This window comes from Carassius auratus, chromosome 30 (assembly GCF_003368295.1).
Source record: "Carassius auratus strain Wakin chromosome 30, ASM336829v1, whole genome shotgun sequence".
In the NCBI taxonomy this organism is placed as follows: Eukaryota; Metazoa; Chordata; class Actinopteri; order Cypriniformes; family Cyprinidae; genus Carassius; species Carassius auratus.
The window spans coordinates 21,863,870-21,924,817 of NC_039272.1; the positions used below are offsets into that span (position 1 = coordinate 21,863,870).

Below are 60,948 nucleotides of genomic sequence, written 5' to 3' on the forward strand. Positions count from 1 at the left end.
ATGTTAAGAAAGCTTTTCAACACAATTCAAAACCAACGTAAATACAAAGAGTACATTTCTAAGAACTTAGCAAAATGTAGAATCTTTCACATCACTGACCCACATCAAAAATGAGCAGTGGACACGCATTAGTGCAGATATCACGCACAATAAAGATTATAATGCCATCTTTGTCTTTATAGCCAAATTAAATCAAATTGATCTATTGTAGATTGTGTCAAGAGGCTGTAATGTGATGAAAAAATTCATGTTGAGCTTTCAGATAATATTGTATACAAAGGTCTAACTATCAACCACCTGAAATGTATTTTGTCATGTTTCTTTATTCTATAGGCCTTTTCATACAGGAAAACCTTTTAGGCAGCACTCCTGTTGTGAAGCACTTCGGTCAATGTGTTTTGCCATTTATTTCCTACTATTCGTTTTGGCAAGCTTACAGAAGGGGCAGCATGAAGAATGCCAAGGGACGTTGTGCCTCACATGGTCTCTATTACAGTGGACTTATGACCAATTTGTAGCGTGGGCAGCCAAAGACTTGATTTAGTGGGCACACATGGTGCTCTGCTTTGGCTGGGATATGTTTAAGTGTGAAATTATTCCAGATGACATACCTCACCTCCACCGTATCTAACTGTCTTATAAGTGCTCACAGCCTTAAGCATGGGAGAGTGAGCCAGCAGTGGCTGAAGGTAGGCCAGATATGCTTGTTCATGGTCCGCTAGGCCCGCTAGAGAATTTGGAAGAGGATGTAGAAAAGCAAATGTTATCATGTTCTTTTCCTTCGCCTGAACTGGACCTTTTCAGTAGGCTAAACATGAGAGCTTAGTATAACTCAATTTCCTGCCTGGTCTCATTCACCAAACAGAAACGTTAATTACACACATAACATTTGCAAAGCTTTTCCACTGCACGAACATGAAACCCAACACAATATTATAGCATTGTTGACAGACACCCTCCCATCTGACTACACATGAACATTGCTGGCAAAATGAGAGAAATCCACAAAAAACATACATGACCACAGCCAGTACTGTCTTGATGGGATTTGAGATTAAATTAAAAGTAAAAAAAAAATAAACTATTAACTGCATTGGTAATGTGTTATGTTACTTTTGTTTTACTTTTTCTCCACTGGGCTAGGCTAGCTTGCGTGTTTTCAATATAAAAAAGTTATATTTTTGGCATATTTAAAAGCCCCCTCACACCAAAAGTTACATTAATAAGCCTCAGGCTGAAGGAAATGTAAATTCTGTTATTAACATATTTAATTTATTATTAAATTGTTGCAGGCTTGTCATATTCTGAGTTTGCATTTCAGTTTGTATTCATTTTGAGGAATACTAAATCTGTTTCTGTGCAAGTGAGATGTGTGAATGCAGGTTCATATTTAGTCTAGTACTACAGTAACCATCGTATACAGTTAGACATTGCACACAACGCAGGTTTTTCTTGACATGGGAACAAAAGAGCTGATAGTTAAGAAGTGTGAAAACAAAGTAACTGGAATTACTTATTTGAAATAATAAGTAAATTATAAAATAAAGTAATTGTAAATTATACAGTAATGCATTTCTTTACTAGTTAATTGAAAAAAGTAATCAGATTACGAAACTTAAGTTACTTGTAATGATAGGTAAAAATTGTTAGCCTGAATGCACTGTAATTCGCTTTGGATAAATTAATTAAAAAAAATATTTTGTAATGCATTACCCCAACACTACGCCACCTGACACAAAAATGATATCAGCAAAAACACTGACCGTGTTTACCCCTCCATGTTTACAAACACAACACCAAGATTCACAGCCGTTTAGAGGTCATCTTCGATTAATGACGCCCCAGAATTTACCTGTATTTTGAAACTGATGTGTGAACGGTGCTATTCTGGTAAAAATACATATTTCTGTCTGAACAGTGCATTTTTGTATTAACTGGTAAAGTAGTTCCAGTAATTTTACAGGTGTTACTGTGTGAAAGGGGCTAATGAAACATTTATAAAGATTTCTATTTCTAATTCAAATAGTGTTCAGAATACTGTTCTACTCATTAAAGAATACTGGGGAAAAACAAATCACAGTTTCCAAAAAGTACGAAGCAGCACAAACACGTCATCCAAATCAGCATATTAAAATGATTTCTGGAGGATCATGTGACATATGGAGTAATGATTGCTGAAAATTCAGCTTTGGCATCACAGGAATAAATTACATTTTAAAAATAAAAGTTTTAATTTACTTATTTACTTAATTATACACATTATATATGTTTAAATGTCCAGTTCAATAAAGCAATTATTCAAATCAGGTAACAGCACAAATGTAATTTTGAATGAAGCCGCTGCAGTCTTGAGGGTTGGTTGTGAGTGTTAGGTTGTGGAGGACACTCTACCACTGCAATCTCAAATATGCTCTTTAAAATGCATGAAGTGCACTGTGCTTCTGGATATATGCCCGGTTATAGCTTTCTTTTCCATCATCTTCTGTCATGACCAAATTAAAATGTACACAAACATCTCTTTCAAACGAAATTTTCTATTTAACTTGACCTTCGAAAGGCACTGAAATAAGAGCAATGATTTAAAAATCACATAAAACGCTGAATTTGGGCTGCAACAGTGGATAGTTGTAAAATGAAGCTCTGGGGTGGGGGCTTAAAGCCTGAATACATTCACCTCCAAAGCTTAGTCTGTTCTGCCCATAGCAAATACACAATCATCCCACTCTGGCCATGTAGGTGAAGGTTGAAACTGGAGAGAAACAAAGAAGGAGAGAGGGTTTTTACCTCTGTCTGTTTGCAAGGATGGAAAGACCATCTCAGAAATCGAGCCTGTCCACCCACATGTGCTTCCCATCTGTCCTGTCACGCACTAAAATCACTGTCTGCTTTCAACTCCCTGCTTTTCAAGGTGCAATGGGGATTCTCCTGGAAATCAACTAGCCTCCTTGACTATTCAGAATGGGAGGTTGAAACAGACAAAACAGAGTATACCAACAGCGACACATTTAGACGAAACTGTACTACCCGTTTTACTTGGTAATCTCTAGAGTACATTAAAACAAAGACCATTCCCACAAATTACTGCTGCAATGCAAAGCATAGTAGTCTTTGCCTAAATATCATCAATTTGCATCTTATTGCTTAAGAATTTTAAATAGGTTTAATAAAGTACTACTTTATATACACACACACACACACACACACACACAATATTTTCTGAGGAGTACTTATGTTAGTGGTTACTTATGTTTATACATCAAAAACTGTCATCATTTATAAATAAACTGCAATTTTATACCATCATTTTAGTTCTGATTTGAACAGTTTAAAAGGGTGGGTCTCCTTTAAGACCTCAATGTAAACGCCCTCTGCTACGATTGGGTAACATCTGTGCATAATAAAAAAAACACTGAATTAATTTGAAACCCTTTTACTACTGAGAAGTGTTGATTACACCATTATATTTGTATCTTTTTTTAGGTGATAATATTCACGATGTGAACAGAAATAAGTGTAAATATTCCTCTGAAGGAAATCTGGCCAATGCTCATTTAAAATAAATGTTTTGGATTGTATCGCTTACTGAGGTTAAAGACTTTTCTCTATTTCATCAAGAACGCGATGAATTCAACTGTAAGGTGCTCAGTCTCTCTCTATTCAATACCAGCCCTGAATCTCCAGGGAATGGCGACTGAAGGAAAATCCACTTTAAATTTAAATGGGATTCGTTGCACAGCGGGGAAAAATGGCTTTAAAATGGGAAATGAACTGCAGACTTAAGATGAAATATTTTGTCAAGCTCCAGCAAGGCATAAGAAAAAAGGGACAAACCACTTGACAAACAATTATCTAGCGGCCAACAGAAGTACTCCAACCAACAGGCACATCAACAGAAAATCTCACACATCAATTCCATGTCAAAGCTGTGAATGACACATAGACTCAAAAACTGAATACTGATGTACATGGATGATGCTCCATTCTGTGACACAATACACACTAATATATACCATAATAACAAAACAAAGGCTTCTATTATGTTAAGTGTCTTTAGATAAATGTAGCCTATATGACATACTAGGAGGGAGATTAAATACTCAAAGTGGCGAAAACTGTGTATTTTTATGTCATTTATTGGTAATGTCATTTATTTAATTGATAAATTGATTGGCACTAATTTACAAGAAAATAAAGCACTGCACAGGTGCTCATTAAAAAATGAAACAAGTGTCAAAGCTTCTAACATGGATTCTGCTGCTCCTGATATTGCATGTAACAAACGCAAATCTCGAGTGGTCTTAAAGGGATAGATCAGCCCAAAAAAATTATTCTGTAATTAATTATTCGTCCTTTTTGTTGTTCTAAACCCTCAAGACCTTTGTTCTTCTTCTGAACATGATATTTTTTATGAAATCAAAGAGTTTTTTTTACCTTGCATAGACAACAACACAACTAAAATCTTCAAGGCACAGAAAAGTAGTACAGACATCATTAAATTAGTCCATGTGACATCATTGGTTCAACCTTAATTTTATGAAGCTAAGGCAATACTTTTTCTATTGTTATTTTTTTATTCTTTGTGCACGGAAAGTATTCTCATTGCTTCATAAAATTACAGTTTAGTCATTGATGTCACATGGACTATATTAATGATGTCCTTACTTCCTTTCTGGGCCTTTAAAACAGGTTAATTTCTGTCATGGATCAGGAAAATATCTGCCATGGGTCCACTGAGAGAGTCATTCTTTAAAAGCTGGATTTTAAAAAGCACCAACTAACCTAATAAAGGAAGCAACTTTCTAAAGAAATTTAGGTAACACTTCAGTATAGGGTCTAATTCACACTAATAACTAGTTGCTTATTAGCATGTCTATTATTAACATATTGGCTGTTTATTAGTGCTTATAAAGTACATATAATGCATGACATCCATAATCCTACCCAATACCCTAAACTTAACAATACCTTATAAACTATTAATAAGCAGCAAATAAGGCGTTAATTGAGGCAAAAGTCATAGTAAATGGTTAGTTAATAGTGAGAATTGGACCCTAAAATAAAGTGTGACCGAAATTTAGAATATATTGCATGGTATGCAGTTGTGGGCACCCATGCATTTAAGCTATGTACAATATCTATAAGATATTATATCAGGATATTTTACTTCAATTTGGAGTAATATTTAGTCAAATGAGTTGATATTGAACAAAATAAGGACAATTTGCTTTCATTTCAAAATGCAGCACTCATACATAATGTGTCCAATTTGAACATCAACCTTTAAAATTGAGACCACATCAAGAGTGATATTCAATCACTCCAAAGCCATATTGCCTCAATTAGACAGACGGACAGATAGATGGAGGGAGAGAGAGAGAGATAGAGAGAGAGAAATATGACTATTCATATTACAGTATATTTCTAGACACATTTCCTTTGCACTTTAAACTGTAAAGCGAAAGATTAGACAATCCTCAGCCACATTAAATATACTGTACCAAGTTAACTCTACCCCAGAAGGCACCATATTCCCCTGAAAATCTGGCAGGCCTACAGATTGTCTCAAGATGATTCGAGTTACTGATTGCCTGAAGCCTTTAAACCATCAGTGAAAAGCTTTGAGGTAGGCCCCAAGAGAGCCAAAGAGAGAACACGCTTCTTGAATATGCCATTACATTTCAGGAGGAACATCGCATCCTGCGAGGAGCACAGCAGGGAGTGATTTTTACTGAAACACATCTTATGTAAAAGTCTCTAATTGTTGCAGGGGCAATGGCAGTTAACTACATAAAGATCTGAGAATGTTTCAGAATCATTCAAAACCATTTAGAGAACAGTTAGTTCCAGAAGTGCTCACATGAAAATACAAAAACACTTGGGAAACAGAAACTTTTGAGGAGGTTCAAAACAACACCAAGGACACCACAATTCTTTTGAATGGTAAGCTAAATATTTAAGGTCCTAACTAGCATGACCAGAATTACATCATTTCACAGCATCAGACTTTGTCTTATTGTCATAGCCCTGATTCTTGTAAAACAGATGATATAGTCATGGTTTCAAATATGTGGCTTTGAGATCATGTACTGTTTGAAATTTGATTGTTTATACTTCCTGTATTTTGACTCTTCAATATGATCACATGTATGTGTGCAAAACTGCATGTCAACTGTAAAGTCAATTCTAATGACAACATTTTTTACTTTTGATACTGTGGCTGCTCACGGCACTAATCAACACAACTGAATCTGACAAGCACATTGTCAAAACTATTTGTTCCACAATGAATGAACACAATTGCAATCTTACATTCTGTGTAATTAAAAAAGAATGGAACACAATCTTCACACAGTAGCCTCCAATAAATTGACTGTCAACAATCACAGACAAAGACGGATGAGGGCAAAATCATTGATAACTCCTTGACAAAAGAGAAATATTACTCCAGAGGCTTTGATCTAATGGACTTACCACTTGCAGGAGGTTCAAGTTATTTGTCTTGTCAGATACAGAGATTCTTGACTACATTTGACCTAGTCAGCAGCTGGGGTCCTCACAGCCCCTTTGTAGTCACCTGCAGATGGGATTTTTGTGTCCTCTTTTCTATGTTTATCCCTCTCCTACTTTAATGTCTTTAGATCTTAGAACCTCACTTTCCTTCAGCCCAATTACTAGGACAATGTCTAGAGATGAAAGCTGTTTTATCTTCAGAAATGAAGTGGATTTCAAAGGATGAAGAGGACTTTTGATTACCAGATACATTTACAGCTTATAACATGATGTATCAATGTTGACTAAAGCATCTGAACAACACAAGTAGTCCACCAATCATAAGTTAATTTGCAATAAATGCACACTAAAATTGCTTATTTAATGCATATTTAATTGTTATCAAGAACAAGGACCATATGGAATTGATTCATCTTCCATTTGAAAAGAAAGACAAAAAGGTAAAGGAAAAAATCTTCTCGCATAACAAAAAAATATTTCATGACAAAATGCAGTTATACTTGAAATGCTTACGCACTTTTTTCATATGAAGATAAAAAAGCCTAAATGGCTCAAAACCACATTTTATGCACAAAAATTCAAACCTCAGAGTTCCTTCCATTACATAAGCAGGAATTCAACCTCATCAAGGGTAAAAAAAGGAAAAGATGCCAATCTCCCTAGCATGGGGATATAGGGAAAAACTCATCCTAGACTGTATACCCTGGCAAAAAGTAGTATACTGTATTTAAATTCCTTTATTTCATAATAAGTATAGTTCAAGTCTATAAACATATCATTTGAGACTTACTGATATTAAAATTATGATTACATTTTATTTGGAGCACTACTTGTGAATAATCTTTGAATAATATGTGTCTTTAAATGCCAGATATTGAAAGTGTACCTGAAGTATACCTGCAATAGTTCCACTTTAGCACAATCAAATATACTTCAGTGTATCTTTAGATGGACTTCAGCACTACCTCCACACAACTAAAGTGTATTAAGTAAACTTTGAAAAAAAAAAAGTACAATTAGGCCATGGTATTTTTATTAAGCACATAAATATGTAAATGTACTTAGCATGAAATAAATGTATTTCAATATATTTTAGTACATTTATTTTCCATTAGTATTTATGGTACCTATTTAATGTGACTGAAGAAGAAGAGGAAGAAGAAAAATAAGTTTATGGAAGATAATGATCATTTTTACATTTCTTAGCTTTCAAATATTAAACTATATAGCTTTTATTTTGGAAGAAAACTACAGGGAGAGCTTATCATTGAACGCTTCTAGCTTGCTGACAAGAGAATTGTTGGCACATGTTGCGTTTTCAAATGGATGTTATAAAAGACCTAAACTCACAGCATTTACAGAGATGGAGTTTGTGTGGAGCAACGTTCAACTCAACCCACTTACACCCAATTTCAAAAACTCATCCGATATAGACAACACACAAATTGGTGGATGAGAAAAAAAAATTATGAACAGACTATTGCAGCCCAGTTTCCACTTGTCCTTGATACACTAACTCTTGACTAACTCCTCACGCTGTACAATGAAATCCATCTGTTAGCACTGACATGCTACTCTAGTAAATCTTGGTGTCAGAAAGGAATTCAGTTCAAAAGAAGACAAAAGCACAAATGGCACGCCAGAAGCAATATCAGACAGTGGTCAAAGATGGGGCTTTTTTGTTGTTGTTGTTTTTGTTTTTTGTAAATGTGGCTCTGAATCCATATTCTCTAAATGCAGTTTTCTAGTTATACTTGCAAAGCAGAAGCTGTTGCCAGCAGGGATGTAAGAAAAACAACCTGTAAAAACAGACGTAAATCTCATAGTGCTTATTCCCTTGTGGAGGCAGTTGCTGTCTATAAGCTCACCACTTGTGAAAGGTCAGGATTCATAGTAAACAAGTTCTCTTTGGTAGTAGGACTCACAGCCAACGATCTGCATACCAAGAATATTTACACACAAACCACACAAACGGCCTGTTCTTACCAGTAAATATGCAGCTTGAACACTTGGACTCAAATGTGGAGCTCAAGGCCTGAAGGCACCTGCCTTCAATAAGAGATCTTGTCAGTCAAGCAAATTAAACTTAAAAAAAAAATAACTGACAGGTATTGATATTTACGACTGAACGAGTATAAATAAAATGATGAATGGGTTCTGTAACACGAGGTTGACATTTCACAGTTTAAAGACTCACTTAACAAGTTGTTTTCTTTCCTGTGTATTTCCAATAAAAAAAAAAGATAGAAGCCAATAGGCTGAAAATACATCACAGTCATGAATCATTTCTATTTGCTTCTTGCTGCCAAGTGCAGGTAGTATTAGGACAGACCATTTTAATTCTAGAGAGTATTTGATTAGACTAATATCTAACTATTTTTGTTTAGTTTTTCAGGAGAGCAAGACTGTACCTTTAAAATTAATATATCTGCTAGAAGTAGATTTATTTTAGAGGTGTAAAGCTTTAAGGGCAACTATTATGCAAAATTCACTTTTACCTATTGTTTGAAAATGATTTTGTGTTGGCAGTGTGTGTACACAGCCACCCTACAATTTATTTGACAGTTTACGCACAACAAGACATGAAAGAAAACTTAGTTTAGTACCTACATGCCATGTGAAAACACATCATTTCAGTGCTATAGACATGATAATCAAAAACAAACAGATGTTTTTTTTTTGGCAGAATATCTGAGGTACAAACTGTAAAGGCACAGTCCTGCCCTATACTGGAAAAGGGGGCGGAATGCAGTTGCTTATTTGCATTTAAAGAGACAGGAATAAAAACAACCTGTCCTACAACCAATATCCCTGAAAAACCACCCATCAGAGTGTATACTACAGTTTCCCCACTATTGGCAACAGAAATTTTCATATTAATTTTGTACACTTTTATTTGCACTATAATTCAGGTTTCATGTATCATGGATTTGATCCCAGAGAACGCATGTGCTCGTAAAATGTGTATGCTCTATAAATCACAATTTTGCATGATTTCTGTGAAGGGTAGGTTTAGACGTGGTCATTCAAACGATTAAGCCACCTAGTAAAATACATACGAATTACTGTGAGATCGGTATAAAAAGTCCACATATTTCTTATAATACATCCTGTAAAAAGGGGTATAATAGTTGACCTTTACAGACTAAAATCCACAAAATCGGAATCTTGATTTAAAGAGGTCTTTAATGGTCTTTTTTCAATGATTCTTAACCTTTTTGACTCAAATGCCCAATTTGTCCAACACAATAATTAATATTCTATATCCGATATATCTAACATTTACATGTATCGGATATCTAATGTCTAATATACTACAAAGCCACTTGTTATTGTATTATTGTATTGCATTGTAAGTATATTTTTAATAGAAACTGTGAGTTGATATAGTAAATCTTGATTTTATGTGTGTATTTTTTTTAGATGATGTAAATATCATATATATGTGAAGGGGAAGCTGTGTATTGTGAAGTATAACTCCTAACCCTTAGGTTGTGTGTGAGTCTCGGGCCACGACTGAGGTGCCCTTGAGCAAGGCACTGAACCCCCAACTGCTCCCCGGGCGCCGCAGCATAAATGGCTGCCCACTGGCTGATGGCTGATGGGTTAAATGCAGAGCATGAATTCTGAATATGGGTTACCATACTTGGCTGTATGTCACTTTCACTTCACATATGTTGTGTGATAGTGCATTTCTAAAAATATATTATAGATAATGTATAGATATATGTAAAATATATTTACTGTATAGATATATGTATACATACTGTACGAATAAGATCCCTTTAGATTGTTAATAGTTCAAAATGATCCTCCAAAGTTTACTTACACATACTTCTGTCAGGACAGGTGTAAAGAAAGGAGTCACTGACTGCCAGTGAGCTTCAGTGAGCTTCAGAGAAGTTTGATTGGCAGCAGACCATTTTCAATCTAAGGCTCTGCGTTCCCCTGCACCCCTGTGGCAGTGCCAAATCCACCATCTGGTGCAGTCCTCAGATCCACACTGGAGCACTCACGGCTGGGGAGAGAGCCCGTTTCCTGGTCCCCCGTCTCCCCTCTTCAGGCTTCAGGGCAACCATCAAGCTTTCAGTCAGTCATCACAGAGATGGCAGCCCCACCGGCTGCCTTTGAGACCACCTGGCAGCATACATGACTAGATTTGCATAAAGGTGGAAAAACAGTCAAAACCCGTGAGCTTAAAAAAATAAAGGTGTGATAACAAAAGAAAGAATTGTGTAGCAGATGTGAATTGTTTTTTGTTTTTATTTCACTTCAAAAAAAAAAAAGAAATATCACTGACTGAATGAATTTACGTTGGTGGCTTTTAGATCATTTAAGGCAATCTACAGTACATGCAAGAGCACTCGTAAAAAAAATCGAATTAACTTTTTATTCAGATTAACAATTTCTCTTCTGGGAAAAAGGACCAAAATTATTGCTGACTCATCCTGCACTCATGGCTCTCCACTCTTACCTACAAGAGAGAAAATTGAGGTCCAAGCAGTGACAAACTAGTACCTATCACCCAGAAGTCTTGTTTCAAAATAAAATATAGAAACATAGGACATACTGACCAACTGGAAGTACAGATTTAAATTTGCTCTTCTGATAACAATGACATGAGTAAAATCTTATAAATCAAATTGAGATATGAAAGTTTTTTTTTCTCCAAATCAATCAAATGAGCTTGCAAAATGCCACAAGCCATTATGTCTAAACCACAGTGACAACATGGTTGCCTGAGAGAGAAATACAAAGAACAACAGATCTGCAGCTCCAACAGAGCCTTAGAGGCAATGAAGGAGAGGAAGACGAGTGTCCTCTCAAGCCACAGAGAAAATTGGGTTTGATATACGCCCATGACATTCCTTAAACTAATAACCGGCCATGCCCAGCCCAGTAATTACAGTGATCCATGAGCAGCGGATGAGCTTTGGCCCAGCAACTGTAGCAAACAGGAATCTTCTTGAGTCAATGGCAAGCCTCACTTGCTCTGATCACTTCCTGACACAAGGGCCTCTGCAGGGCCATGCTTACTGCCAGCAATTCATCCACATGGCCAGCGCCCAACACACTCTGCATCACAGGACATTACATCTCACCACAGTGCTTAAAAATAGCTGTCCAGCTCTCAAGTTGTTAAAGGACATGGATATGTCTATCTTCTAAACATCTCCCAAGTTTGGTCATGAACTGGTATGCTTTTGTAAAGTGAAATAGATGGATCAATGACTTAAATCTCTTTTTTTTTTTTTTTTTTTTTACAAAAAATGTATTAAAATACAATGACTTTAAAAAAGTTGAGTTGTCATATCAAGTATTGTTTAATGGTGAAGTTTTGTTTAAGGACTTTTTCCGTTTTGGACTCATTTAGTGAACCAACTAAATCATTGTTACCTGGATGGGAATTTAGTGGCAGGTTGAGGGACACCATGGAATATGCTCTTTTGTTGTGTGTCTCTCCATTCACTGTGGGTGAGGCAGAGGACAGTGTTGAAACCCCCCCAAAAATTTCCAACATTGTCAAGCATAGATGGCAGCGGAGCTTGAACCACCAGAACCACTGCACAAGATAGCTGCCAGCCCAAAACCCGCTCCTCGCATGCGCCCTCTAGAGGGAGGTCGGGTCGCGGCACTTCCTCCAGAAATGGCAGCCACAGCTGACATTCCAGTGTCAAGTCAAGTCTCTGTTGATTTTCATGAGTCACGTCAAGTCACAGTTGATCATGAATCAAGTCACTTCACAGCTGTTCGTCCAGAGTCAGGTCACTTCCTGTCAGCTGCACCTAGATCATTGAGGTCAGTTCTTCGGTTTCCCAGACTGGTATCCAGTGTGAATGATCCACCGCTGGTGGCGGCACATGCAGCTGGTTTCCCGAAACTCATTCACTCTATCTTTTTCCTGTCTGTAATGCTTGCCACAATGGGGATTGCTTTATGGAGTATTTGGGCCGCATACACCACCACTGAGACTCGTGAGACAGTGGCACCTACTATGACGTTTCCAGAGGTGGCGGCAACTGCTGCAGAGGTGTCAGTTGTACCCTTCTGTGAACTCACTGCTTGTCCTGTCACGGCTACGGAGGCCATCCATGAACTCACGACCTGTCCTGTGATGGCCATGGAGGACATCCAAAAACTCACTGCCTGTCCTGTCACAGCCATGGAGGCCATCCACCAAATCACTGCCTGTCCTGTCATGGCTACAGAGACCGTCCATAAAGTATCGTTCTGTCCTGTCATGCCTATGGAGGCTGTCTATGAACTCTCGTCCTGCCCTGCCATCAGCTCGGCTGTGGTGGTCCTCTGCTCCACCCTGGTGGGCTTCTGTCCCGTCCCCTCGGCTGTGGTGGTCCTCTGCTCCACCCTGGTGGGCTTCTGTCCCGTCCCCTCGGCTGTGGTGGTCCTCTGCTCCACCCTGGTGGGCTTCTGTCCCGTCCGCTCGGCTGTGGTGGTCCTCTGCTCCACCCTGGTGGGCTTCTGTCCCGTCCGCTCGGCTGTGGTGGTCCTCTGCTCCACCCTGGTGGGCTTCTGTCCCGTCCGCTCGGCTGTGGTGGTCCTCTGCTCCACCCTGGTGGGCTTCTGTCCCGTCCGCTCGGCTGTGGTGGTCCTCTGCTCCACCCTGGTGGGCTTCTGTCCCGTCCGCTCGGCTGTGGTGGTCCTCTGCTCCACCCTGGTGGGCTTCTGTCCCGTCCGCTCAGCTGTGGTGGTCCTCTGCTCCACCCTGGTGGGCTTCTGTCCCGTCCGCTCAGCTGTGGTGGTCCTCTGCTCCACCCTGGTGGGCTTCTGTCCCGTCTGCTCAGCTGTGGTGGTCCTCTGCTCCACCCTGGTGGGTTTCTGTCCCATCTGCTCAGCTGTAGTGGCCTCCAGTTCTATTTGCCCCACCCTGTTGGGCTTCTGCTCGTCTGTCCTGCCCTGGAGGGGTTCTGCTCCTCCTACCCCATCCTGGTGGGCTCCCACCTCGCCAGTCTCAAGCTGGCTCTCTGATTTGCCTGCTCCTCACTTGGCACCCTGTTCCATCCACTTCCATATGGACCTGGCCCTCCATCCCTTCCCCTGTTCTGCCTCCGCTCCACCTCCCACCTGAACTTTGACTGTTCTAAGTTAGGAGCATCTGGAAGCCACTCCTTGGGGGGGAGGGGGGTGCACTATGTCACAGTCATCAGCTGGAGTACCCATGAACTCCAATAAAGGGTACTCCACTGAGGAATATTGCATTTGGGGTCTTTAACTCCATTTCCCATAATCCCGTGCCTAGGGCTAATCACTGCCAGGTGTTTCCCATTATCACTCCCCTATATATACTGTGTTTGGACTCTCAGTTATTGCGAGGTTTTGTTTAGCCCAGTCTGACATTTCCAAGCATTTTCCTTGTGTTTGTTCCTTCCGTGTCTGATCTTGGATTGTTTATACCGCCTGTGATTCTCTGCTGCCTGCCCCAACCTCTGCCTGGTATTGTTTCTGATTCTGGATATCCTTTGACATTCTTGATGCTGTCATCTGATTACTGCCTGTCTGACCATTCTCCAATAAATATACTGCAATTGGATCCAAACGTCTCTGACTCCATGTTAAAAAATGAATGAATAAATACATCATAATAATAACAGGCAAAATAAGTACTGTATTCAAGGTATATACTCTGTTAAAGCTTGTTACATGATGGTTATGCCACATGACATATACTGGGTCACTGGAAACCAACATATATACAAAGAGAACATTTCTAAGGACTTGCCACATGTTTAAAACTATTTTCCTTCTTCATCACAGAAACTCTTACATACATGTCATTGACCCACATAATTAAACCAAGGGCCATAAACGAGGGCTGATGAGGTTCTTAGTGTATCAAGGGAATTTATTTCACTTTCTAGATTAATTTTTAATGCAGCTGGACTTTTTAAAAAACATGTTCCAAGTAAAACAGTGATGAATTTGCTATGATCAAACAGAGGATCATACAGATGATAGTCTGCACTTATCTGTTTTGTTTCCTCAACCATCAATGGAGTCCTTTGTGTGTTTAAATTTACCAAAGGCACAAATAATGTGTCTCTGCGTCAGATAATGTTCACGGTCTATAAAGCCAACAGTATGAGGATCACGCTACATAGACGACTGAACCTTAGATTTAAAGATACAAATACATGATTATAACATCAGGGTTGCAGAAGTATAAGAAACTTCTTTGTCCCAGTTTCTCCTCCTAATACGAATCAGCAATCTTGTGGAGGAAATGTGTGACTTTAACAAGCCATAAAATTAATCTGATGGAATCCAGATGTAAAGGAGATGTGAGACCCAGCTACAGCCATCCGAGAAAGCCACACACCAAATATGGCCTTGTAGATAGCAATATTAAAGATATTTTCATTTAAATTCCCATGGTGCGCCCAAAAAACTGCTCTCATCAAGCAACAAAACTTGTTATGATGCCTTTTCTTCCAAGATAAGAGCAAAGGCAATGGGAAATAACATTTAGTTATGACTTACAGTTATTATAGTAAATAAATAATAATTAAAATAATAATAACAATAAATAGCCTACTATTATTATTATTATTATTTTGATATACAGTATGAAGTTTTATGCTGCATGCGATCAAGAACCTGTAAATAAGAACAGTTTTATCTGATGGGAGAAAAAAAAACATATATACAGAATTACCATTCTAAAACATACATGCACAGTGTTATGTATTTGAATTATGTATTTCTGTAGCATACTCTTGTACAAAAGTCAGATTTTCTTCAGCATTATGACAGATAAGCAAATCGAATTAGGCAAATAGCAAACCATTTGAGTCTATTCAAAAGATGAAAGGAGCATTTTTCATACACATATTTCCCACTCTCAGTCCAAAACTAAAGAGCGTATATAGATAAATGGGCAAGCTTTTATCACAGCACGAGCATCAAAATTGCCTATCCAGTCGACACCAACAATAGAAGCATTGCAGGCAAATGGGGACGCCATAAATCAGAATTGCAAATCATATTGAAATGACCATTTTTGGATGCTTCAGACAGATTTAAAAAGAAGTAGTCGCATCCGTGGGCACTTGATCTCATGCTTGTCTCTCATAATTTCACTTGTGACAATGTTTACAGAGCATTGTTCAACATGGAGCAGATGGAACCTATAATTACTTCAATTAAAGAGCTTGTGAAAGCCTCTCTCAACAGCAATTCAACCTGTCCAGCATTAATCCGTCAGCAAATGATTCTGAAATCAAGCCTGGAAGTGGGGACTGGAGGAACATTGCTGAACTCGTCAAAAAAGCAAAGCACAATAACAAGTAATGGAATTAAAAAAGATGCTTTACAACAGCTGCCATTATTAGCAACTCAATGAATTTCAGACTCTAAATGAGTCTAAATGAGTATTAACAACCAACACTGTATTTTTTTCCACAACAATGCTCAATTACAATGAATATTTTAACTCAGTACTTCCTTTATTATTTAATTTTCTTAGCTGTTTTAAAAGAAAACTTGAAACTCAGTTATGAATTAGGGTTATTGTTGTTACATAAAACCAACTGTTACTTTAGATAAATGTTAACTGAAACAAACAATAATAAAAAATGTATTTGATTTAGTTTAACGTGATGTATAAAAACTGATAAAACAATATAGACAGCTTCTAAAAAAGACTAAAATACTCAACAAAATTACTTAAGATTTAAAATAAAAATGAAAACTGAAAATATGACAATGAAAACTTTTTCAAAAATCTAAAAACTATAAATCACACCTTAACAATACTAAAGTTGATGCTATTTGGTATATACCAGATCAGAAATGCAATGTGGCACATATCGCTAGACGGAAACACAGAGAGCCATATGTGCTTGTCAAAGCGATGTGCAGTCAAGATTTCTCCTCTGTTCAAAAGGAGGAGGACAAAGGCAGATGTTCTTTAGATGAAGCTAACAGCCGCTACACAGACTTGAAATAGTCCGAGAATGAGGCAGTCACGTAGAAGCGCCAGAATGATTGCTCAAAAGCTTTCCCTTTGATTTCAGAGTGTCTGCTTCTCCCGAGTGGAAAATGGAAGAAAGAAAATGAATGACCAGGCAAGCAGCTCAAATGAGCCTCACCTCATGTACAAGACAAGTCCTCTACACTGGCACAGGAAGACACCTGTGCGGGAAAACATTGTCTTTCAAAACAATCCCATTATTTCATTCTGACAGGTATACAAAATCCCCTCTGAGCAGGCAGATGATGGAGCGTGTAATAACACCTTTGCCTATTATTTAACGGGATGGTCTATCATCGTGACGCGTTATTATCTGAGGGCAGAGGTGGGCTTTACATCATTCCTGCTGCAGCAAAGCCATGATGGTAATGCTGAAATACAGAGCGAGATGATAGATAAAGAATGAAAAACAGATTCTAGATCAGCCAGGGGAAGACAAATCATCTACTCTGGGAAACATACTGTTAGGACATGTAAGAGATCCATCTATTGGATTAAAGGAGGTGGCGATCTTTTGTTCTCCGTCCACAGATCTGTACTGCACAGCACACACTGATTAACTGTGGAGACAATTAGTGTGACGATACAAAATGTACAAAAAGCACCTACAATCACAATAACAGGGCATGAGTACAGAGACACTGACTGGGCTTAACCTGTAATTTATTATAATTGTTTGACTGATAACAAAGAGTTGCTAGTAGTCATGATTGTTGCACCATCAGCTGCACACTTCAGAACATCGTTAGCTATCATAATGGACATACAGTATTCCTGTGAATTTACTGCATCAAAACATCACCTATGTAGCAGCAGTGCTAGCAATGGATGCTAAATTAGAGGAGTAACAGGAAAGGACACAATTGTTTCTCTTTTGTTCCCAATACTGCATTTATTTGGTTCAAAATACACCAAAATTGTGGAAAATTGTTACAATTTAAAAATAGTTTTCTATTTGCTTTCATTTTGTTTCACTTTATAAAAAGGGACTGGCTTATTTCCTCTTATTGTTTACTAAAACTTTTACTGAGAAGAAGAAAAAGTAAAATACATTTGTATTCATGATACTGCACTGTGCAAAGAGTACTAGTGTAGCACACCTCAATCTCTCCATGAGAAGATCAAGAGCCTTTTCAAATCTTGACTGCAGAAAAGCTACCGACACACGCTCTCAAACAGGAAACAATACCTATATTTAATGAATACAACATCTTTGAGTTACAATAATGAATGTGTTACGATATGTTCTATGTTAAAAAAAAATTCTCCCATGGGTTACTCCCAAACATTGCAGCAGTAGAATGAAAACATTCATATGTCTGGCTTTGTTCTATAGTGTTGGATTATTATAAATTTGCAACTCAAATGTTTGATTTTAATGAATGCTGAGACATTATGAACACTTACTAAGCAATGGATTGACTTGATCAGTGCTGTTTTCTAAGAACTGTTTATGTATTTTCAGACAGCCACATTTGACAGCTTGTGAAAGTCACAGTTGTGATCAAATCTAATGTACTCAACTATTGCATACAATATAAAACTATAACATTTCTGACCATTTTTGTATACTGTTATTACTTACCTTGTTTATTTTAGCTTGATGGAATGCAAAATACGGCCAATAGTAAAGGGGGCATTACTGAACAAATTTTAGTAACGCTTTAGATTAGGGGACACATATTCAATATTAGCTCAAAGTTTTCTCTCAGTAAACTCTGAATTGCTACTTATTGATAGTAAATAAGGCACTTGTTGTAATAGCCTAGTAGAATTTGGTGGGGTTAATTGATCTAGAATGTAGAATAAGGAATTAAAATGTGATTTTATAAGTACTAATAAATAGCAAATGTGCCAGGGCTGTAACCACAATAGACATTAAGGGGGGAAATATTTGACATTTTTGCACTGATCTGCTGCACTCCATTATGCAGCGTTCTTGTAAGGATGACAAAACCCTTTAAAAATTATATTTTCAGGCTGGCCTGCCTCTGCAGCCTAACAGCGCTAGTCAATGTCAGAATAACTGAGATGACAAATCAAATCAAAGCAGGCACGGATTACTGTTCACAGAAGCACAGCGCAATTTCAGCGTGAAGCATCAGTTTAATGTTGAAACTAGACAGTAAGGTAAGATATGGAAGTTGAAAATCATTAAATATTAGTCAACCGTTTTTTGTTTACAATAGAAATATGGCCATTTTGAAAGAGAAAGATGGAAGTTAGGTTTGTGAATGACCTGCATCTGTGCATCTCTTTCTGCTGTGATTTTAGTTACTTAAAAACAGCAATTTTACCTCCTTGTTGTTGAGTAATGCAATGTAAAGATCCAGTATAAAAGTTATTTTATTGAAGGGGTCATATGAAGTTGCTAAAAAGTGCATTATTTTGTGTATTTGGTGTAATGCAATGTGTTTCTGCAGTTTAAGGTAATGTTTTCCATATAATGTACATTATTGTTGCTCCTCTGTGCCCTGCCTTCTGAAACGCATTTATTTTTTACAAAACTAATTGTTCTGAAAAATCAAGGTGTGCTCTGATTGGCCCGCTATCCAGTGTGTTGTGATTGGCCGAATACCACAGGCGTGTGACGGAAATGTTACGCCCCTTAACATACTATGGTGCCAGCTCCAAGCACTACGAGACAAAACCAATAAAACCCATTACAAACGAGGCATTTGTTTCATCCAGTGGGGACATAATTAATGACCTATACTGTCGTTCTACGCATTGCATTGCGTATTACGTGAGGTAAACATAAAACCATGTCTCAGAGTGCGAATTACCCTACCATAATTGGGAGGTACTTCTCCTTCACTTCTTCTATGACCATAGAGTCATCAACACTACAGGGGCTGTGTGTGTGTGTGTGTGTGTGTGTGTGTGTGTGTGTGTGTGTGTGTGTGTGTGTGTGTGTGTGTGTGTGTGTGTGTGTGTGTGTGTGTGTGTGTGTGTGTGTGCGTGTGTGTGTGTGTGTGTGCGCATGTGAAAGACACATGAGTGACAGAGAGACGGAGGGAGAGCAGGGAAAGGAAATGCAGCTGAACGAATACGCTGCGTGTTTTAAATGGCGTTAAAAAATGAAAGACCTTGACAAAGACGTAAACTAAGGATATTTATTCTAAAATTGTATTTTATTTTAGTTAGTTTTGCCAAACACACATTACAGTTTTAGTTAGTTATTGTTTATTTATTTTTTGTAATATATGCCTCGTTTTTATTCTTTATTTCAGTTTTTTCCCACCTAGTTTTCATTTAATTTGTTTCTTTCTTTTGTTTCTTTCGTAACTAATTATAACCTTGGACTCCCCCCAAAACTGATATTTCTGTCCCTGTAATTCGAATGTCATGTCTGCATTGGCACTCTAAAAAAATCCAGGAAAATAAAGAATGCAAACCAGTGGTTGTGTGGATTATTTTAGAAAGGTTTAGAGGATTTAAGTTAATCTATAAAAATTTATATATGGAGTGAAAAATACAGTAAAATGAATAAAAATGTATAAATGAGTAAAAATGAATAAAATATAGCTGGGTTAAATCAACCCCTTATGCTGGGTTAAATAAACAACCCAATTTGCTGGGTAAAATTAACCCAAGATGGGTTCTGTCCTATATTTACCCAGCCCTTGAGTTAATAACAACCCAAATTGAGTTGTTTTAACCCAGTGTTTTTTAGAGTGTGATCGGAGAAACAACAAACAACAAGTGCTACTCTACTCTGCTCAAAACTCGCGTTTAAATCATCATTGGAAATGTATTTAAATGTAAAAAACATAACAGGCTGTGAGTGTGAGTCAGAAGCACCAGACTGTCCTTGCAAAGTTTGAACTGCCTCTCTTTATAGAAACAGCCTTTGTGCCACAGATACATTATAGGCTACTTGTTCAGTAAACTTCATCCTCCATAAAATGTGCAGCACACTTCTGAATTTTAGGAGTGGACTGTTCTGGAAAAGTGTTGTGAATACAACTTAACCACTGATTTCTAGTTGTGTCCTCTTTTGAAAGACCGAACAAAGTAGTTTTGCTTTTACAACGAAACACACAGCGACTCCACGACATGGCAGCGGCAGCAACAACAGCGATAATAAAGTTACGCCTTCTTTCTGTGCGTGAACATTTGGGCAGCGTTACGCTAATCTTCTCACATTGTAAGGTAGACATTTTGGGGAGTGTTAGAAAGAGGTGTTTTAGGAGGGTGTGGTTGATGCTTAACCTTTATAAAGAATATCTCTTTGGATTTGAGACTTTAGTCTTTGCAACTTTACAGCTCTTATTTATGCAGCAAGAGCTTGTAACAATATATGTCTTTGCTATCACTTTTTATCCATTTAACACATCCTTGCTGAATAAAATGAATTAATTTCTTTAAAAAAAAAAAATCACATTTGTTTTACTGGAATAAAATATATTTTACATTTTCTTAAAATATAAAACTGTTATTTTAAATTGCAATAATATTTTCTGTATTTTTAATCAAATAAATGCAGGCTTGATGAAAGAAACTTCTTTATAAAACATAAAAAAACTTACTGATCCCAAACTTTTGAATGGCAGCGCATGTACTGTAAGTTGGAGTTCGAAACATGGTTACGGCCTTGCAATACGCTAGTGATATGCATGCTAATAAACAACTATAAGAATAATGTAATAGTTTGTCTAGTCTGTGAGTCTGCACTTATATTGGGTCTGTATTTCCGGAAAAGAGAGACATTAAAATGCTTAATGCTTTTTATTAGCAAATAAAAATGATTTTTTTCAATGTTTGGATTACACAAAATGATCTAAACAAATATACACAATATTTGTAATAGAAAACCATAGATTTAGATTTATGAGTTATCTCATGCTCTTCCTCAAACAACAAAAAACTTTATTTTCTAGAACTTTTTTTTTTTTGCTTGTATTTTGAATTCATTTGAACTTAAATTTTAAAAAAGGGGGAAGCTCCTCAGCTCCAGCATAACAGACAATCTCATATTTGTTTTAATATTAGCAACCTGTCGCAGTTCATTATTTAATTTGGGGCTCGAAATGCATCTGATAAATGTAGAATAAAAAGCCCAGAGCACCAGCACTCTATTAAATTTGTTTCATAAACCATGCTGCATTCCCACTCTTCATATGGAAACAGACAAACACCAAGAGAAGAGAGGAAAAAGAGAGACATTAGGGGTGGAGTCGGCTAGAGATAGAGATTAATGATAATTTATGTGCCGAACATCCTGTGATGACCTCAGCTTTCTGTCTTCCTCACTCTTCCTTTCAGTCATCCATCCCCCAGCCCCAATTCCAAACCTCAGTCCTATTTTCCAGTGGATTGACAGTCAATCAGACCTTATCATTTCAACTTTTTTTCAACATGGCTGCCAAGAGACAAAAACAAATAAATAAAGGAGAATGAAGCGGAAAGTGACCAGCCCTTTTGCTCTTCTCGCTGAACGCCCTGCAAACAAAAAGATGTAATGGCTGAAAATGAGAGCACACAGTGTGATGAATGATTTTCACAGGCACATCTGGCCAGGGCTGTGCGCGGCGTGTGAGCTGTGGGAAAGACCGTTCCAGCTAATCCATGCTAAGTCACGGTGGGAGTCTGGTATGGGCCACAACTGCAAACGCAGCTGCCTTAGTCAACAACTGGTTTCCTGGTTTTTCTTGAACCACACCTGACTCCATGCTAAGAGTGGTGAAGGACCCATAAAGACTGGCATGAAGATCTCTGCCAACTTCTGTTAACTGTGTGTGCTGTATGAGGGGGGCTGAAATAAAATACTGAAGGAGTATTGAGAAAGAGATATTCAGGGCCAGATTCAGTGCTAATATGTGAAAGCAAACAAAACTTTAGAACCACAGTTAGATCTAGAACCTTTTCCAATAGTGGAAAAAAATCATCACATTTTATTAGTGTAGATACATAGGGAAGTTGGTGCAACATGATCACTGCTTACATAATGAGAGGAATGGGAATATAAAACCATGAGAACACAAGGGCAAGAGTAAGACAGCCTCTAGCCTTAACCTTGCTAGAAATAGATATCACTGGAAAACATCTCTAGGGATGGTCTACCATTTTTTTTTTTTTATAAAATTGAAAATAAATTACATCAAGGGATTCCTGACAAAAGCTGGCTGAGATTCATTTTTGTGGAACAAAATTAGACCAGAGATTCACGATAGACAAGGCCTACCTGTCTAGGATTTCTACAAACAATGCCGCTTTGACCTTTGTACAGTTTTGACATGACCCAATTCAGAAGATGGCCTGGAAACAAAAGGCCAATTACAAAACATCTATCTAGGGGAAGAGTGCCATCTAGACACGACGGGACACACTACAGTATGAACCAGTCTAAACACTGCCTTCAATGTGTTTTCACTTAGGCTCCTTAATCTTTTATTTTAGTACCAATTTGGAGCATATCAACCAATTATATGCTGTCATAGTCAAAACATTACAGGTAAACCATGAAGCCTGTGGTTCTAGCTTTCAGTCTCCTCACATTTCTTTGTTTGTGGGCTTTAGCAGTATCAGTTTTTTCTTCATATTGCACATTTCTTTGTAGTTGATACTTGACAGAAAATTTTAAATCTGCATATTAGACATATATTCACAACAGCTATCTCTTTGTATCTCTTGTTGAAGTGGGGTTCAGAAACCCAGAGTCTGTGCTCACTGGAGGTCACATCATTGAGGAAGAATGCACAGCTCAACAGACCACTGTCAACAGATGAGACTGAGGGTGGGCTTTTTGGTCTGGTGGCTTTAGTGCTTCAACACTCAGAATGCTTAGACTGTGGAAAACACTGTACTCTATTATATAAGCTCTGCATTCAGTTCTGTTTAGTATGTTCAGCATACAGCAGAGGAGGTATTATCATTGACTGAAACTATTTTTTTTTAAATGATCAAAAGCTAAAATAACTCAACTAAACTGAACTAAAATTAGAAATGCAGCCTTGGCAACTGAACTAAGACTAAAATTAAAACTCAAATAAAAAATGTTAACCCTAAAAAAAGATACAAAATAAATAAATAAATAAATAATAATACAAATTACAAAACACATCAGCAAAATGTTGGAAAAATAAACTGATATTAAATAAAACCTTAAAAAAAATACAAAAACAAAAGTTAATTCAAAATATCAATAAAAACTACAATAGTATATGAATAATAGTAAATTAACACTGTCATAATAAATTAGCACTTAAAGAGACAGTTCTGTTATCAAAAATAACAATTATGCCATCAAGTAGTCATTTAAATGTTGTTTTGCACCCTATTAACATCAAACAAATTTGGAACAACATGATGGTGAGTAAATGATAAATGAAGGCCTTTATTCATCAAAACATTGTTTCTAATATAGCAAGCTAGTCTACATATGAATTTTACATATTGTGGCAAGCTATACCCCTATAACTGTCTGTACAGCAGTCTAGAATTTGTATTATTTAGTCACAAAACCTCTGTAGCCTGCACTGTACTAACTAGGCCAAGCTTGTGGGGCTACATAATTGGCACGTCTCTCTTGTGTGCAGAGGCAGAGAGAGAGAGAGGAGATGGAATCAATAACAGGATACATTTCCAGATGCTAGGGATTCAAGCAGCACATCACACCAGACGTTGTGTGCCTCAAACAAGAGAAACATCTCTTCCCTCGTGTTTCTCCCTGTGTGGTGGAGCATCGTCCACAGATCAGCACTTACAACACTGACTGTGTCTTTTCAGCATGACAGCGTTTAAAGCAACCCGAATCGCCCAATCCCATTTCTACTTGGCTTTTGCATCGTAGAAAATATAACATGGTCTTAAGATTTCATTCATTTTAAGAGAAGGAGGCCCTGGTGTAAATCTGCTCAGCTGCCCATTTATTAAAAGTGAACATGAGCAGCCTTAATCCCAATAAAGTGTCCTACAGACATGACACGTCCAGTGCCAAAACAGCGTGCTTAATTAGTGGGCAAGTTCCGGTCTGACGGGCAGGGCCGTGACCTTCCTCAGGGAATAATGAGCCAGGCAATGTTTGGGGCCTCGAGCTGTGGCATCCACACAGGAGCGAGGTGCTGATTGCTGCTTTAGACGTGCTAAACTGACAGATTCATGTGACCGGACAGTGAACCGTACACTTGGCACCAGGAAGCTGGAATATTTGCCGCCGTGTTGGGGTTGGTCAAATCTCTTGTTTTGTGTCCTTTTGTTTCCGCTTTGTGAAGCTAGATGAGATTGGTCAGCTTTCTCTTTGTTCTCCAGCAAGAGGGGAGCTTTTGAAAAGCACAGAGCAGGGGCCAAACAATCACAGACATTTTTTCAGCTTGGGCTAAGAGAAGCTGTGCTGCGTTTTAATTATGTTTTTTTATAAGAAAATGATTGTCTTGACTATGTGGAATATGTATTCGATATAGGATTATGTGTTTTGGAGGGAAATGGTCTGAAAAGAGATGGAAAGACAATTTTATAAACCATTTACAGAAAAGAGTCTAACATATTTTGGCAAGTTATGCTTTATTCACATCTGAGCAAACAAGCAAAGTGAGGCTGGCTGCATTATTTAATTGGAACTAATTAATTATTTGGAACCTTTTTTAATTTACACAAGAAAAAAATTGGAAGATACATGGGAGGACATACTTAAAATCCATGCTGCATCATACACAATGGAGAGATTGGGATTGTGCATTAAAAATAAGAACTTTTTGGTTTTTCTCTTGAATCTTCATCTACCATGTGTATTCCCACCTTCTCCTCTGTATGGACTATCTGTCATTAAAACCTTCAAACCTAAACATAAATTTAAATAGCATAAACTCAGCCAGAACATTTTTTAAACAAGACTCTGTATGACAACAAAAATGGAAAAACACAGCTGTTTTAGCTGTAAACTGCAGTAAAATTAATAAAAATGGATGGAGGATTGGCAATAACATGATAACATAATTTGGTGCGTTGATATGTAGCAGAAGTGCCATCTGCTGGTAGCTCTGTTTGATTGCACAATTGATCCTTGCCAGTTGAACGTCTCGGAAAATGTGCACTGATCCTTATCAGCTGAAAGTGTCAGTATCACTTTTAACAAGGGGGATTTCTAATCACTTAAAGACTTCTAATGAGGATATATGGTGTATAAACTGCTTGGAGAATGAAGAATGCATCGATTCAGCTCCCTCTCGCATTTATTAAAGCCAATTCTTTCCATTTCCATTTGAGCCAATTCACCTTGGCCAAAGAAGTCGATCATTTCTGGTTGAGCTCCCAAAAAAGAAGAAAAAAAAATTACATAAAAAAAAAACTATGCAGTGTTTTGACATACAATAAATAGTACATGCTTTAGGAAATAAATAGTTGGTATAAGTTTGAAAAAGTTAATATTAGAGATCTAAAATGAGAATTAGCATATTTTAAGTATTCACAATTCTGCTCTCTACCAAGAAATATGTAACTGTAAAAGAATAATAAAACAAAGATATTTAGTTGTAGAATACAATAAATAAATAAATAAAAGCACACATATATACATATTAGAGTAAAAGAGTTATGATTAAGTGTCTTAGGGTTAGCCCAACACTTCTGAAGCTCATTGATGTTATCTTTGGAAGGAGGAATACTAAGAACAGAAGGTCTTCCTGCACCTCTGAAAAAAGCTCTTGAAGGAGCTGCTTCTGTCGGGGCAGTGTCCTGGTTTAACTGTGCCAGCGCCACCTGCAGTGCTTCTATAACAACATCCTGGTCCTGGTCCATATCTACTCCTTCCCCTGATTCTTGTGCTGGGACCTGAAATCAATGCTGAACTGAGTCTGAACATATAATTTTCCTCTATCCAGAACAGGGCAGCTATAATAGCCATCAACTCTACTGTATATATTGACAGGCGATCTGTAGATCTTTTTTACACTTTCCTAATTCTGTTACAAAAACACCGAAGCCAGCCTTTCCTGTATCTACATTCTTAGAAATTATCAGTGTAAATCACAGTATATGCATTATATATTGTAATAATTCTATCTTCTATTATCCCTGTCATATTAAAGTTAACAGTCTCATGAGAACAGCTCATCACCCCACGGAAGAGAGGGGTGGGGTGAGCAGAGCTGTTTATGGCAGGGTAAAAAGGGTGTTGTTATACACATTGAGATATTTTATCCAATGTATGTTACAGACTTTTTATTAAGACCCGAAAAAATCTTATCAACTTGTGGAAAATGGGCATCCAATGACCCCTTTAAGGGAAGCTCTCAAAGCACTGTAAAGTGATTTTGATGGAACATTCAACAAAGCAATACATGTTTTAAAAAGTTAAGTTTTGGTAATGGTTTGAAGAACCTTGAAAAAACTATACTAAGGTAAAAGTACCATTACCTTCCAAAACAATGTAGTGTAGAACTGTTTTTGCAGTGGAGTAAAAGTACTGATACATCACTTAAAATGTACTCAAATAAGTACAAATTTTTTCAACTACTTACAATTACTGACAAAAACTACTTAAATACTGTAATGTGAGTATTTTTAATTTGTTACTTTATACCCCGTCTTTAGTGTATGCAAAGTGAAATTAACCCAATGACAGAATCAAAATAGAAATCTACATTACATTTTTAAATGTACTACAAAAATAATACAAAAACAAGCACAGCTTTCCAGGTCTTATAATTTTTTTTTTTTTTTATGTTCACAAGTTAACATGTGTTTGTATATTAACATATGTCTAAAGATACAATATACAGTACAAAATGTTTTATTATATGAGTTGAGGGTGGTAAAATGTCAATAATAAAAGTTAATTATGGAGCAAGAACTCTGACACATTACAAATAAGAATTCAGTGAATAAGTGAATGTTACAAAACTGTGGGAAATATTCCCTTTCAACTATTTGAATCCTTCATACATCCTTTATTGTACATTCAAGTTAGGTGGTTGCTTATTTCTATAATTATTTTATATACGCTATGGAGAACAAATGACAAAACAAGTAAACTATACTGTACATAAACAAAAACATGTTATAAATGAATAACATACAAAATAATTACATCATATTGCTTTCACTGGGTTTTATACTAACATTTTACTCTACATTTTTTTTAAGGATCAATAATGATAACAGTTCCCACCTCACAAAAAGCAAAACCACTCCTATAATTTTATCCCAGTAGAGACATGTTTTTGCTCTGCACATTCCAACATTTGGGCCTTTTTTGACAATTCAAGAGGTCTTCATCGAGATAGGTGGGTAGCCTATTTTCTGAGGAGCCTATTTCTTGAGACTTATGCAATATCAACCTCCGCATAAACCTTGCTGTTGTACAAACAATTAATGGTATGGCCAGAACAGTATTGAACAGTCGGTTTTAGGGTTTTGTTTGGGCTCATTTATCTACTTAAAACTATCCTGACCACACAAAGTAAGCAACTTCATCCAAGTCCACTGGATAATCAGTAAGGTATACGGGTCCTTTATCGAAATACTCTCCCTTGTAACTTCTCCACCTGCCCGCAGGAAGGTATATATCTCTTTCCTGCTTGCCCGGTTCAAGAACAGGTGCCACCAAGAGGTCATCTCCTATGAGGAACTGAGAGTCAATTTTGTAAGCTGCCTCATCAGCTGTTGCAATCCACCAAAGAGGGCGAATGATGGGATCCCCAGTGTACAGCACTTCCCCAGCAAGCTCCAGAACCCGAGGGGCTACAAGAGACTCGTGGAGAGCGGTGAACTTCTTGGCGATATTCACAACCTCATCATCATAGCGCCATGGTGGAATTGAGAACTGCATGGCTGGCATGAAAGCTGAGAGCTCTAGCCAACGGATGTACAGCTCACGATCTGGAAGGCCAGTGAGGTTTGAGTATGTATTTCCACCTATTATGTCTGGCAGAATAAACTGGTAGCCAAGAATACTTACAGTAAGTACAGTTGGGATTATAGATTTGAGGCCTAGGGTGTATCCCCATAGTGACTCACGGTCAATTATTCTGAAGAAGCAGGAGATGTTTTGAGATTGATAACCTGACCGCAGCTCTGCACGGTCGTTGAATGGTATTGCCATCTCAGTGTAGCGGCGGGTAAAGGTACTGGGATCCTCCAGAGGAACAAAGGTACTGAACTCCTGGGGTAAGTAGCTTCTCTCTCCTGCATCAAACTTGAAAGATGCCACTCCATACTTGTTCTTGAGGGTACGAAGATTCAAGGCATACCAGTCCCGAGCTTCTGGATTTGTAAAATCCAAAATGCCAGCGATACCATTCCACCAACGCACCAATGCAGGAAGCTGGCTGCCGGGCACTCGTACAAACAGTCCTCGTTCTATTCCAACACCAAAATCGACAGAATTATAGTTGACAAATGGATGGGTCCACAAGGTTACCTGGAATCCATCTTCCCTTAATTTTTGAAACATTGCTGAGGCGTTGGGGAACTTGATGGGATCCAACTCAAACTCTCCATAGCCACTAGTATATCTGTAATACAGCTCCAGGTGGCTGCAGTTGAAGCCATTTTTTTTCATATCAGATGCATATTTCAATGTTTGTTCTTGGTTCAATTCTTCTAGAGCTCTTGTGGACCAGACTGGTTGTCTGAAAACGGATTCTGAAGGAACCTTATTGGGCTTGTTGAAATATCGACGTACCATGTACTTGTGAATAGAGGTGACATCTAGCCCCACACATACACGATAACTCAGAGTCACATGATGGGGATTATCAGGGTTTGGCCTATAAGGGCTGTCATTATATCGAGCTTGGAACCACAGAGTTCTGTTTGTTTCATCCCAGCCGAGATGAAAAGGAACAGAATCATTAATTTTTATGGCCGTAGCATTTGAAGAAAGCCAGTAGCGCTCCAAAATGCCACCAAATGCCTGATGATTTGAATGAATATCTCCTGTAATGAAAGGTTTGGGAGCCTGATGTCCTTTTAATACTATTGGCCAATGCTGCAACCAAGTCTCTGCACCACCATACCAGTGTGATCCACTGCAGGACATGGCATGCTCCACTAACCGATGCTCTTCCAGCTCGTCCCAGCGCACACGATAGCACTCAACTGTGTCTTTAGGCTTAACCGTTTCTATAAAGAAATTAATATTTCCAGCCGTGGATTTGTCACATCTGAGAATCTGTCCCTCTTTTGAACATGAGTCCAGATCAAGGGTTCCAGACCTAAAATGCACAATTGAAAACAATTTGACTTCTAATAATAATGAATAGTGTAAATATGATATTTAAACAAAATACAAGTGTATTTAAACAAAATACCTGAATTCCATTTTGAAAATGACAACCCCAGTTTGGCTTCGGATGACGAAACCGTCTTTGTTAAGATCTAAGCATTCAGATGTCAAAAGGTTGGCTTTGCGAAGAGAAGCGGAGTAGTAGCACCATGCTACAATTGCTGCAAGAACCAGTAAAACTCCGAGCAAGCTTGCTATTATCACCGGTCGGCTTTGTCTACCAATTCTCTTCTTCTTAGGTGGTGAATAAGGGCTCATGGCACCAACTCCAAAATCTCCAACAGTTGCTGATACAATCTGGTACATCTTTACAATACTCTTATGCACACAGCCTTCTGTAAAATGTTTCTAACTTATGAGCAGAAAGCAGACTGTTTTAGGTGTTCTGCACATGGGCTGCACATGGTGGAAGTAGCAGCTGGCCAGGACGACTTGATAATTTTGCCATGCCTAGACATATTGAAACAATATGTAAAAATATGCAAAACTTTTTTGTGATATGACTCCCAAGATAAAACAGCACCCAGTATTTATTCTTAAAGGGTTAGTTAGCCTTAAAATTCTGAGAAATGAATGTCAGTGGTAATGAAAATATAGTTACCAACATGCTTCAAATGATCTTTTTTTTGTGTTCTGCCAAGGGAAAATTTGTGATAAACTGAATGGGGAAAATCTACAATTCTAAACATCAGAAGAGTTCAGATCCTGTTTGAGGTTTTCTTCTAAAATTAGCATTTTTCTCAGGATCCTTTGTTTATTTTCAGTTATTTCACTTTAAGGTCAATGAAAAGAACCTATTCATTGCCATTAAAGCGAAATTACCGAACCTACACATAGGAGCCTGAGAAAAAAGCCACTTTTAGAAGAAATGTTTGCATCTAAACTCTTCATCTGTGACTGTGAGACACAAAAGCTGATTCAAGCTATCGCTGCAGCTGAACAGTCCTCTAGGCATGTATTGAACATGGAGTTTCCAATACAGTGTTGTGATGTTCTGTAACAAGCACACTCTATTGATTTTATGAACATTTGTGACAGAATAAATGCATTTGCTATCATTTTAACAAGTTGTCATTACTATTATAAGGTTGTGTTATTGTGAAAACTACTAGTTTTAGTAGTTATAGTTTAGCATTTAAACAGATTCATCCTCAGCACCAATCACCGTCAGAGAAACAAATGTCACTTAAGCGCTCTCTGACACATTACCTGACAGAATAAAAGTCACACTGCTACTTGATAACTGGTTGTCAAGGTGTTCACTTCAGAAAGCACAAAGATGATTCATTTCTATTTTATGTTACGATACCTCATGCAATAAACTTTCTCCAGTTACTTACATTTTGTGTCCGGTTAAGATCATTCAGAAAGAAACAAAACAAAATTACGTTAATGTTTCACTTTCAATCGGTCACTATTTGTGTACTGCTCGCCAGCTATACTTTTCAGGGAAAGCCCAAAGTGTTTTAATAAAACAAACTTACTCTGATATTGACATTACGACTGCACATCGGTCAAAATGCTCTTGAATGAACATGAAACCAGAAGCAAGTTAGACCAGTTTGTCTGCATCATGGGTAATGTAGTATTTCAAGAGGAGGCGTAGCCATTTTATTTGATGAGAACATAAAACTGTACGGAAAGCAAACTGGTTGCCTAGTATTTTCTATAATTTCGAAAAAGGTTTCAACCAAGTTTTGTATGTTTCATAACACAATTATTCCACTAGATGGCAGTAATTTATAAGACAAAATATATCTTTTTATTTTATATAAATTTTTCTTAGGGTAAAAAAATTATAATAATTAAAATTAAAAAATTAAAATATGTTTATAGTACTGCGATTCTGATGAGAATCTACAAGAACTCACAAAGACATTTTTATTTTAAAATGTTTAATAAAATTTCATATTTGAAATGTTTAATAAATGAAGATGTGAGAGTGAGTGAGAATGTATACAACCATGACCTGAACTTTGTCCTTTGTCCAAACCTGTTTTCACCCTGGACACTGATCAGTGTAAAATCAAACAAGAAAACGTTCACCACAAATAGAAATCGTAAATATTTGCTACCTAGCAGTATGCTGCTAAGCAATGTCAACACATTACAAAAGTTAAAACTATTTTCTGATGTTTTCTAATAAACAAAAATAATAAGACAGTCCCCAAGCTGTCTCAATGATTCAAAAATAGCATACTATATCAAGAACTAGACACGTCATACCACCTATAAAAGAACAATAAAGCGTTGTGTCTTTCCATGTAGACATGCATGGGCAGACTCTGCAGAACACTGTTGAGTCTAGGTAACAAATGTTCTTTTCTCTCTCCCAGTCTCCCTGTCCCCAGTGAAACACAAATAAAAACAAACACATATCAGCATTCCTGGGCTTCGCTCAGTACTCAATTTCATTGAAATTTTCAGAAAATCCTGAGTATGAGATGCTGTCTCCAGGATCTAGAGAAAGAGAAGAAGAGACCATTATAAAAAGTATAAGCACATGTACAAATACATCCCCTGTGTATTACTGCTGCTTCAGTAAACACATTCAGATAACTTTAGTAACAGTATGTGATCCATCCAGAGACAAATCCCAGTGAGAACTGCAGTAAAGAAAGCACCTGCTGTTACTGCTCTGCAGTCACCTGACCTCACACAACCTACTGCAATACATCACATAAATGACTGAGGATGACGCATGGCACTTCCTGTTCAACCTTCAGGTTATGTGTTTGACTTCACATTATACAGCTCACAAGAACACATTTATGTCACCATTCATAATGATTGAAATTGTAAAGCATGACAATGATTTGACACATTTTTGCGCTATCTATTAATTTATCGAGAAATATAAACTGTTAAATAAAAAACTATAAATGTATCTATATATCTATCTATCTGTCTGTCTGTCTTTCTGTCTGTCTATCTATCTATATTGTACATTATATGTAGATAGATAGATAGTCAGATAGACAGACAGATAGACAGACAGACAGATATAGACAGACAGACAGACAGACAGACAGACAGATAGATAGATAGATAGATAGATAGATAGATAGATAGATAGATAGATAGATAGATAGATAGACAGACAGACAGACAGACAGACAGATAGACAGATAGATAGATAGATAGATAGATAGACAGACAGACAGACAGACAGACAGACAGATATATCGATAGATAGATAGATAGATAGTCAGATAGACAGACAGATAGACAGACAGACAGATATAGACAGACAGACAGACAGACAGATAGATAGATAGACAGACAGACAGACAGACAGACAGATATATCGATAGATAGATAGATAGATAGATAGATAGATAGATAGATAGATAGATAGATAGATAGATAGATAGATAGATAGATAGATAGATAGATAGATAGATAGATAGATAGATAGATAGATAGATAGATAGATCACGTGGCCCAACCAATTTGCAGAATCAGATGGTAAGAAATGGAAGGAGGATCCCTGCAGACTCTAATGACTATCGAGGTGAGTTTCTTAAAGGGGCAGTTCACCCAAAAATCTAAATTTTGCCATCATTTACTCACCCTCATGTCATTCAAAACCTGTATGAATTTCATTCTTATGTTAACATAAAAGAAGATATTTTGAAAAAATGCTGATAATCAACAGTTGATGCTCCCCATTTTCTTATTATGGAGGTAAATGCCAACTAACAACTTCATAATTCTTCGAAATATTTTCTTTTGTGCTCAACATAAGCAAGAAACCTATACCGGTTTGGAGTGGAAATGAGGGTGAGTAAATGATAACAAAATTGTCATTTTGGGTGAACTATCCCTTTAAAATATCAGATATTTTGAGATTTGTATGCCATTGCAGTCATTAAAATATATATATATATATTTAAAAAAATTTTACTGTTCACTCACCATTGCACGGCCCCTTTTTAAACACAATATCATCGATTGCAATGTCACTCCTTACTGAGTTTCCTCTGATAGCTTCAAATATAATCTGCAAACAATAAGGGAAACAATAAACCTTTAAAATTTTTACACACAAAAACGCAACATGGTAAAATTCAACATTATAAAAGATGTTTTTCAAAGGCATTTTTCAACAACAAAGGGAGTAAGAATGTGTCTCTAACCCAGTGCCTTGTGTAACACTCGTAATCCACCATGGCCTTCATCCAGGACACACTTTGTTCTCCTTGTCTTGTCCAAAGCAAGCTCTCCCTGTCCCCCTTATGCAGCAGGACATTCAGAGTTCCTGTGCCTGAGCCATACATGTGGTAGAAGAAGATCAGACACTGAGGTCCAGCTGAACCCCTCAGCTCGGTGGACATGAGCTGGGCTGACTGCTTGGGCAGCATGTGAGATGCCTCAATGTACATGTAGTAGCCTTGAAATCAGAGCAGGAAAGACTTACACTCACATCTCATTACATCAGCAATGTTAAAAAAGCATTTCATGCTGAAGCATAAATTTGACTCACCTACCCCTAAGGTGTGGTCCCCCTTGGGTCCTGTGTAAGACGTGGGTGTATGTCCCCTGATCCGTAACCAATGTCCTTTTTTAGCTTTCGTTTTCTGGGTATAGCCGCAGTCCCCAGTTTCGAAGTTACAATGTCCAGGAGGTGGATTCATGGGGCCTAAACAGAGCACAAAAAGTTCCACCATATGAGGCTTTGAAATGGTTAAAAGCTTGTCTATTTCTGTCCACCGCAGCCGGCACTGCCCATTTAATGTCACTGTTTGTTAGGGCAGATGTTCTTCATTGCCATGGAGTATATGTCTATAAAAAGAATTTTCAAGAACCTTAGACAAGGGCCTTGCCCATTTCCTAAACCACATTGTTTAAAACGGACAAGAAACCTCTGCCAAGCAACCTGTAAGTAATACGATTTACTCTTTATTAGAACAATCAACTGCTTAAATCTTTCACAAGTCATGGGTTTTACTCTCATAAAAGCAACAAAACTGGGTCAAACACTTTGTTATCATTTAGACAATTCTAAATATGGGGACAGTTTCAGAAACACACATGTAAGTCAGAGAAACAAATACCCATCCAAGCAAAACATTTCTTTCGTATTTGAATAGAAAAGCACACATAATATTTTAGTTGTTCTCAGGCCCCGACTGCCCATCGGTAACACTGGGAGAAAATTTCCAATCGATAATAAAGCGATAGGCCTAATAAATCATAAAACAAAAATGATGAGTTGTTTTAACCCAACTTTGTGTCAAAAATGTACTAACACAGCTGCTGGGTTAAAAATTTTTAAATTACATTTTTAACCCAAAAATTGGGTTAGGCCATATTTGACCCAAAGCTGGGTTGAAACAAAGCATTTTTTAGAGTGCAGCTTGAATGCTTGTGACATTTCTACTAAAAATCATAATTTAAATGTCCAGTATATAAAGTTACATGAATTTGAATTTAATTTAATTTTTAAATCCCTGAGTTTTTAGTTGAATGCTAACATCAGTGAAGGGCTATTTAAACTAAACTAAAGCAATAAAAAAAAAATGCTGGGTTAAATACAACCCAGCGTTAGGTAAGATATGGACAAACCCAGCGATAGGGTAATTTTGCGTTGCTGCCCAGAAGTTTGGGTAAAACATTTAACCCAACTGTTGGCTGAAAACAACCCAATCGCTGGGTTTGTCCATATTTTACCCAGCGCTGGGTTGTATTTAACCCAGCATTTTTTAAAGCGTACTCTTGACTGTCAGTGCTGCAATATACGAATCATCTCACGTCTGTTCTGTGCTTTCGTCAAATGGTTCCTAACAGATGCGCTCATAGAAAGACAGAAAGCGGCCAGAAGAAGCAGTGAAATGTAGCAGCATCACTGACCTGTTCAGGGCTTCAGCTAGGTCAGTTTCATCCGTAAATATGCTAAATAGTTTTGTCTTTATTAACCCAGTTGAGTATTACATAAAAAATTTAGCAGAAACAGATATTCATTTGGATTCATTGTACAGGGAGGGAGCTAGAGCAGACAGCAACACAAAAATAACGAGTACAGTCTCACAGCCTAAGTGTATTAGACTTTTTCAACAAATACAATTTTGACATTACGGCACTTTATATACGTTTTATACACTAATTGTCAAAAGGTTTTTGAATGTTTTTAAAGAAGTCTCTTCTGCTCACCAAGCCTTCATTTATTTGATACAAAATACAGCAAAAACAGTATTACTGTGAAATAAATGTACTATTTAAAATAACTGATTTCTATTTGAATATATTTTAAAATGTAATTTATTCTTGTGATTTCAAAGCTGAATTTCTGCATCATTACTCCAGTCTTCAGGTCACATGATCCTTCAGAAATCATTCTAATATTCTGAGTTGCAGCTCAAAAAACATTTATCATTATTATTATGTTGAAAACGGATTAGATTTTTTGTTTCTTTGATGAATAGAAAGTTCAGAAGAACAGAAATAAATCTTTTGTAATATTATAAAAGTATTTATCATCACTTTATTTTAATTTAAAGTGTCCTTGCTAAATAAAAGTAATAATTTCTATATACTTTTTGGGGTATGGAACAGGGCCCTTAAAAGGACATATTTGTTCCTTTTTTACCCCTAATAGGTAGGCCTACAAATTAGTACCTTAAGGGTATGAATTAGTACTCTACGGTACTAATATTTACCTAATAGGGATAAAAAAGGGTACAAATATGTCCTTTTAATGCAATGCTATGGTGTCAAGCTGTTGTACCCCAGAAGGTACCATTTTGAAATTCAGGTAAAACTGGTTTTATTTCATTTAGCTGCAAAGGCAAATATTTGAAATGTTAATATTTTAATAGTTATATTTCATTTTATTTAAGGTTTATATAAATTAAAGGGGGGAAGGTGTTATATATAATTTTAGTTAGATCATTTCATTTCATACATTCAGATAATAAAGTTTCGTCATCTTAAAAATTCATGAATTTGCTTCACTCAAAAAATAAATAAATAAATAAATATATATATATTTTTTAATAAAGTCAAAAATCACGTTCTTTATCAATATAATTTATATTTTACTTTCAGGACTATATCATCACTATACTCCCCAATATAGTCCTAAAAGTAAAATATAAACAAAAAATTTTTTATGTACTTACAAATAGATTTCAATAGTTTATGTATTTTGATTTTGATTAGGTTTTCTGTTATACAAGCCTCCATTGTACTAAAAATACACACAATACCACACAGTGTTTCCATATGTCACTTGGCAGTAGTCAAAAAGGATTTCCCAAATGCTTTTTGAAATAATTTCTACTTTTAAATTCAGAGATATGGATTTGGACAGTACCACATGATCCTGGTGTTTGTTAAAAACAGTAGGTGATTCAGCCAGGAATGGTGGGAGCAAAATGACAATAAAGCACCCTATAATAAACTTACATCACCATGTAACACAATTACCATCTGAATAAGGATTTTTTTTTTCATTGTCAAAAGGGCAGAAGTACCTGTAGCAACCCGACAGTCGCCAAGGGTCACTGAGATATCATCGAGAGACACAAGCCCACAGTCCCAGAAGTTTCTGCAGATGCTGACAAATGCTACCTTAAAAGGAAGTTAAGATAAAAAAAAGTCCATAATGACAAATAGTTAAAATAGGGAAGAACATGGTCTAGTATGTCATCATTTTATCCAAAAATAAAACAAAACATTAATTAAATATTATTTAAAAGAAAATACAAATAATGCATGTGATTTGTCCTCAACATTTACAGTACAGACCTTTTCTGTGGTTTTTCTCATAAACGTCTTTGACATTTTGAAGAGGCACACAATATTGACCAATGTAAATGCTGTTAATGGGGTTTTGCTGTGGACACTCCATTGAAAAGAGTCTTGAGCTTCACTTATTATCTCTGAGATTACACAAGGAATTCACACACGGGGTGACCCAAAGTTCAATAAAAGATTTATTACGGCTAACATTTGGAAATACTTTACCTAAAACAAAAAAAGGATTAAAACTGAATTTGAGCTTATTATTAAGGACAATGTCCTTCTTTACCAAGAATCTGAAGAACACTTAAACCTTTATATTGTAACTGTTTTCTATTTGAATATATTTAAAATATAAAGATATGTCTTTTATATTCAATATATTTAATATAAATATAAAAATCTAAACATATATTTAAATACTGTATTTAATATATTTTAAAATGTTTTCTTTTCCTGATATGGCAAAGATGAATTTTCTGCAACAATTCCTCCGGTCTTCAGTGTCACACGATCCTTCAGAAATCACTCTAATTTGATGATTTGATGATCAACAAACATTTATTATCAGTGTTAAAAAACAGTTCTGCTGATTAATATTTTTGTTGAAACCATGATTTATTTATTTTTCAAGATTCTTTGGTAAACAGAAAGTTCAAAAGAACAGCATGTATTTGTAAATATAAAAGTCTTTACTGACATGTTTGATTAATGTAATGCATCCTTGCTGAATAAAAGCACTATATTTATTTATTTATTTATTTAAAATCTTCCTGATCCCAAACTTTTAAAGGGTGGTGTACACAAAAAATTATAAAAAAACAATGTTATAAAATACATTTAGCCATCATCATGCACACAACCCAGTCTTGAAGAAACTTGTATTTAAGAACAATCCATTCATTTTACACTTACCTTAGTAGGCATGGGCTTCAGGTATGTGACTTCCACCTCTGTCCAAACATCTTTAGATCCCTCAGACACGGTCCAGATTTTCTCCTGAGCTATGTTGTTTTCATCATAGACATAGAGAGCCAGAGCATGATCTACTTTCATGAAGCCATGAAGGACATAGTAGAACCTGAGGCAGTATTTATGGTTCCCTGGTAGGGACGGTCCAAAAAGACGACCCACATACCCTGGACGAGAGGTATGACGAGTGTTGGCCAAGAGAAAAGACCCTGTGAATGTAATGGACATCAAAGATTTATGAAACATAAATAATCAGTGAAATAAATGATAATTTAATGAATGTTATCTTTTTTTGTTCCTTAAGTATTCATCTTTTATCATATTAAAGGAATAGTTAACCCAAAAATTAAGAGTGTAAATAAAAGTTTTGTCATCCTCATGACTATGAATTTTAACTAGTTTCTTCTTCAGAACAGATTTGGAGAAATTTAGCTTGCTCAGTAATGGATCCTCTGCAGTGTATGGGTGCCATCAGAAGAACAACCTAGACAGCTGATAAAAACATCACAATAATGCACAAGTAATTCACACGATTCCAGTCCATCGATTAATGTCTTGTGAAGTGAAAAACTGCATGTTTGTAATAAAGAGATCCATCATTCTGGAGTTTTAACTTTAACCGTCACTTCCTGTCAAAATCCAACCATTCATAATCCATAATAATGCTTTCTTAAGTGAAATTGTGGATTATTGTGATGCTTTATCAGCTGTTAAAACTGTGACGGCACCCATTTACAGCAGGGGATCCATTGGTGAGCATGTCTCCAAAGATTCTTCCGAATCTGTCCAGCAATTTTTTTTTTTTTTTAATTAATAAAATAAAATTAATACTCATCTAGATTTTTTTTTATCAAATTAGTACATCTTGGTTTTGGGGTAAACTATTAATTTAATAGTTATTCACTATGAATACTGATTTAATTAAAATTAAATATACATTAAGTAGGGAATTGTGGGAATATCACTGAATAAAACCATATTGTACTTTACTGAGTCAAATGCACATCAAAATATAATATATACAGTATGTGATGAAACTGTATGATATTTACATAAATTAGACTATTTCAAAAAAAAATTCTTCATCAAGCTTGTACACATTTTTTTAAGTCAGATTCTACCAATTCGGTGAGTTGATGAAAAGAACAGTCTCACTCCGCACCAGTGCCTGTGGTGTGATCCCCGATGCGGTAAACATTTGGTTTCACAGAGACCATGTTCCACACTGAACCTCCAGTCTGTTCCTGATAATACTGACACAGGCCCTCCTCAAAGTCACAGTTTGCCAGAGAGGGGTCAAACGCTGGCTCTGGAACATTGAAGTTAACTCACATCATGAACATCTCCCACATAGGCAGACTTTCTGTAAAATGTAACTGCTGACTAAACGGAATGTCAGTGTGGTTGCAACATAAAAGGAAAACAACAAGAAAATTCCCCTTTAAACAGCAATTTGGGACTTTTTTGGGGTTGTTAATTATAATGCAGAAGGCTCCTCTAAGAAAAATGACTTATTTTTGTCCCAAAGTATATTATGTTGGAAAAAAAATCATTTCTTATCAAATATTGGTGGAGCAAGATAATTTGATCACACGAAAATGTAACATCTTAGTTACATATGTTGACACTGACATTTGAGGTTTCCCCTGGTAGCCCCAGTCACATCTGAGTAGTAAAAACACAGGTCAATGAGACATGGCTATATATGGAGGTGGTGTGCATCCACTCATTCAGGTTTACATATGTTACTGAGATGTTCCCTGAGTCAGTTTCTTTCAACACTCTTAATGTCTGGGCTCCATATGGAAAGCGCCACAACCACTGAAATGTGTTATGAGATCTGGTGATGCAGATGTTGGCAGGCACAAGTTTACCAAGTAACAGAAGGCATTCCACATCATAACCGATGCCCTGTTGTGAGCAAGAGGAACATTAATTTGGTTGGGATCACAAAAAGCAGAACTCACAACAAGGAGGGCCACGCTGTTCCTTTTTCCAACAGGAAAGAGAAATTCCACTCCTTCACAAAAGTTGTGAAAGAGCTGTTGGTAAAAATACGGCCAGATGTATTACACTGGGGAATCATATCTAAGTCCAAGCTGCAAGGGACACTACAGAGGCCACATCCTGGGAGGTAGCATGTTGAAAGTACAAATATGACTGACTGACCGAGAGGGCAGGGATAGGCAACTCCGGTCCTGGAGGGCCACTGTCCTGCAGAGTTTAGCTTCAGGCCTCATAAAAACTCACCTGCCTCTATCTATCTAGCAATTCCGAAAACACTGCATGCCCTGTTCAGGTGTGTTTAATTAGGGTTGGAGCTAAACTATACAGGACAGTGGCCCTCCAGGATCGGAGTTGCCTATCCATGACATATGGAGTTTCTGCGGTAGACCTCAACTGGAGGGGGAAGAGTCAAATGCAAAAACTGGACAAAAGCCACTCTGTCAAGGGGAAGACACAGGTTTACCAAACCGTACTGTGGAAGGAACACACAAGGGATCACCCGAAGGGAATCACTACATGTGGGGCACTGAGCTCTGTACAGGGGCTGACCAATGGGAAGGCAACACAATTACTGAGCCTGGCCAGCAGCACTGCCAACAACTCGAGACAGTTGATGTGCGACTGGAGGGAAGCTCCTGTACAGGAGCCCAAGCCTGTATGCTCATCGCACACAGCACCCCAGTCTGTTCTGGAGGCATCTGTTATAACAACAACATGCCTGGACATTTGTTCTAAGGGCACTCCAGTGCGTAGAAAAGGAAGACCCGACCAATGGCTGAATGTCTGGCATCAATTCAGTGTGACATGAACATGGAGCATGCCACTGAGCCATGCCCATCTCATGAATCGGGTCATGTAGCCAGTGCTGAAGTGGTTTCACATGCATTAATCCAAGAAGCGCCACCGCGGCTGTGGATACCATATCCCCCAGGAGCCTCTGAAATTTTTCAGTGGAATCATTGTTTTCCCTTGAACGAGCTCAGGCAGTTCAGCACTGACTTGGTCGTGAGCTTAGCTGTCACAAGTCCAACAAGTAGAGCTTGTTGATCTGTTGATCTTGATCTGTAGCGCCAACTGGCTGAGGTACCGGAGCATCAGGTCACGCAATTCATGCAACAGATCTCAAGGGTGAGTCAGAGCCTCTTCTATGTCCGCTTGGAGGGCTTAGAGGCCACCTGGGGCACAGGCCTGTGGAAGCTTGGCATTACATGCTGAGGTGCAATAGCAGCCTGCAAATGAAATAGTCAGATCGACGCAAGATGGCCTGGCAATCTCCTTCGAGAGCACGATGGCAAGCATTGTCATGGAGGAATAGGAGGTCTGTCTGTGAGGACTGGCCTGGCAGAAGGGCTCCCACTATTCTCTCCCGAAGATGATTGGAGAAATCCAGAACCAGCAACCATTTGGAACCAAAGCAAAAATCTAGATTTTTTTCTAGATTCACGCCAATTCCTTATATGCCCATGTGCAGGAGGAGTGGTTGGGCATGCACATTCCACTCGCCAATGTCTCATTGGTCTGTTCTTTACTACTCAAGGAACTGGGGCTCCCAAGTGAAACACCAAACATCAGTGTCAACGTAACATCACTGTGACTGACTGGAAGGGAACTATTTTATGAGATGACTGTTTCAAATGAATTTGTACAATGTGAATTATATGAAAAGTATGCTTTTTAGAAAAGAAAATTAACAATGAATGTCCAACCCAAACCCCCACACCTTAATAATTAGCATCAGAGGATTGTAAGCATGCTGCACAAAAACATAGAAATGAGACACACATTCATTCGAATTAGCCACAAATTGGCCAAAGCATAAAACATATATGAATTGTCATTGTGTTGCAAATTACCTCAAAATCAATCTAAAAATGTAATGTACATTATTAACTTTACAAATCAGGAAATTGCAGTTTATATCGATAAACACGTTTAACAGCACAGACATTTTGATTCTTCACAGCCTGATAAGCATGGTAGAGAATTACTTAAACAAGAGAAACAGATTACAGTGTGTTTCCAGAGTCCAGATTAAAAAGACATGTCTACAAAAGAGTTAACATATGTTCACAAAGTTACAGTGCATGTTTGAAAGAAACCATAAAACTTGCTTGTGGTTTTCAAGCTCTGTAAACAGTTGTATTGTGTTTTTTGGGATTATGCACAGTTGCATAAAGCATCTAAGTGCTTATTATGTAACAGAACCACACTGACCTGTTTCTGTGTGGCAAAACTCCGGGGAGAAAGAAATGTCATCCAAAGCAACAAAGCCTCCACGAGGACTGTTGAACGCCACCTCAAACACCATCTAGCAAACCAAACACACCAATCAATCTAAATTAGATATATGAAGTGCCCAAAATGAAGGAAACAGTACTGCACAAATTAACTGATTCATTTTGAAAACCAAAAAGTTTCAAATGGATTTAGTTTGTAAGCGTAAAAGTAATACAAAAACATTATAAGGTTCAAAGGCATTAGTAACAGAACTCGTCTGCTGGAGAGAAACTCCAGACTCCACACACACTCCTTCTCTCATTATTCACATTGTCTCCCAGACAAACACTGCTCACACTCAAACATGGCAGCCACAGTGCTAGCTCTTCATTTTATGTTTATACTATGATGCAAATTGCAAAATAAACACTCTTTTCTCTGCAGAACAGAGACTATGAATGATATAAATATATCACTCTTTGAACTACATTTGAAAATTGCTAAAGATATATCTTACCATTGTTAGTTATTAATCAAAGCAGTTTAGATCAAATTGGTAAGGTCAGATTTATATATATGAAAATCATTTAAAACATATAAACATTTTTATTTAATGAGCATTTATTAAATTGATCAAAGATTACATAAAGACTTCATTAGAAAATACACTAAAATGGAAAAGTTATTTCAAAATTACTTTATTTTATATTTCAAGTTGTAATAAAATTTCCCAATATTAATGTTTTATTGAATTTTTGATTAAATAAAAGCAGCCGTGGTGAGCATAAGAGACAAAAAAAAAATCGTACCAACCCCAAACTTTTGAACGTTGTTGTGTATTCAAATTAGTTACGAATGTCATAATATGAATATTAGTCTAAGGCAGTGACATTAATAACTAACTGAATGTACACGAAATAATGTTATAGCTACAGCGATTATTGAAAATAATTGCAAAATTCATCGACATTCATCTACTGGAGTTACAAATACATATAGAGAGAGGGTGTAAAGAACCCTTTATAGAACATTATTTCATATTTGTTTGACTAAAACTTGCCATCTATGATATGACATAACTCTGCACAGTGTTTTCTATATGTTAACCATGGAATAAAAGAAGGCCCCTTTGATAAATAGGTGCTAGTCTTGTTAGGACAGCTCTTAAGCCAGGAAGTGTATTTGAAAATAACTTTAGTATATTGTGGGTAGTTCAAATGTGTAAGATATATTAAATAGACAACAAAAGCTTACATATGGATAGTGTAAACATGCACAGCATACATACACATGCTATGACCTGTAGCCCAGTTATGGTATGCATTTTCTCTATTATAGATCAGTGTCAAAAAGATGTAAAGAAAAGGTATTCTGTGCATGTACTGTCTGAAAGTAAAATACTAGTATTTGATTTTACTTATAAGAGATTTGTGTGATTTATATATGTGATTATTTAATGTGATACCCAACTTTATGACAACAAGTTGGGTATCATATTTGTTTAAATCAGATTCTTCTTTTCTTTCTTTTTTTTTTTTGGCATTTTGACCATTATTTAGATAGTACAGTGTAACAACAGGAAGTGAAGTGGGAGAGAGAAAGGGGCAGGATTGGGAAAGGTCCACGAGCCGGGATTCAGTCTCGGGACACCAGCAGTCCAATGGCGGTTGCACATCTGATTCACAGATTACTGTTCTCTAATGGAAACAAAATGCATTTTTTTTTTTTTACTTAATATGTATACTATTGTCTTAACATCCAATGACCATTTTAGGATTTTTATTGGCTTTTTTCAATTTGTTCCATGTTAATGTTAAACATTATATAAGAAACATGAATATTAGCCTAGGAAACAATATAAGTTGGATATGCCATAATTTGTAATTTAATATGTACTTATAAATAGATTTTTATGTATGCTAAGTATGGCTTGTACCATAAGTATTGTTAGATCTGGAGGATTAAGGATTCATTTCTAACATGTAATATTAGTACATAGTGTCTATATTGTTATCAATGGTTCCCTGTCATGAAAAGCTAACTAAAGATTACTTTTTTATTATTAGAAGTGAAGGCATGTTTGAAGTAGAGATTTTGTTAGTTTCACTAATTTCACTGTGTTGTGGCCCCAAGCACCACCAACTCTCTCTTGAAACTCCACAATACAGTGACACAAAGTTTGTAGAAGAACTTCACTGACCTCTAATGGATGTGGTGCCTTAATATCCACTTGCACTAACTTCCAATCTGTTGTCGCATACACATCAGGCCTCCATATCTCATCATAGTGGCCCAGCTGGTCCTTAGTGAAGACTGAGAAGAAATTCCCAATGGCTTGGTCCCTTTGATAGTAAAAGGACAAGCACCCTGCCATTGAAGTGGTAGTCATTGGCGACACTAACTTGGCCACCTCCTGGAACCTTTTAGCATAAACTGAGTCCACATACATGTAGTGACCTAGTTCAGAGTGGAAAAATAAAACAAAGGATGGGTTCACATAGCACATTCCTGAGGGTGAGAGAGTAAGCAAGTTCCAAACCAAGAGAACAGTGGGTTGCAAAAAGCTATGGATCTCGCTGTAGAGCCTTGTATGATTTATTCCAGTACTTGACCTATTGTGCAGAATGAAGCTATCCTGTCAGTCTGTGTTACCTCTCTCATTGTTCATGGTGTGGTCATCTGGAAGGTTTGACTTAGGGTCCCGGGCCAAACTCCCACCCACATACCAGTTCACATTGGGATTCCACTGATTACTGTAGCCACACAAGTGGTGCTCCTCAAAGTTGCACTCTAAAACAGACATTAAACATTATTATTATTTAAGACTTTTCATTGTTTTGTTTTTTTGGAGAGGAAAGTATAATTGCATTAGCAGAGTGGTTCTCAATGAGTTAAAAACAGAGGTATTGCAAGGTACATCTATTTTTGACCACAGACATGTGTAGCGTATCAGACCCAAACCAGACAAATTAAAGAGTCGAACAGGACTGTGGTTGAAACACGAGCTGAATTCCTCAGAAAGGCAACTGGAGGTTGTAAATCATTCAACCAAGATAATCAACTCTTTCACAGAACAGCTTTCAACATTAACACCACTAGAACAATTATTGACAATTTCAATTCGGAGAAGAGATTGTCAAAATTGTGGCAAGTAATCAAGATGCAACGCCAGCCAGCACATGTAAACCCATGAGAGTAATAAACAAGATCCTTGGATTGACTTCCCTAAGGGAACCTGAAATTCCTAAGGGGACCTTTTAACCTCTGGTCCCTACAGAACATCTTTTGTCAGAGAATGGCACAAGAACTGTTTTTTAATGAACTCGAAAAGACTTATAAATGCATATCGGTCCTTTGCTTAGCTCCATATTCATTTATATGTAACCCACACCTTTGACTATCATGTTTATAATCACTTATTGTGGATGTCTTTTTAATAACTATTGGATAGCTTAAGGATACATATTCATGTTTAGTATGTATGTGTTTGATTCTGCATTTACCACCAACTTGATACATTTCATTAAGTTTTACTGTTTCTTTCATCAAACCCTCTGATGTTCATTCATGTTTCTTTTGTGCTGTAACTGGTAGCGAATGAAGAAATGTTAAAGTGATCATTGCCACATTAAGGAGTGTAAAAACAACATTTATCATTTTAATTTAGTGAAAGCTGAGACTTTGTTTCCTATCAGAAGACAAAAAAAACACAAAAAACAAACCTTATTGCAATTATTGGATGGGAGGCACACAACAAATATTTTTTTTTCCTTATTAAAGCATCAAGGATGCTGTCAACAATATGTGTACCCCACGTATAAAAAGAGGACTTACCTATACAGTATCCAGGGATGATGTGTATTTCAAAAAGAGCAACACTATTTCCCATTCCTCTTCTGGGTTTAGCATCAAATAATAGCTGAAAGTCAAGAGGAGATAAACAAAGAGAAGTGAAACTATTTGTTACATGCACCATTTGCCAAAAACACCTATTATCTAAAGCCTAGAAAACTTCGAACTCATCTTCACTCTGTTTCAGTAACTCATTAAATCAAACACAGTTTTAGTTTTAAACAGTCTAATTTTAGAGTAAATATAATATCAGAAAGTTTACATCATACACCTCAAGTCAATTCTAGTGTAATGGATTTACTTTTTTCCGATCATAATTCATATAGTAAACTGTTATAAAACAAAATCCGTCTCTATTCCTTTGTTTACAAAGACCAAGTATTACTCTCAGTCTCTTTCCAAATGTAAATCCCAGAAACTCATTACATTACGCACCACGACTAGCAGAGTAAAACAGCACAAGTGCTTGTCTGATCAAGAGTGAGACATATCCACTGTAGTATTATTAACAAAGGGCTCTTTTCTTCACTCAGCTCCACTCAAACCCTCTCTTAAGCAAACAGTATACTATGAAGAATCTTGAATACATTATATCACATACACAACCCCCTTGTTTCCCCACTTTTCATGTAAACACAGGAGTAACTGTGCCATGTCAGGCAGATACCTGGTAAGCCCCAGACATATTACGGATGTCCACACTGGCAATGAGCCAACTGTCTGAGGGTTTGTCCGCCGTCCATAACGTGTAGTCAAAGTTCTCGCCCTCGGGTCGTAAGTGCAGTTGAACTGAGCCTGAGCCTGAGATCTGGTAGACCAACCGCACACAGCTCCAGTCTCTGAGCTCCAGCTCTGGGCTGACCAAGACATACTTCTCATTCTCACCGAAAGATGAGGACTCTGCTGTGATGAAGCGGCCTGAGAGAATCATAATGGTAACAACATTTGTGCATACCGTAAAAATGATTTCTGTGACATTTACAATAAAATAATGGCAGCTGTGGTTGCCAGAACTTCACCGTAAAAAATATGGTACCAACATTTTAGGTTTTGCAGACTTAACTTAAATTCACAATAAAGAATAAAAAAACGTATTTCATTAACTGAAGTAATGTTAATAAACCTGCATATTGAAGTACTAATACAGTATCCGTTTTGAACCATTGAAATACTAATAACCACCAAAAACAGGTGGTGATGAGAAGTCACAAGATGAATCAAAGCTCATCACAAACAGCTCTTCCACAAGCTCAGAAGGGATATATAAATATATATGTATAGGAGTAAAGTGTCATTCACACAAACACTAAACACCATCATGGTAGCACACATCAAACTGAAATAATGCAATAAATATTAATTTAATGACATTAGATGTCACATAAAACCCTAATGTACACAACTCATAAGAAAAAAATAAGAAGAAACATTTATTTAAAAAAAATATAAAGTGTCATGAAGGGAATTCTGGGAATGTCAATTAATGGTTTTTCACTGTAAATTACACAATGACTTTTTCTTTTTCACTTCTAAAAACTCTAACAGTATTTTAACAGTATTTCACTGTACAACTACATTAAATGTAGTCACAGTTATTCACCGTATATATTATGGAAACTTACTGATAACCAGTTAACAGGTTTTTACTGTAGCTTTTTTACAGTCTTGCAGTGCAGTAACACAAGTGCATTACATCAGAAGTCTAAGATAACAAAAGGACTCCAAAAATGTAAAGGAAGCTTATTATTACGGATTGTTTATACATTCAGTTTTGTCATTTTTATTGGAGGCTATGGCAATGCATCTGGAATTCCCGAAGCCAAACCTGTCACGTGATAAAGGGTCGCACACGGTCATCAGTAATGATAGAAACTTAAAAAACAAAGTAAACGAAATAAATGGTTGACTGTTTCACCTTTTTAAAATGTGTGCCTAAAATCAGGTGTGATCTGTATCAGGTTCTCCAAAATAGAGTGCAAGCAATTACAGCAAACAAAGACTCAAGGGAGACTCAAGTATTAATTTAACAGTCCATTTAATCTTCTGACTTTAACAGGCCAACTGTTTAGAGCACAGAAATAGGTTGCATTCCCATTTAAACAGTTGATTAAAGAAGAAATATCAGCTGTCAGATGTAAAGTAATCATATATGTTGTGAATGTATCCAGTTTCCTCCTGTTTAATATGCATCAAACCTTGACATGATGTGATAGTGTGTTTGCTGCCGTTAGCCTCAGTGATCTCTGATTGCTCCAGATGTTCTCATGATGATTCAATCCAGGTGCCAGATGAAAAAAAAAAGCCATTTCTTTCTTTTTTCTTTATTGACCTCTATCAAAAACAAACTTATTTTCTGAACTTGGTTTGCCTCTCTTTTGAGATTTCATATATTTAGTCCATAAGTGAAAACCAATCATTAATATCCCACTTCTCCTTTTGAGGTAGGTGAAGTTATGTCTTTGGTAAGGTCCATTGAACCCATTCTGTGAAATGATTCACAATAAACCACAAAGCAGAGTGTTAACAACTCACAGTCATTGTATTAGCATAGTCACTAACATAGGGCAACACTTCACAAACACAATATAGAACTAATGGGACGAAGAGCTGACCTCAATTATCTACATGGCTTATTATAACACACTGTAAAAAGGTTCCAGGAAATGTTTCTGTAACTAGTTGCAGAGACTTTTAAAGTTAAATCACTAACATTATGGTCTCAACTGTGCAAAACTTAGTTTCCAGGAAAACACTAACAGATGCTTATTTGCTTCCTGACATTTAGTATTTATGGACACAAACACCACACAACAATATGTCTTCTCTGATGACGTGTGTACCATCGTGAGGGCAGAATAAAAATCTCTACTCTTCAGAAACCTGTCACCCACATGACAAGCAATCAAGAAACTGTAAATAAACAGCCTTGCTATCCAACTGACCAACTAAAATGTAATGCACATTTATGAGCTGAGTGTACAGAGTATGAGCAGTCATTAAATTCTGGATGTACATCTACATACAGTATAAAATATTATTTTCAAAAGTTGAAAATAAATATTGGAAACAAAGATTATTAGAGTATGTTTTAGAAGAACACACTTTTTCAGTCTTTCTCCTTCAAAATTGCATGTTTTATGTGCTTATATTTTAAGTTTTATCTTTGTAGACTGTAATTGTGAAATTAACTGGTAATTAAAAAGAAATTCATTTCTGAGTGAAAATAGATTCTACCAGTCTGTGCTGGTGCATTTTATGTCACACATTTATGTATGCTCTCGCGTATGTGTAATAAATGAAAAACGCTTTGGAATTAGCCAAGCATTCCCAGAAAAACCAAAGTTTGGTCACATTATATATATATATATATATATATATATATATATATATATATATATATATATATATATATATATATATATATATATATATATATATATATATACAAATATTACAGCTCTGTAACAAGTCATACAGCAATAGCATTTTTAGTGTCAATAATAAGCAGAGGCGTAATTTAGCACAGAAATATGTCAAGGATAAAGTGCAGTTCTTGCTACACGCTCACATTTACATCTGAGGCTTGAAGGGTTAAATGTGGAGGTGAACACTGTGAATGTCTGCTGTACATCTCCAAAGGCCTAAAATGATTTCTACAGCTGTCTGAAAATGGCTGGGGAAAACAAGGTCACCAGCTCTCCTTTCTTTCTCATCATTTCCATCTCTTTATCTTAACTCCTTCTGGAAATGTTTTCTTACAGAATTTTTGGCTGCATGTATATGTAATAAATAAATACAGTGAATACTCTAAATGGTTTTCTAAATTATCTTCAGTGCAGCAGAGAGTGGGCATTTGATAAACAGTATCATACATTTCTGGAAAATGTCTGAATCCATTCATTAAACATTTAGCAACTTGCTTCCATTTTCCTAAAACTAAGAAGTCTGTCTCTGCTGTGTTTCCCGTACAAAGTCTGTGTTGTCCAGGAAACCAAACAGAGACACAATTGTGTTGCCAAGTCTTGTTTTATTAACCTGTGGGGGAAAAAACTCACTTCACAGGCAAAAGGATGAGACAGTTGTCAACCAGACAACTGCCCGACAAATGTTCAATGGATTATACTTCCTTCACCATACATTTGGTTAACAAGTCATTCAGAAGCACTTACTCTATTTTCCTCAGAACATCTGAACCCATCCAGTTATTCCCTAACAAACAAGACAAACTAACTTCTGTTAATATATAAGTAAGAAAATACCAGCATGACAGCTGTCAAAAGTTATAGAGAGCATTATCTGTGAAAAATCTCTGTCTAAAGTGCATCCTATAGGTCAATTAATAATCTACTGTATGACAACCCTTGTGTCTTGTCTGAATAAGACTAACAGAGATCGGATCGGAAGTCCTGTTATGTAGAGCAAACTTCCTCAAGTGCAAGTGCAGATGTGCAACCATTAAAGGGGTCATATGATGCAATTTAAATTTTTACAAAGCTATTGGTTCATGAAGAAGATCTGTAAAGTTGCAAAGACTAAAGTCTCAAATCCAAAGAGATATTCTTTATAAAAGTTACGAGTCAACCACGCCCTCCTAAAATGCCTCATTTAAACACGCCCCCACATGTCTATGTCACTGTGTGGGAAGATTTGCATAACACTGCCCAAATGTTTACACAAATAAAGAAGGTGTAACTTTGATTCTTGCTGTAGTATTGTTGCTGCCGCCACCATATCGTGGAGTCACCGTGTGCTTCGTTGTGAAAGCGAAGCTACTTTGTTTGGCTTTCCAAAAGAGGACACAACTAGAAAATAGTGTTTAGTTGAATTAACTGCACTGTTTCAGAACAGTTCAACCCAAATATTCAGATGTGTGCTGTGCATTTTATGGACACTTTCCTGAACCAGAAGCCTATAATGTATCTGTGGCACAAAGGTTGTTTCTATAAAGTGAGGCATTTCCAACTTTGCAAGGACGGTCTGGCGCTTCTGACTCACAGCCTGTATACTTTTTATATTTTTTTAATAATTTGCCACTGATGATTCAAATGCGAGTTTTGAGCAGAGTAGAGTAGGCTTCTTGTTTCTCCGATCACAAATGCAGACATGGTTTTATGCTTACGGGGTGCAATGCGCAATGCAACCCGACGTGTAAAAAGACAGTATAAGTAATTATAATCAGTAATTATGTCCCCACTGGATGCAAAAAATGCCTCATTAGTAATGGGTTTTATTGGTTTAGTCCGGATCACGAATGAACTGTTTTATTTAACCGGATCTTCTTAGTGAACCAGTCAAATCAGTTCACCAAATCGAACCAGTTCATCGAAATCGAACCATTACTTAATTTATTTGGTTTATAAACTTACATGACACTCCCTCTGATCAAAATAAATCATTATAAAAATATAGCTGGACTGAGTCTCATCCTGCTTGGAGACGGCGTCACAGTGGCTGCATCCGAAAACTCTAAAATGCTGTCTTGGGAGGCACCAAGGCACATTCGAATGCATATTCTGCTCTACTTCCTGTCTCCAGAGGTAACTTCTTCTGATCGAATTTTGAAGGCAGCATAGATGTCTCCTTCCCTGCCTTTGATATCCCACAATCCTGTGCGTTCCATTCCGTGACGGTTGAGCTAAAAAAAAAGTTTGTATCTGAAATTTTGGTGGTCAGTTTGTGTGTCAATGTATATTTCTGACTTACTTTTTTGCACTTTTAATGTTAGTTCTTGTAATTTAATATTCGTTTAGTTAACACAAAAAACTGTTCTATTATTTTGTAGATCATTAAACCATTACGCTGCCTCAGAAGTCTGTCCGAAATCAGTTTAATAAGGTGCCTTTATGCAAAAATGCAGCCAGTATGTTATTAGACATGTGCCGGTATTTGGATGCCGGTAATGAATATGCATGATATTGTTGTCGTGGGCACTTCTAAATACCGTGAATAATTATATATTACCAAATTATTCAGATATTATCCCATCAACTGTTAAAAATGCACAGCACCACTGTATGCTGCCTGCAAGATGCGTGTGTGCTCTGATTTAAACAAGCACGCATGAGAAGCACATGGGGACCCAATAAGCACATTCACTCTCAGACAGCAGATGGTGCTAAACTGCAGAAAATGCAGCCGTTACCCTGGAAACCCAATAAATAAAGCAGCTACTCTACTTTCTAAAATGTATTTAAATAGTCATTAAGATTTGTGGATTTGCTATGTTGTTCATCAAAGCACCAAATACTGAAATATTTAGATTAAATAGGCAATTTATTTTCAAACTTAGTTTTTTACATTTTAATCTGCACTACAACATACCCTAGATATTGTTTGAAAGTGTTTTGATTCTTTATTGTTCATTCACTCTATACATTAGGATTAACATTAGTTAATTCATTAGTTAACAAACTGCCAATGAAAAATTCTTCTGAACATTCATTCAAGTATTCCAATATTTAATAACACGTTGTTAAAATCAAAAGTTTTATGTATTTTAAGTTTTAGTATTATGACCATTATTGTTTTAATTAAATTTCAATATTGTGCTAATACTGTACAGTATACTGCAATTAAAGCATTAAAACATTAAAACATTAACATTTTATACCGGCATATCCCTATATGGGGTGTTACATTTCCGTCACAAAATTGAGGCATTCGGCCAATCACAAGGCACTGGGTAGCTGGCCAGTCAGAGCACACCTCGCTTTTTTAGAACGATGAACTTTGTAAAAATAGACGTGTTTCAGAAAGGCATTGCATAGATGAGAAACAATAATGTACATCATATGGAAAATAACATGTTGGGTTTTTTTTTTTTTTTACCTTAAACCACATAAACTGCAAATACACCAAAACACAAAATAATGTTGTGCAACATCACATGACCCCTTTAAAACACTGAAGAAAGTAGGGCATTAATTTGAATATGTCCTTTATATACAATTATGCATTTCAATACATTTATATTGCCTTATAGCAAACCTGCTCAATATCAAAGTTGTGTGCCATTCAGAACTGAATTGGGAATGTCTTAAATGTCTTTAAAGATGGTAAGATTTATAAATGTTGGGTGCAGGTGCAATCAGCAAGTATTTGCATACATTTTGATGATATTTATTTGTCACAAGTGTCACTGTTATTTTGTTAATCAAACCAACCATCGATAAGGAGTTAGAAAAAAATTGGGGTTTTATGAAATTTCAAAATAGGAAAATCAGATGGACTCTTATATGACTCAAAAGGAAAGTAGCCTACACAAAAATGTTAAATCTGTCATCATTTATTCACCCTCTTGTTGATGTTGTTCCAGACCCACATGACTTTGGTTAGTATTCAAAACAAAAATTAAGTTCTTTTTAATGAGACCTGAGAGGTTTCTGCTCCTCTAATGAAATTCTGCGATTCCTTTTATGAAACCTTTATGACCTATATGTATATTCTACATTTAGGTTACCAGAACTTTTAGACAAAGTGCGACAGAAACAGGTTTCTTGGATTTCTTTAAAATATCTTACTTTATTGTGTATTTAAGATAAACCAGAGCCTTATGTGCTTGGAACGGAACGAGGGTGAGTAAATGATGACAGAACTAAGAGTAAACATCCCCTTAAGGATTCAAAGGAGTTTTTTTTTTCTTTTTTTTTTTTTTGACTTAAGCCATTATGGTTCGTTAATTATGAGACCATGCTAAAGCGCAACCTAGTGTTGTGTATTGGGGTGCAAGTGTGCGCGCGCTGTGTGTGTGTGTGTGTGTGTGTGTGTGTGTGTTTGTGTTGGGGGGGGGGGGTTCTACTGATGGTCTCATAGCGCAACCTAGTGTCCTATGCTTGTGTATTGGAGTGCAAGTGTGAACGCGCGCGCGCTGTGTGTGTGTGTGTGTGTGTGTGTGTTGAGGGGGGGTCTACTGATGGACTCTGACAACCAAACACTTGAAAGGTAGAAAAAGAATAACCTGCAAAACAGTATGCTACTTCAAATAAATGTGCTTGAGCCAGAGAATCTGAAAGTCATACCTTCCTCGTTGATGGTCCAAGCAGCATAAGCGGGATCAGACGTGTAGCCGCAGCTGTCCGATTCAAAACTGCAGGAGCCCCGCAAAAGCTGCGTCTGAGCCCGCACTAGAAGAGCAACCGCTGAGGATAAAACAACATGATATAAACACTAAACTATAACGCCACAGCAGGACTTAAAGACGTTAGACACAAATATGCAAAAAGTCCATCCAGCAACGAAGTCTACACTGATGGAATTGGATGCAATAAATTAAATCTGCACAAATGCACAGTAGCATGCAAACGAATTTAAACCAAATGACTCATTAGGAAAAAGTGATGACCTACCCAGCAGGGTTAAGAAGTGAAGCAAACTCATGGCTGAAGTGGCAGGGATGCTGGAGTGGACGTGTGAAGGCAGATTGTGTACGGCAGCTCTGCGATCACTCTCCATGCTTTGACTGGCAGAGCTGAACAGAACACACAGACAGTGGGAGGAGGGAGTGGCTGCTGGGCTTCTATTTCAGAACAGCCAATGGATCTACTTTAGGTAAGGAGTTTGCCGCTGTGTAAGCGTCTGCAGGAATGACATAGCTCTTCCTCATCGCTGACAGAGGACTTAATCACAGCTTTGATGGCGTTAAATCACTATAATCTAATGATTCAATTGTTAAACAGCAGAGTGACTCCTGAATTGCATGTTTATAAACTGAATGCAATTGCAAGTTTATTTAGTGAATGTTATTGATTTTAATATAATGGAATAATATTTTCATTAAGTTGTGTCTGTTTAAACAGTTCACTTTACACCATAGTCAATATTATATTATATTATATTATATTATATTATATTATATTATATTATATTATATTATATTATATTATATTATATTATATATGTTCATACACAGCTTGTTTAGCAAGATTGTGTTCAGTTTCAACTATTTCTTTCATTTTATATTTTTGGGTAAGAATAAGAAGCACTTCATCCGCTACTTAGTGTCTTTCATAATAACATACGAAAACATTTTTGGAATATGCATCTGAAATGTATTTACACAGTTTATGTATCTAATAGGGGACATGGATGCATTTAAACTGCAGATACAGATGTATAAATAGGCCTCATGTTTTGTTTTAACATAAAACGTTGGAATCTGGTATTGGTTAAATTGTGAAAAATTAAAACATCCAGAAGGTGACAGATTATTGCTTTACTAAACTTGCATAAAATTATTAAATGTGTTCATGCATCTGCAGAAAAACGGTACTCTTTGTGTAGTATCGATTAAGTTAACTAGGCCTACATGAAATTGTATAAATATAAAAAAACATAAAGAAGGATTTTTGCCATACACAATTTTGAGTTTTAATAAACTAATAAGTTAATGTGCAGGCACTCTGTGTGGTTGGTGATGTTTAGGTCACATCATTACAACAACACTTACCATATCATCGCAGACGATGCTGTATTGCACACCCCTGACTCGACTTGAGTCGGAAATGTCATGAAATCATCCGTGGTTGAGCGCAGCGTGCATTTGTTTGCACATGAGCAAAGGTGTTTTTATGAGTCAAACCACCAAACGCCAGACCACTGATTTGTCAAACCCGTTTCCCTGCAGTCTTTGTTCTTCTGACTATTGTGTAGTAAGTAATGAATATACTTAGGGGAAATGTATCGGAGTATAAGTATATATTTTAATTAGGAAATATAGTGGAGTAGAAGTAAAAGTTGCCTGAAATATAAAAACTCAAGTAAAGTACAGATACTCCCAAAAAAATACTTAAGTACTGTACATTACAACACTGATATATATATGAAATTATAAATTATAAATAAACATCTTAAACCAGTGTAAGTTGGTCTGCAGTTGCTGCTCTTAGCTGGCCTCTCTTCTTTTTAAATACATAACACAAAGTTTTGCACGAAAACTTGAACCCTTTCAGGACAGTTCCTAATCTCATTTCTGGAGTGAGAATGTAATTTTACTCCTCATTTGTCTTGAAGTAAATTAGCATGAGAACATGGAACTAAAATAGACATTCATGTTTTATTTTAAAGTAAACTGTACAAAACCATTGGCAAGGTCAGGTAGTACAGAAAGGTCCATGAAGTGGTCTAGTTGAGTTAAAAGCAACAAAGTCATTTTGTTGAAAAAAAAAAAAAAGAAAAAGAAAAAGAAAAAAAAGGTACACAGAGGGATTGGGATTTGATGTTATGAACACTCTTTTCTTTAATCTGCCTAATAAAAGTTGAACCGCTAGCAGCAGAGGCCCAGCTGCAGGCCTTCAACAGTTCTGTTTTCCATGAGGCTCTTGCTTTACAGTAATACCCTTGCAGGCACAAGATCCATAGAGCAACGAATCCCGTACTGTGTATGCACAAGGATTGTGATATACCCATAAGGGTCATAACTCACTTAGTGAAGCTCTACCCTGAAGGTTTCCAACACCAAATGTCTCCAAAACAAAGAGAAAGAAAGAAAGAAAGAAAGAAAGAAAGAAAGAAAGAAAGAAAGAAAGAATTAGCTTAAATATTGTAAAATATTATAATTAAATTATGCGGCTTTGGGTTGTTGACTGACAGGACTGGATTTTTTTTCCCTCTACATGCAGGATGATCAGTGCATGTCTACATGCAAATGCATTTGTCACTACATTTTAGAAAATAAATATTTTTATTTTCAGAGTAGCATGTATTTCATCCTTTAGTTTACATTGTACCAGTGTTCTTATTAACTAAAAATACAAATAAAACTAGGCCCATTAAAATAGTTTTCTGCAAAAAAAAAAAAAATGAAATAAGTAATATCCAAATAATAGTAAAATAAAACTACATTGTATTCAGTATTTAGAGAATGTGATAAGAGGCTGATAGAACATGCAGGTGATGTTCCATATTTAGAATTGTTATTTATGAATGAATAATTGTTCAAACACTATAATTCAGTAATCATTGCAGCTGTAATAGATCACTGTGCACACTGAATACATTGTACACACACCACACAGAGGCAATGGAAAACTATTATAAACTACTATCAGAATAAGAATAATATGTCATCCTCTCTTTTTTTCCTCTCTCTCTCTCTCTCTCTACATGGTCGTTGCCACGCAGAGAGTGAGTTTGAACTGTGTTCTATAAATTTCCCCTTATTCAGGAAGCCCTCTCTCAGGCAGTCCTGTGTGAAGATCCTGGGTTTTTCACTACCCATGTGTTTAGCTTGGAGGACTGCACTTTTCCACACAGCCTGGAGAACAGGAATGCCGGGATTGGTGGAGGATGAATTCCCCACTATCCATAAAAACCAGAAGATCCTGGCTCCAAAAAATAATACTAAACAGGATATGAAGTGTTATTTAAATGCATCAAATAAATAAACCGAACGTAGAAGGAAGCAAACATTTGCCTCACATTGCATTAAAAATCACAAATCAATTCTTAAATTGTATATATTATATTAAGCACATCACTGGTAGATCAGTGTGAGATTCTTATATATTAAGAGCCTAGCAGATAAGTCATCTGATAATAAAAAAGATGCTTGCCATTCCACACATATGGCAAACAAACATCCATCAAGCCAGGTTTCTTTTTTTCAGTTTTCCTGATTTCAGATTTCTCAATTAAGGGTGCATTTAGGTCAGAAGACGTAGTATACACCCATGTCTGCATGTTGGCTTACATAACCACCTAATGGTCACCCTGTGGCTTCCTGTTTGATCGGCATGGAAAAGTTTTTTGCAGTTGGTAGCAGAGGCACAATTGCTGGAGACTTGATGCCTAGTCATTTCTCATTGCCAAATTATTAAACTGAGCTGAATTACTGGCTATTTGATGCAGCTGTTGAGCTTACAAACCATGGCAACTTCCTTCTTCCAAAACCACCATAACACCATTAGACACATTCTTCCAATGCTGTCAAATTACACAAAGTTGTGAGAGGGGTGCTGACACATGCATATGTGCCTGCCTTCAATAGCTTGACTGTTGCTTGTTAATATCCTCTGGCCAGACAAGGTGATGAGGAGCCAACACAAAGTTATTCACCAAATACATAAACACGTGGACATCAGATATTGATATATATTGAAATGATTTTATCTTGGTAACTGATATGTAATCTGGATTACATAATTTTATTCCAAAAATGTAATACTTGTAATGGCCTTTTTAAAAGGTCATCATCAGATTATTTTATTACTGACTACATGACTTATTGTGTTGTATAATCAACAATTCACTATAAGTCCTGTGGTCACTCCTCAGTTTAATTCATTTGAATGTCTTCATCTCGACTGTCATAGCCATAGTCTACAGACCTCCTACTGCTGAACACTTTTTAACTGAATTTGCTAATTTTCTGTCTATGTTGTTTCTTAAGTTTGAAAGAACTCTTATCCTAGGGGACTTTAACATCCACATGGACAAAAAAGACTTGACTAAGGACTTTATGTCTTTATTGGAATGTTTTGATTTGAAGCAACATGTGGATTGCTCCACACATATTAAGGGCAGTGGTGGTAAGTAACGAACTAAAAATACTTTGCTACTTTACTTAAGTATTTTTTTCGGGGATCTGTACTTTACTTGAGTATGTTTTATTTGCATCTACTTTCACTCTACTCCACTACTTTATTAAAGACAAAGTTTACTTTTTACTCCAATACATTTCCCCATGCCCACTTCAAGTATTTATTACACTGATTTTACAAACCAATGAAAAATTCGGTTTTCTTTTGAAAAAAAGAATGCGCGACTTTGCGAGTTCTTTGCCAACATACATTCACGCAGCAGTTAGTTCAAGGTGGAAGATGACTGCTAAAATAGGTGATAGTGCAGCTCTTGCTGCCCGCAATGATCCCGAGATTCCAGAAAGGGATCACCCATGGCCATATCTCAAGGATATGTTTAAAGTCACTGAAGTCAAGGGAGATTCTTATTGGCTGAAATGTCTTCTTTGCCTGCCAAGGGTGAATGAAAATTCAGTAGGGCTGTGCAAAAAATCGAATGCGATTTTCATGCTCATCTCATCAGTAAAGACGCTCCTGTAATTATAAGTAGGCTAAATCTCAGCATGTGCGTTCAGATCAGGGTTGCCAGGTTTTCACAACAAATCTTGACCAGTTGCTTCTCAAAACTAGTCCAAAACTAGCCCAGACGCGTTTCCAGGAGGTTCCCCGATAAAAATTGCTTCCCGGGGTTAAAATATAAGTTTATTGGAAGGGTTGCCTTGGTTAAATTCACATTTTAGGCGCTAAATATCAAGTCATTGTGATTGGGTTTTCTTCGACCGGCGGACATGAAAAACACCCACGGACTTGGCAACACTGGTTCAGGTGGAGCGGCAGTTACTACACAGAGCCGGAGTCCACCGACAACTAACACAAAATTGCTTTCAAAATTGAGAAATTGAGTTTTTTTGTAGATTTTCAGTGAATTACGGCTCTGTGTAGTATATGCCAACCAGTGTTGCCAAGTCTGTGGTTGTTTTTCATGTCCGCAGGTCGAAGCGACAATACCAATAACGTGATATTTAGCCCCTTAAATGATGTTATGGAACATGTCTATTGAAAGTTCAATCCCTATACTGTGATAAGGTTCTTCATTGTCTCTTTTGATTGTAAATCTAACAAATTCTTAAGTTTCTAATCTCATCATTTGTTCAATTAAAACACTGCATATCACACCCAAAACAACTGATCTGCTTAATTAATGATATTTACAGTTAATTTGAATATTTACTTTTTACTTCCGGTACTTAAGTATGTTTTAAATTGGATACTTTTGTACTTTTACTCAAGTGACGTTTAAATGGAGGACTTTCTACTTTTAATGGAGTCATTTTTTATTTAGATACATCTACTTTTACTTGAATATAACTTTTGAGTACTTTTACCACCCCTGATTAAGGGGCACTCCTTAGATCTGGTTTTCTCTCATGGATCATTCTTATCGCAGTTTTCTGTCACGGATTTAGGATTGTCTGACCATTTTGCTATTCTTTTTAGTATGGAACTGTCGCATACTAACATTTACCCTTTCCGTACTGTAAATTATCGCAATTGGAAATCCATTGATCTCAATGACTTCTCTGCTTTTATTGAATCCTCCTTAAGTGGCCTTACTTTATCAGACCCTCGGGAGGTCAACATCTCTCTGTTAAATACTGTTCTTTTGTCTGGTTTGGACTTATTTGCACCGATGAAATCCCTGTCTGTGGCCTTCGTACGATCTGCTCCCTGGTATAATGATGAGCTGCGCTCTAGGAATGCAGCAGGTCGTAAGCTGGAGCGTAAGTGGCGTACCTCTGGCCTGAATGTTCATTATCAAGCTTGGAAAGACCACTTACTTGAATATAAGGCAGAGATTGTATTTGTCAGATCTCAGTATTTCTCTCAGATAATTGATAATAATCAAAATAACCCCA

The 60,948-nt window shown here is 36.8% G+C and overlaps 2 protein-coding genes across 4 annotated transcripts; both read right to left on the reverse strand.

Annotated features, from left to right (window-relative positions):
• Positions 1–27,138: 27,138 nt before the first annotated feature.
• On the reverse strand, positions 27,139–31,284 carry LOC113049637 (myogenesis-regulating glycosidase). Of its 2 annotated transcripts, none has more exons than XM_026212151.1 (3): positions 31,211–31,284; positions 29,752–30,176; positions 27,139–29,655 (listed from the first exon to the last, which is right to left on the reverse strand). In XM_026212151.1, exons 2-3 carry the CDS (start codon positions 30,030–30,032, stop codon positions 27,882–27,884), a joined length of 2,055 nt encoding a protein of 684 aa, XP_026067936.1. In that variant the 5' UTR covers positions 30,033–30,176; positions 31,211–31,284; the 3' UTR covers positions 27,139–27,881. The 2 variants fall into 2 exon arrangements, with proteins under 2 accessions (XP_026067936.1, XP_026067935.1); XM_026212150.1 differs by having other exon boundaries at positions 31,067–31,264.
• A 320-nt stretch (positions 31,285–31,604) lies between these two features.
• Positions 31,605–55,008, reverse strand: mamdc2a (MAM domain containing 2a). 2 transcript variants are annotated; one of them, XM_026212152.1, is made up of 14 exons: positions 54,863–55,008; positions 54,536–54,655; positions 47,185–47,435; positions 46,500–46,584; positions 45,318–45,455; positions 44,866–45,122; positions 42,663–42,756; positions 39,604–39,750; positions 38,385–38,650; positions 37,202–37,298; positions 34,213–34,368; positions 33,866–34,119; positions 33,645–33,729; positions 31,605–32,186 (listed from the first exon to the last, which is right to left on the reverse strand). In XM_026212152.1, the coding sequence occupies exons 1-14, from the start codon at positions 54,966–54,968 to the stop codon at positions 32,125–32,127; spliced, it is 2,118 nt and encodes a 705-aa protein (XP_026067937.1). In that variant the 5' UTR covers positions 54,969–55,008; the 3' UTR covers positions 31,605–32,124. The 2 variants fall into 2 exon arrangements, with proteins under 2 accessions (XP_026067937.1, XP_026067938.1); XM_026212153.1 differs by lacking the exons at positions 31,605–32,186; positions 33,645–33,729 and having other exon boundaries at positions 33,910–34,119; positions 34,217–34,368.
• Positions 55,009–60,948: the final 5,940 nt, after the last annotated feature.

Bases quoted from the DNA above. Each gene is read 5' to 3' on its own strand.
- mamdc2a (XM_026212152.1), bottom strand. From the start codon at position 54,968: ATGGAGAGTGATCGCAGAGCTGCCGTACACAATCTGCCTTCACACGTC. The intron at 46,585-47,184 runs GTATCTGCCTGA...CTTGACTTTCAG, and splicing joins ATATGTCTGGGGCTTACCAG to CTATTATTTGATGCTAAACC. The intron at 42,757-44,865 runs GTCAGTGAAGTT...TTGGTTTGCTAG, and splicing joins AGGCACCACATCCATTAGAG to ATGGTGTTTGAGGTGGCGTT.
- LOC113049637 (XM_026212151.1), bottom strand. From the start codon at position 30,032: ATGTACCAGATTGTATCAGCAACTGTTGGAGATTTTGGAGTTGGTGCC. The intron at 29,656-29,751 runs GTATTTTGTTTA...TGTGCATTTTAG, and splicing joins ATTTTCAAAATGGAATTCAG to GTCTGGAACCCTTGATCTGG.